We start from the raw sequence: 72,089 nt of genomic DNA, 5'->3' as shown, positions 1-72,089 counted from the left end.
TAGGTTGGTACCCGTAGGACACTGCCAGCGGACTGGGTATATCTGCTTCCCGTTCTTCTTACCTGAGTGCTACTGATTCCAGCTTTGACAGCTACACTCTACTCAACCAGAGCAGTACGTTGAACCTCAACTTATGGCACTTTGTGAAAGTGTTGAGAACTTGAGCTCAGTTGTTGGGCACGCCAAAGCTGTCCATCCAACACTATGGACGGCACTGCTTACATCTGGCTCTAATTAGTCCACGGTTGTGTTCAGCTGAATGACCTCTGCCGGGAACACTCAGAATGAGCTTCTCAGTTATTGCAACAGAGGAGCGTTTCACTGCTTTCAAGGCTTCTTAGGAAGAATTTCTGAATCTTGTTGCCGGCAGGCCTCAGGATGTTCCGGGTGAACATCTACTTGTCAATCCCCCGTGGTTTCTTGTACACCCGTGAAATTTGGGGAGGTTATGCAGTTTGCATTGCTGCACAATTGCGCCTGCCTAGCTCTGCCGCGGTTGCAAACATTCAGGCGTGGCAGCCAGATAGGCTGGTCCCCGTAGGACACTGCCAGCGGACTGGGTATATCTGCTTCCCGTTCTTCTCACCTGAGTGCTACTGATTCCAGCTTTGAAGGCTACACTCTACTCAACCGGAGCAGTAAGTTGAACCTCAACTTAGGGCACTTTGTGAAAGTGTTGAGAACTAGAGTTCAGTTGTTTGGCAAGCCACAACTGTCCATCCAGCACTACGGACTGCACTGCCTACATCTGGCTCTAATTAGTCCACGGTTGTGTTCAGCCGAATGACCTCTGCCGGGAACACTCAGAATGAGGTTCTGAGTTGTTGGAACATAGGAGCGTTTCACTGCTTTCAAGGCTTCTTAGGAAGAATTCCGGAATGTTGCTGCTGGCAGGCCTCTGGCTGTTCCTGGTGAACATCTCCTTGTAAATCCCCCGGGGTTTCTTGTACACCCGTGTAATTTGGCCAGATTATGCAGTTTGCATTGCTGCACAATTGCGCCTGCCTACCTCTGCGGCGGTTGCAAACACTCACGTGTGACAGCCAGATAGGCTGGTCCCCGTAGGACACTTCCAACAAACTGGGTATATCTGTCTCCCGATCTTCTCACCTGAGTGCTACTGATCCCAGCATTGACGTCTACACTCTACTCAACCGGAGCAATAAGTTGAACCTCAACTTATGGCACTTTGTGAAAGTGTTGAGAACTAGAGCTCAGTTGTTGGGCACGCCACCACTGTCCATCCAGCACTATGGACGGCACTGCCTACATCTGACTCTAATTAGTCCACTTTTGTGTTCAGCTGAATGACCTCTGCCTGGAACACTCGGAATGAGGTTCTGAGTTATTGCAACATAGGAGCGTGTCACTGCTTTCAAGGCTTGAAAGAAGAATTCCAGAATGTTGCTGCCGGCAGGCCTCGGGCTGTTCCGGGTGAACATCTCCTTGTCAATCCCCCGTGGATTCTTGTACACCTGTGAAATTTGGCCAGGTTATGCAGTTTGCATTGCTGCACAATTGCCTCTCCCTAGCTCTAGCGCAGTGGCAAACATTCAGGCGTGGCAGCCAGATAGGCTGGTCCCCTTCGGACACTGGCAGCGGACTGGGTATATCTGCTTCCCGTTCTTCTCACCTGAGTGCTACTGATTCCAGCTTTGACGGCTACACTCTACTCAACCGGAGCAGTAAGTTGAACCTCAACTTAGGGCACTTTGTGAAAGTGTTGAGAACTAGAGCTCAGTTGTTTGGCACGCCACCACTGTCCATCCAGCACTATGGACGGCACTGCCTTCATCTGGCTCTAATTAGTCCACGGTTGTGTCCAGCCGAATGACCTCTGCCGGGAACACTCAGAATGAGGTTCTGAGTTTTTGCAACATAGGAGCGTTTCACTGCTTTCAAGACTTCTTAGGATGAATTCCAGAATATTGCTGCCGGCAGGCCTCCGGCTGTTCCGGGTGAACATCTCCTTGTAAATCCCCTGTCGTTTCTTGTACACCCATCAAATTTGGCCAGGTTATGCAGTTTGCATTGCTGCACAATTGCGCCTGCCTAGCTCTACCGCTGTTGCAAACATTCAGGCGTGGCAGGCATATAGGCTCATCCCCGTAGGACAATGCCAGGGGACTGGGTATATCTGCTTCCCGTTCTTCTCACCTGAGTGCTACTGATTCCAGCTTTGACGGCTACAGTCTACTCAACCGGAGCAGTAAGTTTAACCTCAACTTAGGGCACATTGTGAAAGTGTTGAGAACTAGAGTTCAGTTGTTTGGCAAGCCACCACTGTCCATCCAGCACTATGGACTGCACTGCCTACATCAGGCTCTAATTAGTCCACGGTTGTATCCAGCCAAATGACCTCTGCGGGAACACTCAGAATGAGGTTCTGAGTTGTTGCACCATAGGAGCATTTCACTGCTTTCAAGGCTTCTTAGGAAGAATTTCGGAATCTTGCTGCCGGCAGGCCTCCGGCTGTTCCGGGTGAACATCTCCTTGTCAATCCCCCGTGGTTTCTTGTACACCTGTGAAATTTGGCCAGATTATGCAGTTTGCATTGCTGCACAATTGCGTCTGCCTAGCTCTGCCACGGTTGCAAACATTCAGGCGTGGCAGCCAGATAGGCTGGTCCCCGTAGGACACGGCCAGCGGACTGGGTATATCTGCTTCCCGTTCTACTCACCTGGGTGCTACTGATTCCAGCTTTGACGGGTACACTCTACTCAACCGGAGCAGTAAGTTGAACCTCAACTTATGGCACTTTGCGAAAGTGTTGAAACTAGAGCTCAGTTGTTTGGCACGCTACCACAGTCCATCCAGCACTATGGACGGCACTGCCTACATCTGGCTCTAATTAGTCCTCGGTTGTGTTCAGCCGAATGACCTCTGCCGGGAACACTCAGAATGATGATCTGAGTTGTTGGAACATAGGAGGGTTTCACTGCTTTCAAGGCTTCTTTGGAACAATTCCGGAATCTTGCTGCCGGCAGGCCTCTGGCTTTTCCGGGAGAACATCTCCTTGTCAATCCCCCGAGGTTTCTTGTACATCCGTGAAATTTGGGGAGTTTATGCAGTTTGCATTGCTGCACAATTGCGCCTGCCTAGCTCTGCCGCGGTTGCAAATATTCAGGCATGGCAGCCAGATACTCTGGTCCCCTTAGGACACTGCCAGAGGACTGGGTATATCTGCTTCCCGTTCTTCTCACCTGTGTGCTACTGATTCCAGCTTTGACGGCTACACTCTACTCATCCGGAGCAGTAAGTTGAACTTCAACTTATGGCACTTTGCGAAAGTGTTGAGAACTAGAGCTCAGTTGTTTGGCACGCCACCACTGTCCATCCAGCACTATGGACAGCACTGGCTACATCTGGCTCTAATTAGTCCAGGGTTGTGTTCAGCCGAATGACCTCTGCCGGGAACACTCAGAATGAGGTTCTGAGTTGTTGCAACATCGGAGCGTTTCACTGCTTTCAAGGCTTTACAGGAAGAATTCCGGAATGTTGCTGCCGGCAGACCGCCGGCTGTTCCAGGTGAACATCTCCTTGTAAATCCCCCGGGGTTTCTTGAACAACCGTGATATTTGGACAGGTTATGCAGTTTGCATTGCTGCACAATTGCGCCTGCCTAGCTCTGCCGCGGTTGCAAACATTCAGACTTGGCAGCCAGATAGACTGGTCCCAGTAGGACACTGCCAGCGGACTGGGTATATCTGCTTCCCGTTCTTCTCACCTGAGTGCTACTGATTCCAGCTTTGACAGCTACACTCTACTCAACCGGAGCAGTAAGTTGAACCTCAACTTAGGGCACTTTGTGAAAGTGTCAATAACTAGAGCTCAGTTGTTTGTCAGGCCACCACTGTCCATTCAGCACTATGGACGGCACTGCCTACATCTGGCTCTAATTAGTCCACGGTTGTGTTCAGCCGAATGACCTCTGCCGGGCACACTCAGAATGATGATCTGAGTTGTTGAAACATAGGAGCGTTTCACTGCTTTCAAGGCTTCTTAGGAAGAATTCCGGAATCTTGCTGCCGGCAGGCCTCCGGCTTTTCCGGGAGATCATCTCCTTGTCAATCCCCCGTGGTTTCTTGTACACCCGGGAAATTTGGCCAGGTTATGCAGTTTGCATTGCTGCACAATTGCGCCTGCCTAGCTCTGCCGCGGTTGCAAATATTTAGGCGTGGCAGCCAGATCGGCTGGTCCCCGTAGGACACTGCCAGCAGACTGGGTATATCTGCTTCCCGTTCTTCTCACGTGAGTGCTACTGATTCCAGCTTTGACGGCTACACTCTACTCAACCGGAGCAGTAAGTTGAACCTCATCGTAGGGCACTTTGTGAAAGTGTTGAGAACTGGAGCTCAGTTGTTTGGCAAGCCACCACTGTCCATCCAGAATTATGGAAGGCACTGCCTACATCTGGCTCTAATTAGTCCACGGTTGTGTTCAGCCGAATGTCCTCTGCCAGGAAAAGTCAGAATGAGGTTCTGAGTTGTTGCAACATCGGAGGGTTTCACTGTTTTCAAGGCTTCTTAGGAAGAATTCCGGAATCTTGCTACCGGTAGGCCTCCGGCTGTTCTGGGTGAACATCTTGTAAATCCCCCGTTGTTTCTTGTACACCCGTGAAATTTGGGGAGGTTATGCAGTTTGCATTGCTGCACAATTGCGCGTTCCTAGCTCTGCCGCGGTTGCAAACATTCAGGCGTGGCAGCCAGATAGGCTGGTCCCCACAGGACACTGCCAGCGGACTGCGTATATCTGCTTCCCGTTCTTCTCACCTAAGTGCTACTGATTCCAGCTTTGACGGCTACACCCTACTCAACTGGAGCAATAAGTAGAACCTCAACTTATGGCACTTTGCGAAAGTGTTGAGAACTAGAGCTCAGTTGTTTGGCACGCCACCACTGTCCATCCAGCACTATGGACGGCACTGCCTACATCTGGCTCTAATTAGTCCACGGTTGTGTTCAGCCGAATGACCTCTGCCTGGAACACTCAGAATGAGGTTCTGAGTTATTGCAGCATAGGAGCGTTTCACTGCTTTCAAGGCTTCACAGGAAGAATTCCGGAATGTTGCTGCTGGCAGACCTCCGGCTGTTCCGGGTGAACATCTCCTTGTCAGTCCCCCGTGCTTTCTTGTACACCCGTGAAATTTGGCCAGGTTATGCAGTTTGCATTGCTGCACAATTGCGCCTGCCTAGCTCTGCCGCGGTTGCAAACATTCAGGCGTGGCAGCCACATTGGCTGGTCCCCGTAGGACACTGACAGCAGACTGGGTATATCTGCTTCCCGTTCTTCTCACCTGGGTGCTACTGATTCCAGCTTTGACCGCTACACTCTACTGAACTGGAGCAGTAAGTTGAACCTCAACTTATGGCACTTTGCGAAAGTGTTGAGAACTAGAGCTCAGTTGTTTGGCACGCCACCACTGTCCATCCAGCACTATGGACGGCACTGCCTACATCTGTCTCTAATTAGTCCACGGTTGTGTTCATCCGCGTGACCTCTGCCGAGAACACTCACAATGATGTTCTGAGTTGTTGGAACATAGGAGCGTTTCACTGCTTTCAAGGCTTCTTAGGAAGAATTCCGGAATCTTGCTGCTGGCAGGCCTCCGGCTGTTCCAGGGGAACATCTCCTTGTAAATCCCCCGTGGTTTCTTGTACACCCGTGAAATTTGGCCAGGTTATGCAGTTTGCATTGCTGCACAATTGTGCCTGCCTAGCTCTGCCGCGGTTGCAAACATTCAGGCGTGGCAGCCAGATAGGCTGGTCCGCGCAGGACACTGCCAGCGGACTGGATATATCTGCTTCGCGTTCTTCTCACCTGAGTGCTACTGATTCCAGCTTTATCTTCTACACTCTACTCAACCGGAGCAGTAAGTTGAACCTCAACTTATGGCACTTTGTGAAAGTGTTGAGAACTAGAGCTCAGTTGTTTGGCACGGCACCACTGTCCATCCAGCACTATGGACGGCACTGCCTACATCTGGCTCTAATTAGTCCACGGTTGTGTTCAGCCGAATGACCTCTGCCAGGAAAACTCACAATTAGGTTCTGAGTTGTTGTAACATAGGAGCGTTTCACTGCTTTCAAGGCTTCACAGGAAGAATTCCGGAATGTGGCTGCCGGCAGGCCTCCGGCTGTTACAGGTGAACATCTCCTTGTAAATCCCCCGTGGTTTCTTGTACACCCGTGAAATTTGGGGAGGTTATGCAGTTTGCATTGCTGCACAATTGCGCCTGCCTAGCTCTGCCGCGGTTGCAAACATTCAGGCGTGGCAGCCAGATAGGCTGGTCCCCTTCGGACACTGCCAACGGACTGGGTATATCTGCTTCCCGTTCTTCTCACCTGAGTGCTACTGATTCCAGCTTTATCTGCTACACTCTACTCAACCGGAGCAGTAAGTTGAACCTCAACTCATGGCACTTTGTGAAAGTGAGGGGAACTAGAGCTCAGTTGTTTGGCACGCCACCACTGTCCATCCAGCACTATGGACGGCACTGCCTACATCTGGCTCTAATTAGTCCACGGTTGTGTTCAGCCGAATGACCTCTGCCGGGAACACTCGGAATGAGGTTCTGAGATATTGCAACATAGTAGTGTTTCACTGCTTTCAAGGCTTCACAGGAAGAATTCCGGAATGTTGCTGCCGGCAGACCTCCGACTGTTCCGGGTGAACATCTCCTTGTAAATCCCCCGTGGTTTCTTGTACACCCCTGAAATTTGGCCAGGTTATGCAGTTTGCATTGCTGCACAATTGCGCCTGCCTAGCTCTGCCGCGGTTGCCAACATTCAGGTGTGGCAGCCAGATAGGCTCGTCCCCGTAGGACACTTTCAGCGGACTGGGTACATGATGCCGGCAGGCCTCCGGCTGTTCCGGATGAACATCTCCTTGTAAATCCCCCGTGGTTTCTTGTACACCCGAGAAATTTGAACAGGTTATGCAGTTTGCATTTCTGCACAATTGCGCCTACCTAGCTCTGCCGCTGTTGCAAACATTCAGGCGTGGCAGCCAGATAGGCTGGTCCCCGTCGGACACTGCCAACGAACTGGGTATATCTGCTTCCCGTTCTCACCTGAGTGCTACTGATTCCAGCTTTATCTGCTACACTCTACTCAACCGAAGCAGTAAGTTGAACCTCAACTTATGGCACTTTGTGAAAGTGTTGAGAACTAGAGCTCAGTTGTTTGGCACGCCACCACTGTCCTTCCAGCACTATGGACGGCACTACCCACAACTGGCTCTAATTAGTCCATGGTTGTGTTCAGCCGAATGACCTCTGCCGGGAACACTCAGAATGAGGTTCTGAGTTATTGCAACACAGGAGCCTTTCACTGCTTTCAAGGCTTTACAGGAAGAATTCCAGAATGTTGCTGCCGGCAGACCGCCGGCTTTTCCGGGTGAACATCTCCTTGTAAATCCCCCGGGGTTTCTTGTACAACCGTGATATTTGGCCAGGTTATGCAGTTTGCATTGCTGCACAATTCCGCCTGCCCAGCTCTGCCGCGGTTGCAAACATTCAGGCGTGGCAGCCAGATAGGCTGGTTCCAGTAGGACACTGCCAGCGGACTGGGTATATCTGCTTCCCGTTCTTCTCACCTGATTGCTACTGATTCCAACTTTGACGGGTACACTCTACCTAACCGGAGCAGTAAGTTGAACCTCAACTTAGGGCCCTTTGTGAAAGGGTTGAGAACTAGAGCTCAGTTGTTTGGCACGTCACCACTGTGCATCCAGCACTATGGACGGCACTGCCTACATCTGGCTCTAATTAATCCACGGTTGTGTTCAGCCGAATGACCTCTGCCGGGAACACTCAGTCTGCGGTTCTGAGTTGTTGCATCATAGGAGCGTTTCACTGCTTTCAAGGCTTCTTAGGAAGAACTCTGGAATGTTGATGCCGGCAGGCCTCCTGCTGTTCCGGGTGAACATCTCCTTGTAAATCCCCCGTGGTTTCTTGTACACCCGTGAAATTTGGCCAGGTTATGCAGTTTGCATTGCTGCACAATTGCGCCTGCCTAGCTCTGCCGCGGTTGCAAACATTCAGGCGTGGCAGCCAGATAGGCTAGTCCCCGTAGGACACTGCCAGCGGACTGGGTATATCTGCTTCCTGTTCTTCTCACCTGAATGCTACTGATTCCAGCTTTTACGGCTACACTCTACTCAACCGGAGCAGTAAGTTGAACCTCAACTTGGGGCACTTTGTGAAAGTGTTGAGAACTAGAGCTCAGTTGTTTGGCACGCCATCACTGTCCATCCAGCACTAGGGACGGCACTGCCTACATCTGGCTCTAATTAGTCCACTGCCACGCCACGTACACTTGGTTGAAACTTTTGGAATGAAAGGTTCTGGACAGGAGTGGAGCCTGACATAGACTCAAGCCCCAGGCATTCCCCAGTAGTTGGTGGAGAACTGGATTCCCTAAAAAAGACAATCTGGTCAGAATTAACCCGTTGTTCTCTGAGAAAGAGAAGTTCCAGTGTGACTGCTGCTCACCACAGTGACCCAGGGCCCAGTGGCAGGATGCCTGCCCTGTGCCCTGACAAGTCCCACCTGGGAGAGCGTCTGTCCTGCCTCCAGGCCAATTCAGGCCTGCCATTGTGTACAACTCTTGTTTCCTCCTCTAACAAGCAGCTCAGTATCCAACCACTATGGGAACCCAGTCCGAGAGGCACAATGGAGAGGAAGCTGCCAAAACAAGCGTTTGGAAAGGAGCAGAGATCACAGCAGGCAAAGCAGCCATGAAGATGTGTCTGCAAGGAGTCCTTAGCTGGGTTCAACAAAGAGAAGCCAGCACAGGTGGGCGGAGCACTTCCATAAAGCTGCCTGTGGTGGACAGATGGACTGATTTGACCTCGACAACAAAATAAGGGACTACAAGTTCAATGAATAGTCTCTGGCCAGAGAAACAAGGTCAAACACTTAAGTTTCTTCATTTCCAGTGGTTCCTGGTATTTCCAGCTGAGTGGACATCTTTCTGTGACCAATGGGTGCCACGCCACCTTCTGCGGAGTCTGCGTGAGAGATTGTGTTGGACAAAGAGCTTCAAGGAAGCATGCCCCCAGGAAGGGGGTGTTGGTTCAAGGCTTCCCATACACTTGGCTGCACCTTTATAGCCTCTACCTTTATTCTTACTATATTCTTCTTGGCTGTACATTCGTTGTCTTTATTCTCATTTTGGCTATTTTTCCATTGATCCGTGAACAGAGCATGTTGTATTTTTCCAGTCCAATAGAGATGGCTTCTCTAAAATAATAAAGACTAAGGCCAAAGATTAAATGTGGGCAATCCCCCAATCAATCTATCATCTGATGTGACGTTGCCTCCAGAAACTCCTACAACTTCACAAGCGGTTTTGCAGCTCATAAATAGTAGATATAAAGACTTAAAATTTCTAGATATGTCTAATAGACAAAATCAATGAACTAAACTAAGTTAGAAAAGAGTTATCCCAGTAGTTTAGAGAGTTCTAAAAAGAAGGGACCTCTGATTATAAAAGAAAAAGAAAGATTCTCCCAACAGTTATGATTAAGTTTAGTCCAACTTACATTATAGGGAATAGATGGTGTTTTCACACAAAATATAAAGTTAGTAACATATTTCCTGAACCAACCAAGAACCATTTCCTTATACAGGAGCTTATAAAGATAAAATTAGTTGGATAATATTAAAAAGAGTATAATGTAAGTACAGCCCTGTCTTAGGTTTGTTAATTATTAAACATAAAAAAGGCTGAATAGATGACGTATTCTATTAAACAATATGCTAGACTTGTTTCGCACCACTTAGCTTAAACAGTTGGTGGGATAGTCATTAATTTTCATGTAATTCATCAATGCTTTGCCTTTTAAAAAATTGATTACGTGCTTAAATAAACAAAGAATCTATGTCACAATCACACACTGTATAAAAATGTTAATTCTCCTCAATAAAGATACACTCAGATGCAACTCTTTTGAGTCTGTGTCTGTTTGTCACTTCGCCGACTCCTTTGCCCACCTATCCCGAGATCCCTGTCCCGTCGGTCCCAGTGCTCCAGCCGAGCTGGTCCGTCGCAGTCCACGGTTGTGTTCAGCCGAATAACCTCTGCCGGGAACACTCAGAATGAGGTTCTGAGTTGTTGCAACATGGGAGCATTTCACTGCTTTCAAGGCTTCACAGGAAGAATTCCGGAATGTTGCTGCCAGCAGGCCTCCGGCTGTTCCGGGTGAACATCTCCTTCTCAATCCCCCGTGGTTTCTTGTAAACCCGTGAAATTTGGGGAGGTTATGCAGTTTGAATTGCTGCACAATTGCGCCTGCCTAGCTCTTCCGCGGTTGCAAACATTCAGGCGTGGCAGGCAGAAAGGCTGGTCCCCGTAGGACACTGCCAGAGGACTGGGTATATCTGCTTCACGTTCTTCTCACCTGGGTGCTGCTGATTCCAGCTTTGACGGCTACACTCTACTCAACCGGAGCAGTAAGTTGAACCTCAACTTAGGGCACTTTGTGAAAGTGTTGAGAACTAGAGCTCAGTTGTTTGGCATGCTACCACTGTCCGTCCAGCACTATGGACGGCACTGCCTACATCTGGCTCTAATTAGTCCACGGTTGTGTTCAGACGAATGACATCTGCCGGGAACACTCAGAATGAGGTTCTGAGTTGTTGCAATATGGGAGCGTTTCACTGCTTGCAAGGCTTCTTGGGAAGAATTCCGGAATCTTGCTGCCGGCAGGCCTCCGGCTATTCCGGGTGAACCTCTCCTTCTAAATCCCCCGTCGTTTCTTGTACTCCAGTGAAATTTGGCCAGGTTATGCAGGTTGCATTACTACACAATTGCGGATGCCTAGCTCTGCCGCGGTTGCAAACATTCAGGCGTGGCAGCCAGATAGGCTGGTCCCCGTAGGACACTGCCAGTGGACTGGGTATATCTGCTTCCTGTTCTTCTCCCCTGAGCGCTTCTGATTCCAGCTTTATCTGCTACACTCTACTCAACCGGAGCAGTAAGTTGAACCTCAACTTATGGCACCTTGTGAAAGTGTTGAGAACTAGAGCTCCGTTGTTTGGCACGCCACCACTGTCCATCCAGCACTATGGACGGCACTGCCTACATCTGGCTCTAATTAGTCCACCGTTGATTTCAGCAGAAAGACCTCTGCCGGGAACACTCAGAATGATGTTCTGAGTTGTTGGAACATAGGAGCATTTCACTGCTTTCAAGGCTTCTTAGGAAGAATTCCGGAATCTTGCTGCCTACAGGCCTCCGGCTGTTCCGGTTGAACATCTGCTTGTAAATCCCCCGTGGTTTCTTGTACACCGGTGAAATTTAGGGACCTTATGCAGTTTGCATTGCTGCACAATTGCGCCTGCCTAGCTCTGCCGCGGTTGCAAACATTCAGGCGTGGCAGCCAGATAGGCTGGTCCCCGTAGGACACTGCCAGGGAACTGGGTATATCTGCTTCCCGTTCTTCTGAACTGAGAGCTCCTGATTCCAGTTTTGACGGCTACTCTCTACTCAACCGGAACAGTAAGTTGAACCTCAACTTAGGGCACTTTGTGAAAGTGTTGAGAACTAGAGCTCAGTTGTTTGGCACGCCACCACTGTCCATCCAGCACTATGGACGGCACTGCCTACATCTGGCTCTAATTAGTCCACGGTTGTGTTCAGCCGAATGACCTCTGCCGGGAACACTCACAATGAGGTTCTGAGTTATTGCAACATAGGAGCGTTTCACTGCTTTCAAGGCTTCACAGGAAGATTTCCGGAATATTGCTGCCGGCAGACCTCCGGCTGTTCCGGGGGAATATCTCCTTCTAAATCCCCCGTCGTTTCTTGTACACCCGGGAAACTTGGGGAAGTTATGCAGTTTGCATTGCTGCACAATTGCGCCTGCCTAGCTCTGCCGCGGTTGCAAACATTCAGGCGTGGCAGCCAGATAGGCTGGTCCCCGTAGGACACTGCCAGCAGACTGGGTATATCTGCTTCCCGTTCTTCTCACCTGAGTGCAATTGATTCCAGCTTTGATGGCTACACTCTACTCAACCGGAGCAGTAAGTTGAACCTCAACTTAGGGCACTTTGTGAAAGTGTTGAGAACTAGAGCTCAGTTGTTTGGCATGCCACCACTCTCCATCCAGCACTATGGATGGCAATGCCTACATCTGGCTCTAATTAGTCCACGGTTGTGTTCAGCCGAATTACCTCTGCCGGGAACACTCAGAATGATGTGCTGAGTTGTTGGAACATAGGAGCGTTTCACTGCTTTCAAGGCTTCTTAGGAAGAATTCCAGAATCTTGCTGCTGGCAGGCCTCTGGCTGTTCCGGGTGAACATCTCCTTCTAAATCCCCTGTCGTTTCTTGTACACCCGTTAAATTTGGGGAGGTTATGCAGTTTGCATTGCTGCACAATTGCGCCTGCCTAGCTCTTCCGCGGTTGCAAACATTCAGGCGTGGCAGCCAGATAGGCTGGTCCCCGTCGGACACTGCCAACGAACTGGGTATATCTGCTTCCCGTTCTTCTCAACTGAGTGATACTGATTCCAGCGTTATCTGCTCCACTCTACTCAACCGGAGTAGTAAGTTGAACCTCAACTTAGGGCACTTTGTGAAATGGTTGAGAACTAGAGCTCAGTTGTTGGGCACGCCAGCACTGTCCATCCAGCACTATGGACGGCACTGCCTCCTTCTGGCTCTAATTAGTCCACGGTTGTGTTCAGCCGAATGACCTCTGCCGGGAACACTCAGAATGAGGATCTGAGTTATTGCACCATAGGATCGTTTCACTGCTTTCAAGGCTTCACACGAATAATTCCGGAAACTTGCTGCCGGCAGGCCTCCGGCTGTTCCGGGTGAACATCTCCTTGTAAATCCCCCGTGGTTTCTTGTACACTCGTGAAATTTGGCCAGGTTATGCAGTTTGCATTGCTGCAAAATTGCGCCTGCATAGCTCTGCGGTGCTTGCAAACATTCAGGCGTGGCAGCCAAATAGGCTGGTCTGCATAGCACACTGCCAGCGGACTGGGTATATTTGCTTCCCGTTCTTCTCACCTGAGTGCTACTGATTCCAGCTTTATCTGCTACACTCTACTCAACCGGAGCAGTAAGTTGAACCTCAATTTAGGGCACTTTGTGAAAGTGTTGAGAACTAGAGCTCAGTTGTTTGGCACACCACCACTGTCCATCCAGCACTATGGACGGCACTGCCTACATCTGGCTCTAATTAGTCCACGGTTGTGTTCAGCCGAATGACCTCTGCCGGGAACACTCAGAATGAGGTTCTGAGTTATTGCAACATAGGAGCTTTTCACTGCTTTCAAGGGTTCACAGGAATAATTCCGGAAACTTACTGCCGGCAGGCCTCCGGCTGTTCCGGGTGAACATCTCCTTGTAAATCCCCCGTGGTTTCTTGTACACCCATGAAATTTGGCCAGGTTATGCAGTTTGCATTGCTGCACAATTGCGCCTGCATAGCTCTGCCGTGCTTGCAAACATTCAGGCGTGGCAACCAGATAGGCTGGTCCGCATAGCACAGGGCCAGCGGACTGGGTATATCTACTTCCCGTTCTTCTCACCTGAGTGCTACTGATTCCATCTTTGACGGCTACACTCTACTCAACCGGAGCAGTAAGTTGAACCTCAACTTAGGGCATTTTGTGAAAGTGTAGAGAACTAGAGCTCAGTTGTTTGGCACCCCACCACTGTCCATCCAGCACTATGGACGGCACAGACTACATCTGGCTCTAATTAGGCCATAGTTGTGTTCAGCCGGATGACAACTGCCGGGAACACTCAGAATGAAGTTCTGAGTTATTGCTACATAGGAGCGTTTCACTGCTTTCAAGGCTTCACTGGAAGAATTCCGGAATCTTGCTGCCAGCAGCCCTCCGGCTGTTCCGAGTGAATATCTCCTTGTAAATCCCCCGTGGTTTCTTGTACACCCAGGAAATTTGGCCAGGTTATGCAGTTTGCATTGCTGCACAATTGCGCCTGCCTAGCTCTGCCGCGGTTGCCAACAATCAGGCATGGCAGCCAGATAGGCTCGTCCCCGTAGGACACTTTCAGAGGACTGTGTACATGATGCCGGCAGGCCTCCGGCTGTTCCGGATGAACATCTCCTTGTAAATCCCCCGTGGTTTCTTGTACACCCGAGAAATTTGAACAGGTTATGCAGTTTGCATTTCTGCACAATTGCGCCTACCTAGCTCTGCCGCTGTTGCAAACATTCAGGCGTGGCAGCCAGATAGGCTGGTTCCAGTAGGACACTGCCAGCGGACTGGGTATATCTGCTTCCCGTTCTTCTCACCTGAGTGCTACTGATTCCAGCTTTGACGGCTACACTCTACTCAACCGGAGCAGTAAGTTGAGCCTCAACTTAGGGCACTTTGTGAAAGTGTTGAGAACTAGAGCTCAGTTGTTTGGCACGCCACCACTGTCCATCCAGCACTATGGACGGCACTGCCTACATCTGGCTCTAATTAGTCCACGGTTGTGTTCAGCCGAATGACCTCTGCCGGGAACACTCAGAATGATGTTCTGAGTTGTTGGAACATAGGAGCGTTTCACTGCTTTCAAGGCTTCTTAGGAAGAATTCCGGAACCTTGCTACCGACAGACCTCCGGGTGAACATCTCCTTCTAAATCCCCCGTCGTTTCTTGTACACCCGTGAAATTTGGCCAGGTTATGCAGTTTGCATTGTTGCACAATTACGCCTGCCTAGCTCTGCCGCGGTTGCAAACATTCAGGCGTGGCAGGCAGATAGCCTGGTCCCCATCGTACCCTGCCAACGAACTGGGTATATCTGCTTCCCGTTCTTCTCACCTGAGTGCTACTGATTCCAGCTTTATCTGCTACACTCTACTCAACCGGAGCAGTAAGTTGAACCTCAACTTAGGGCACTTTGTGAAAGTGTTGATAACTAGAGCTCAGTTGTTTGGCACGCCACCACTGTCCATCCAGCACTATGGACGGCACTGCCGAAATCTGGCTCTAATTAGTCCACGGTTGTGTTCAGTCGAATGACCTCTGCCGGGAACACTCAGAATGATGTTCTGAGTTGTTGCATCATAGGAGTGTTTCACTGCTTTCAAGGCTTCTAAGGAAGAATTCCGGAATCTTGCTGCCGGCAGGCCTCCGGCTGTTGTGGGTGAACATCTCCTTGTACATCCCCCGTGGTTTCTTGTACACCCGTAAAATTTGGCCAGGTTATGTAGTTTGCATTGCTGCACGCAATTGCGCCTGCCTAGCTCTGCCGCGGTTGCAAATATTCAGGCGTGGCAGCCAGATAGGCTGGTCCCCACAGGACACTGCCAGCGGACTGGGTATATCTGCTTCCCGTTCTTCTCACCTGAGTGCTACTGATTCCAGCTTTGACGGATACACTCTACTCAACCGGAGCAGTAAGTTGAACCTCAACTTAGGGCATTTTGTGAAAGTGTTGAGAACTAGAGCTCAGTTCTTTGGCACGCCACCACTCTCCATCTAGCACTATGGACGGCACTGCCTACATCTGGCTCTAATTAGTCCACGGTTGTGTTCAGCCGAATGACCTCTGCCGGGAACACTCAGAATGAGGTTCTGAGTTATTGCAACCTAGGAGCGTTTCACTGCTTTCAAGGCTTCACAGGAATAATTCCGGAAACTTGCTTCCGGCAGGCCTCCGGCTGATCCGGGTAAACATCTCCTTGTAAATCCCCCGTGGTTTCTTGTACACCCGTGAAATTTGGCCAGGTTATGCAGTTTGCATTGCTGCACAATTGCGCCTGCATAGCTCTGCCGTGCTTGCAAACATTCAGGCGTGGCAGCCAAATAGGCTGGTCTGCATAGCACACTGCCAGCGGACTGGGTATATTTGCTTCCCGTTCTTCTCACCTGAGTGCTACTTATTCCAGCTTTATCTGCTACACTCTACTCAACCGGAGCAGTAAGTTGAACCTCAATTTAGGGCACTTTGTGAAAGTGTTGAGAACTAGAGCTCAGTTGTTTGGCACGCCACCACTGTCCATCCAGCACTATGGACGGCACTGCCTACATCTGGCTCTAATTAGTCCACGGTTGTGTTCAGCCGAATGACCTCTGCCGGGAACACTCAGAATGAGGTTCTGAGTTATTGCAACATAGGAGCTTTTCACTGCTTTCAAGGCTTCACAGGAATAATTCCGGAAACTTACTGCCGGCAGGCCTCCGGCTGTTCCGGGTGAACATCTCCTTGTAAATCCCCCGTGGTTTCTTGTACACCCGTGAAATTTGGCCAGGTTATGCAGTTTGCATTGCTGCACAATTGCGCCTGCATAGCTCTGCCGTGCTTGCAAACATTCAGGCGTGGCAACCAGATAGGCTGGTCCGCATAGCACAGGGCCAGCGGACTGGGTATATCTGCTTCCCGTTCTTCTCACCTGAGTGCTACTGATTCCAGCTTTATCTGCTACACTCTACTCAACCGGAGCAGTAAGTTGAACCTCAATTTAGGGCACTTTGTTAAAGTGTTGAGAACTAGAGCTCAGTTGTTTGGCACGCCACCACTCTCCATCCAGCACTATGGACGGCACTGCCTACATCTGGCTCTAATTAGTCCACGGTTGTGTTCAGCCGAATGACCTCTGCCGGGAACACTCAGAATGAGGTTCTGAGTTATTGCAACATAGGAGCGTTTCACTGCTTTCAAGGCTTCACAGGAATAATTCCGGAAACTTGCTGCCGGCAGGCCTCCGGCTGTTCCGGGTAAACATCCCCTTGTAAATCCCCCGTGGTTTCTTGTACACCCGTGAAATTTGGCCAGGTTATGCAGTTTGCATTGCTGCACAATTGCGCCTGCATAGCTCTGCCGTGCTTGCAAACATTCAGGCGTGGCAGCCAGATAGGCTGGTCTGCATAGCACACTGCCAGCGGACTGGGTATATTTGCTTCCCGTTCTTCTCACCTGAGTGCTACTGATTCCAGCTTTATCTGCTACACTCTACTCAACCGGAGCAGTAAGTTGAACCTCAATTTAGGGCACTTTGTTAAAGTGTTGAGAACTAGAGCTCAGTTGTTTGGCACGCCACCACTGTCCATCCAGCACTATGGACGGCACTGCCTACATCTGGCTCTAATTAGTCCACGGTTGTGTTCAGCCGAATGACCTCTGCCGGGAACACTCAGAATGAGGTTCTGAGTTATTGCAACAGAGGAGCGTTTCACTGCTTTCAAGGCTTCACAGGAAGAATTCCGGAATCTTGCTGCCGGCAGGCCTCCGGCTGTTCCTGGTGAACATCTCCTTGTAAATCCCCCGTGGTTTCTTGTACACCCGTGAAATTTGGCCAGGTTATGCAGTTTGGATTGCTGCACAGTTGGGCCTGCCTAGCTCTGCCACGGTTGCAACAATTCAGGCGTGGCAGCCAGATAGGCTGGTCCGCATAGCACACTGCCAGCGGACTGGGTATATCTGCTTCCCGTTCTTCTCACCTGAGTGCTACTGATTCCAGCTTTATCTGCTACACTCTACTCAACCGGAGCAGTAAGTTGAACCTCAATTTAGGGCACTTTGTGAAAGTGTTGAGAACTAGAGCTCAGTTGTTTGGCACGCCACCACTGTCCATCCAGCACTATGGACGGCACTGCCTACATCTGGCTCTAATTAGTCCACGGTTGTGTTCAGCCGAATGACCTCTGCCGGGAACACTCAGAATGAGGTTCTGAGTTATTGCAACATAGGAGCGTTTCACTGCTTTCAAGGCTTCACAGGAATAATTCCGGAAACTTGCTGCCGGCAGGCCTCCGGCTGTTCCGGGTAATCATCTCCTTGTAAATCCCCCGTGGTTTCTTGTACACCCGTGAAATTTGGCCAGGTTATGCAGTTTGCATTGCTGCACAATTGCGCCTGCATAGCTCTGCCGTGCTTGCAAACATTCAGGCGTGGCAACCAGATAGTCTGGTCCGCATAGCACAGGGCCAGCGGACTGGGTATATCTGCTTCCCGTTCTTCTCACCTGAGTGCTACTGATTCCAGCTTTATCTGCTACACTCTACTCAACCGGAGCAGTAAGTTGAACCTCAATTTAGGGCACTTTGTTAAAGTGTTGAGAACTAGAGCTCAGTTGTTTGGCACGCCACCACTGTCCATCCAGCACTATGGACGGCACTGCCTACATCTGGCTCTAATTAGTCCACGGTTGTGTTCAGCCGAATGACCTCTGCCATGAAGACTCAGAATGAGGTTCTGAGTTATTGCAACATAGGAGCGTTTCACTGCTTTCAAGGCTTCACAGGAATAATTCCGGAAATTTGCTGCCGGCAGGCCTCCGGCTGTTCCGGGTAAACATCTCCTTGTAAATCCCCCGTGGTTTCTTGTACACCCGTGAAATTTGGCCAGGTTATGCAGTTTGCATTGCTGCACAGTTGCGCCTGCCAAGCTCTGCCGTGCTTGCAAACATTCAGGCGTGGCAGCCAGATAGGCTGGTCTGCATAACACACTGCCAGCGGACTGGGTATATCAGCTTCCCGTTCTTCTCACCTGAGTGCTACTGATTCCAGCTTTATCTGCTACACTCTACTCAACCGGAGCAGTAAGTTGAACCTCAATTTAGGGCACTTTGTTAAAGTGTTGAGAACTAGAGCTCAGTTGTTTGGCACGCCACCACTGTCTATCCAGCATGATGGACGGCACTGCCTACATCTGGCTCTAATTAGTCCACGGTTGTGTTCAGCCGAATGACCTCTGGCGGGAACACTCAGAATGAGGTTCTGAGTTATTACAACAGAGGAGCGTTTCACTGCTTTCAAGGCTTCTTAGGAAGAATTCCGGAATCTTGCTGCCGGCAGGCCTCCGGCTGTTCCTGGTGAACATCTCCTTGTAAATCCCCCGTGGTTTTTTGTACACCCGTGAAATTTGGCCAGGTTATGCAGTTTGCATTGTTGCACAGTTGGGCCTGCCTAGCTCTTCCGCGGTTGCACCAATTCAGGCGTGGCAGCTAGATAGGCTGGTCCCCGTAGGACACTGCCAGCAGACTGGGTATATCTGCTTCCCGTTCTTCTCACCTGATTGCTACTGATTCCAGCTTTGACGGCGACACTCTACTCAACCGGAGCAGTAAGTTGAACCTCAACTTAGGGCACTTTGTGAAAGGGTTGAGAACAAGAGCTCAGTTGTTGGGCAAGCCACCACTGTCCATCCAGCACTATGGACGGCACTGCCTCCTTCTGGCTCTAATTAGTCCACGGTTGTGTTCAGCCGAATGACCTCTGCCGGGAACACTCAGAATGAGGTTCTGAGTTATTGCAACATAGGAGCGTTTCACTGCTTTCAAGGCTTCACAGGAAGATTTCCGGAATATTGCTGCCGGCAGACCTCCGGCTGTTCCGGGGGAATATCTCCTTCTAAATCCCCTGTCGTTTCTTGTACACCCGGGAAACTTGGGGAAATTATGCAGTTTGCATTGCTGCACAATTGCGCCTGCCTAGCTCTGCCGCGGTTGCAAACATTCAGGCGGGGCAGCCAGATAGGCTGGTCCCCGTAGGACACTGCCAGCAGACTGGGTATATCTGCTTCCCGTTCTTCTCACCTGAGTGCAATTGATTCCAGCTTTGACGGCTACACTCTACTCAACCGGAGCAGTAAGTTGAACCTCAACTTAGGGCACTTTGTGAAAGTGTTGAGAACTAGAGCTCAGTTGTTTGGCATGCCACCACTCTCCATCCAGCACTATGGATGACAATGCCTACATCTGGCTCTAATTAGTCCACGGTTGTGTTCAGCCGAATTACCTCTGCCGGGAACACTCAGAATGATGTGCTGAGTTGTTGGAACATAGGTGCGTTTCACTGCTTTCAAGGCTTCTTAGGAAGAATTCCAGAATCTTGCTGCTGGCAGGCCTCTGGCTGTTCCGGGTGAACATCTCCTTCTAAATCCCCTGTCGTTTCTTGTACACCCGTTAATTTTGGGGAGGTTATGCAGTTTGCAGTGCTGCACAATTGCGCCTGCCTAGCTCTGCCGCGGTTGCAAATATTCAGGCGTGGCAGCCAGATAGGCTGGTCCCCGTCGGACACTGCCAACGAACTGGGTATATCTGCTTCCCGTTCTTCTCAACTGAGTGCTACTGATTCCAGCGTTATCTGCTCCACTCTACTCAACCGGAGCAGTAAGTTGAACCTCAATTTAGGGCACTTTGTTAAAGTGTTGAGAACTAGAGCTCAGTTGTTTGGCACGCCACCACTGTCCATCCAGCACTATGGACGGCACTGCCTACATCTGGCTCTAATTAGTCCACGGTTGTGTTCAGCCGAATGACCTCTGCCGGGAACACTCAGAATGAGGTTCTGAGTTATTGCAACATAGGAGCGTTTCACTGCTTTCAAGGCTTCACAGGAATAATTCCGGAAACTTGCTGCCAGCAGGCCTCCGGCTGTTCCGGGTAAACATCTCCTTGTAAATCCCCCGTGGTTTCTTGTACACCCGTGAAATTTGGCCAGGTTATGCAGTTTGCATTGCTGCACAATTGCGCCTGCATAGCTCTGCCGTGCTTGCAAACATTCAGGCGTGGCAGCCAGATAGGCTGGTCTGCATAGCACACTGCCAGCAGACTGGGTGTATTTGCTTCCCGTTCTTCTCACCTGAGTGCTACTGATTCCAGCTTTATCTGCTACACTCTACTCAACCGGAGCAGTAAGTTGAACCTCAATTTAGGGCACTTTGTTAAAGTGTTGAGAACTAGAGCTCAGTTGTTTGGCACGCCACCACTCTCCATCCAGCACTATGGACAGCACTGCCTACATCTGGCTCTAATTAGTCCACGGTTGTGTTCAGCCGAATGACCTCTGGCGGGAACACTCAGAATGAGGTTCTGAGTTATTACAACAGAGGAGCGTTTCAGTGCTTTCAAGGCTTCTTAGGAAGAATTCCGGAATCTTGCTGCCGGCAGGCCTCCGGCTCTTCCTGGTGAACATCTCCTTGTAAATCCCCCGTGGTTTCTTGTACACCCATGAAATTTGGCCAGGTTATGCAGTTTGCATTGCTGCACAATTGCGCCTGCCTAGATCTGCCGCGTTTGCAAACATTCAGGCGTGCAAGCAAGATAGGCTGGTCCCCGTAGGACACTGCCAGCGGACTGGGTATATCTGCTTCCCGTTCTTCTCACCTGAGTGCTACTGATTCCAGCTTTATCTGCTACACTCTACTCAACCGGAGCAGTAAGTTGAACCTCAATTTAGGGCACTTTGTTAAAGTGTTGAGAACTAGAGCTCAGTTGTTTGGCACGCACCACTGTCCATCCAACACTATGGACGGCACTGCCTACATCTGGCTCTAATTAGTCCACGGTTGTGTTCAGCCGAATGACCTCTGCCGGGAACACTCACAATGAGGTTCTGAGTTATTGCAACATAGGAGCGTTTCACTGCTTTCAAGGCTTCACAGGAAGAATTCCGGAATGTTGCTGCCGGCAGACCTCCGGCTGTTCCGGGGGAGTATCTCCATCTAAATCCCCCATCGTTTCTTGTACACCCGTGAAACTTGGGGAAGTTATGCAGTTTGCATTGCTGCACATTTGCACCTGCCTAGCTCTGCCGCGGTTGCAAACATTCAGGCGTGTCAGCCAGATAGTATGGTCCCCGTAGGACACTGCCAGCAGACTGGGTATATCTGCTTCCCGTTCTTCTCACCTGAGTGCTATTGATGCCAGCTTTATCTGCTACACTCTACTCAACCGGAGCAGTAAGTTGAACCTCAACTTAGGGCACTTTGTGAAAGTGTTGAGAACTAGAGCTCAGTTGTTGGGCACGCCACCACTGTCCATCCAGCACTATGGACGGCACTGCCTCCTTCTGGCTCTAATTAGTCCACGGTTGTGTTCAGCCGAATGACCTCTGCCGGGAACACTCAGAATGAGGTTCTGAGTTATTGCACCATAGGAGCGTTTCACTGCTTTCAAGGCTTCACAGGAATAATTCCGGAAACTTGCTGCCGGCAGGCCGCCGGCTGTTCCGGGTGAACATCTCCTTCTAAATCCCCCGTGGTTTCTTGTACACCCGTGAAATTTGGCCAGGTTATGCAGTTTCCATTGCTGCACAATTGCGCCTGCATAGCTCTGCCGTGCTTGCAAACATTCAGGCGTGGCAGCCAGATAGGCTGGTCCGCATAGCACACTGCCAGCGGACTGGGTATATCTGCTTCCCGTTCTTCTCACCTGAGTGCTACTGATTCCAGCTTTATCTGCTACACTCTACTCAACCGGAGCAGTAAGTTGAACCTCAATTTAGGGCACTTTGTGAAAGTGTTGAGAACTAGAGCTCAGTTGTTTGGCACGCCACCACTGTCCATCCAGCACTATGGACGGCACTGCCTACATCTGGCTCTAATTAGTCCACGGTTGTGTTCAGCCGAATGACCTCTGCCGGGAACACTCAGAATGATGTACTGAGTTGTTGGAACATAGGAGCGTTTCACTGATTTCAAGGCTTCTTAGGAAGAATTCCGGAATCTTGCTGCCAGCAGGCCTCCGGCTGTTCCGGGTGAACATCTCCTTGTCAATCCCCCGTGGTTTCTTGTACACCCGTGAAATTTGGCCAGGTTATGCAGTTTGCATTGCTGTACAATTATGCGTGCCTAGCTCTGCCGCGGTTGCAAACATTCAGGCTTGGCAGCCACATAGTCTGGTCCGCGTAGGACACTGCCAGCGGACTGAGTATATCTGCTTCCCGTTCTTCTCACCTGGGTGCTACTGATTCCAGCTTGGACGCCTACACTCTACTCAACAGGAGCAGTAAGTTGAACCTCAACTTATGGCACTTTGTGAAAGTGTTGAGAACTAGAGCTTAGTTGTTTGGCACGCCACCACTGTCCAACCAGCACTATGGACGGCACTGCCTACATCTGGCTCTAATTAGTCCACGGTTGTGTTCAGCCGAATGACCTCTGCCGGGAACATTCAGAATGAGGTTCTGAGTTGTTGCATCATAGGAGCGTTTCACTGCTTTCAAGGCTTGTTAGGAAGAAATCCGGAATGTTGCTGCCGGCAGGCCTCCGGCTGTTCCGGGTGAACATCTCCTTCTAAATCCCCCGTCGTTTCTTGTACACCCGTGAAATTTGGGGAGGTTGTGCAGTTTGCATTCCTGCACAATTGCGCTTGCCTAGCTCTGGCTCGGTTGCAAACATTTAGGCGTGGCAGCCAGATAGGCTGGTCCCCGTAGGACACTGCCAACGAACTGGGTATATCTGCTTCCCGTTCTTCTCACCTGAGTGCTACTGATTCCAGCGTTATCTGCTCCACTCTACTCAACCAGAACAGTAAGTTGAACCTCAACTTAGGGCACTTTGTGAAAGTGTTGAGAACCAGAGCTCAGTTGTTTGGCACGGACTACTGTCCATCCAGCACTATGGACGGCACTGCCTACATCTGGCTCTGATTAGTCCACGGTTGTGTTCAGCCGAATGACCTCTGCCGGGAACACTCAGAATGAGGTTCTGAGTTATTGCAACAGAGGAGCGTTTCACTGCTTTCAAGGCTTCTTAGGAAGAATTCCGGAATCTTGCTGCCTGCAGGCCTCCGGTTGTTCCGGGTGAACATCTACTTGTAAATCCCCCGTAGTTTCTTGTACACCCGTGAAATTTGGACAGGTTATGCAGTTTGCATTGCTGCACAGTTGGGCCTGCCTAGCTCTGCCGAGGTTGCAACCATTCAGGCGTGGCAGCCAGAGAGGCTGGTCCGCGTAGGACACTGCCAGCGGACTGGGTATATCTGCTTCCCGTTCTTCTCACCTGAGTGCTACTGATTCCAGCTTTGACAGCTACACTCTATTCAACCGGAGCCGTAAGTTGAACCTCAACTTAGGGCACTTTGTGAAACGGTTGAGAACTAGAGCTCAGTTGTTTGGCACGCCACCACTGTCCATCCAGCACTATGGACGGCACTGCCTACATCTGGCTCTAATTAGTCCACTGTTGTGTTCAGCCGAATGACCTCTGTCGGGAACACTCAGAATGAGGTTCTGAGTTGTTGCAACATAGGAGCGTTTCACAGCTTTCAAAGCTTCACAGGAAGAATTCCGGAATCTTGCTGCCGACAGGCCTCCGGCTGTTCCGGGTGAACATCTCCTTGTCAATCCCACGTGGATTCTTGTACACCCGTGAAATTTGGCCAGGTTATGCAGTTTGCATTCCTGCACAATTGCGCCTGCCTAGCTCTGCCGTGCTTGCAAACATTCAGGCGTGGCAGCCAGGAAGGCTGGTCACAGTCGGACACTGCCAGCGGACTGGGTATATCTGCTTCCCGTTCTTCTCACCTGAGTGCTACTGATTCCAGCTTTGACGGCTGCACTCTACTCAACCGAAGTAGAAAGTTGAACCTCAACTTATGGCACTTTGTGATAGTGTTGAAAACTAGAGCTCAATTGTTTGGCCCGCCACCACTGTCCATCCAGCACTATGGACGGCACTGCCTACATCTGGCTCTAATTAGTCCATGGTTGTTTTCAGCCGAATGACCTCGGCCGGGAACACTCAGAATGAGGTTCTGAGTTATTGCAACATAGGAGCATTTCACTGCTTTCAAGGCTTCACAGGAAAAATTCAGAAATGTTGCTGCCGGCAGGCCTCCGGCTGTTCCGGGTGAGCATCTCCTTGTAAATTCCCCGTGGTTTCTTGTACACCCGTGAAATTTGGCCAGGTTATGCAGTTTGCATTGCTGCACTATTGGGCCTGCCTAGCTCTGCCGCGGTTGCAAATATTTAGGCGTGGCAGCCAAATAGGCTGATCCGCGTAAGACACTGCCAGAACTGGGTGTTTCTGCTTCCCGTTCTTCTCACCTGGGTGCTACTGTTTCCAGCTTTGATGGCTACACTCTACTCAACCGGAGCAGTAAGTTGAACCTCAACTTAGGGCACTTTGTGAAAGTGTTGAGAACTAGAGCTCAGTTGTTTTGCACGCCACCACTGTCCATCCAACACTATGGACGGCACTGCCTACATCTGGCTCTAATTAGTCCACGGTTGTCATCAGCCGAATGACGTCTGCCGGGAACACTCAGAATGATGTTCTGAGTTTTTGGAACATAGGAGCGTTTCACTGCTTTCAAGGCTTCTTAGGAAGAATTCCGGAATGTTGATGCCGGCAGGCCTCCGGCTGTTCCGGGTGAACATCTCCTTGTAAATCCCCTGTGGTTTCTTGTACACCCGTGAAATTTGGCCAGGTCATGCAGTTTGCATTGCTGCACAATTGCGCCTGCCTAGCTCTGCCGCGTTTGCAAACATTCAAGCGTGGCAGCCAGATAAGCTGGTCCCCGTCAGACACTTGGAACGCACTGGGTATATCTGCTTCCCGTTCTTCTCACCTGAGTGCTACTGATTCCAGCTTTATCTGCTACACTCTACTCAACCGGAGCAGTAAGTTGAACCTCAAATTAGGGCCCTTTGTGAAAGTATTGCGAACTGGTGCTCAGTTGTTTGGCATGTCACCACTGTGCATCCAGCACTATGGACGGCACTGCCTACATCTGGCTCTAATTAATCCACGGTTGTGTTCAGCCGAATGACCTCTGCCCGGAACACTCAGTCTGCGATTCTGAGTTGTTGCATCATAGGAGCGTTTCACTGCTTTCAAGGCTTCTTAGGAAGAACTCTGGAATGTTGATGCCGGCAGGCCTCCTGCTGTTCCGGGTGAACATCTCCTTGTCAATCCCCCGTTGTTTCTTGTACACCCGTGAAATTTAGCAATTTTATGCAGTTTGCATTGCTGCACAATTGCGCCTGCCTAGCTATGCCGCGGTTGCAAACATTTACGCGTGGCAGCCAGATAGCCTGGTCCCCGTAGGACACTGCCAGTGGACTGGGTATATCTGCTTCCCATTCTTCTCACCTGGGTGCTACTGATTCCAGCTTTGACGGCTACACTCTACTCAACCGGAGCAGTAAGTTGAACCTCATCTCATGGCACTTTGTGAAAGTGTTGAGAACTAGAGCTCAGTTGTTTGGCACGGACCACTGTCCATCCAGCACTATGGACGGCACTGCCTACATCTGGCTCTAATTAGTCCACGGTTGTGTTCAGCCAAATGAACTCTGCCGGGAACACTCAGAATGAGGTTCTGAGTTATTGCAACAGATTAGCGTTTCACTGCTATCAAGGCTTCTTAGGAAGAATTCCGGAATCTTCCTGCCTGCAGGCCTCCGGTTGTTCCGGGTGAACATCTCCTTGTCAATCCCACGTGGTTTCTTGTACACCCGTGAAATTTGGCCAGGTTATGCAGTTTGGATTGCTGCACAGTTGGGCCTAACTAGCTCTGCCGCGGTTGCAACAATTCAGGCGTGGCAGCCAGTTAGGCTGGTCCCCGTAAGACACTGCCAGCGGACTGGGTATATCTGCTTCCCGTTCTTCTCACCTGATTGCTACTGATTCCAACTTTGACGGGTACACTCTACCTAACCGGAGCAGTAAGTTGAACCTCAACTTAGGGCCCTTTGTGAAAGGGTTGAGAACTAGAGCTCAGTTGTTTGGCACGTCACCACTGTGCATCCAGCACTATGGACGGCACTGCCTACATCTGGCTCTAATTAATCCACGGTTGTGTTCAGCCGAATGACCTCTGCCGGGAACACTCAGTCTGCGGTTCTGAGTTGTTGCATCATAGGAGCGTTTCACTGCTTTCAAGGCTTCTTAGGAAGAACTCTGGAATGTTGATGCCGGCAGGCCTCCTGCTGTTCCGGGTGAACATCTCCTTGTAAATCCCCCGTGGTTTCTTGTACACCCGTGAAATTTGGCCAGGTTATGCAGTTTGCATTGCTGCACAATTGCGCCTGCCTAGCTCTGCCGCGGTTGCAAACATTCAGGCGTGGCAGCCAGATAGGCTAGTCCCCGTAGGACACTGCCAGCGGACTGGGTATATCTGCTTCCTGTTCTTCTCACCTGAATGCTACTGATTCCAGCTTTTACGGCTACACTCTACTCAACCGGAGCAGTAAGTTGAACCTCAACTTGGGGCACTTTGTGAAAGTGTTGAGAACTAGAGCTCAGTTGTTTGGCACGCCATCACTGTCCATCCAGCACTAGGGACGGCACTGCCTACATCTGGCTCTAATTAGTCCACTGCCACGCCACGTACACTTGGTTGAAACTTTTGGAATGAAAGGTTCTGGACAGGAGTGGAGCCTGACATAGACTCAAGCCCCAGGCATTCCCCAGTAGTTGGTGGAGAACTGGATTCCCTAAAAAAGACAATCTGGTCAGAATTAACCCGTTGTTCTCTGAGAAAGAGAAGTTCCAGTGTGACTGCTGCTCACCACAGTGACCCAGGGCCCAGTGGCAGGATGCCTGCCCTGTGCCCTGACAAGTCCCACCTGGGAGAGCGTCTGTCCTGCCTCCAGGCCAATTCAGGCCTGCCATTGTGTACAACTCTTGTTTCCTCCTCTAACAAGCAGCTCAGTATCCAACCACTATGGGAACCCAGTCCGAGAGGCACAATGGAGAGGAAGCTGCCAAAACAAGCGTTTGGAAAGGAGCAGAGATCACAGCAGGCAAAGCAGCCATGAAGATGTGTCTGCAAGGAGTCCTTAGCTGGGTTCAACAAAGAGAAGCCAGCACAGGTGGGCGGAGCACTTCCATAAAGCTGCCTGTGGTGGACAGATGGACTGATTTGACCTCGACAACAAAATAAGGGACTACAAGTTCAATGAATAGTCTCTGGCCAGAGAAACAAGGTCAAACACTTAAGTTTCTTCATTTCCAGTGGTTCCTGGTATTTCCAGCTGAGTGGACATCTTTCTGTGACCAATGGGTGCCACGCCACCTTCTGCGGAGTCTGCGTGAGAGATTGTGTTGGACAAAGAGCTTCAAGGAAGCATGCCCCCAGGAAGGGGGTGTTGGTTCAAGGCTTCCCATACACTTGGCTGCACCTTTATAGCCTCTACCTTTATTCTTACTATATTCTTCTTGGCTGTACATTCGTTGTCTTTATTCTCATTTTGGCTATTTTTCCATTGATCCGTGAACAGAGCATGTTGTATTTTTCCAGTCCAATAGAGATGGCTTCTCTAAAATAATAAAGACTAAGGCCAAAGATTAAATGTGGGCAATCCCCCAATCAATCTATCATCTGATGTGACGTTGCCTCCAGAAACTCCTACAACTTCACAAGCGGTTTTGCAGCTCATAAATAGTAGATATAAAGACTTAAAATTTCTAGATATGTCTAATAGACAAAATCAATGAACTAAACTAAGTTAGAAAAGAGTTATCCCAGTAGTTTAGAGAGTTCTAAAAAGAAGGGACCTCTGATTATAAAAGAAAAAGAAAGATTCTCCCAACAGTTATGATTAAGTTTAGTCCAACTTACATTATAGGGAATAGATGGTGTTTTCACACAAAATATAAAGTTAGTAACATATTTCCTGAACCAACCAAGAACCATTTCCTTATACAGGAGCTTATAAAGATAAAATTAGTTGGATAATATTAAAAAGAGTATAATGTAAGTACAGCCCTGTCTTAGGTTTGTTAATTATTAAACATAAAAAAGGCTGAATAGATGACGTATTCTATTAAACAATATGCTAGACTTGTTTCGCACCACTTAGCTTAAACAGTTGGTGGGATAGTCATTAATTTTCATGTAATTCATCAATGCTTTGCCTTTTAAAAAATTGATTACGTGCTTAAATAAACAAAGAATCTATGTCACAATCACACACTGTATAAAAATGTTAATTCTCCTCAATAAAGATACACTCAGATGCAACTCTTTTGAGTCTGTGTCTGTTTGTCACTTCGCCGACTCCTTTGCCCACCTATCCCGAGATCCCTGTCCCGTCGGTCCCAGTGCTCCAGCCGAGCTGGTCCGTCGCAGTCCACGGTTGTGTTCAGCCGAATAACCTCTGCCGGGAACACTCAGAATGAGGTTCTGAGTTGTTGCAACATGGGAGCATTTCACTGCTTTCAAGGCTTCACAGGAAGAATTCCGGAATGTTGCTGCCAGCAGGCCTCCGGCTGTTCCGGGTGAACATCTCCTTCTCAATCCCCCGTGGTTTCTTGTAAACCCGTGAAATTTGGGGAGGTTATGCAGTTTGAATTGCTGCACAATTGCGCCTGCCTAGCTCTTCCGCGGTTGCAAACATTCAGGCGTGGCAGGCAGAAAGGCTGGTCCCCGTAGGACACTGCCAGAGGACTGGGTATATCTGCTTCACGTTCTTCTCACCTGGGTGCTGCTGATTCCAGCTTTGACGGCTACACTCTACTCAACCGGAGCAGTAAGTTGAACCTCAACTTAGGGCACTTTGTGAAAGTGTTGAGAACTAGAGCTCAGTTGTTTGGCATGCTACCACTGTCCGTCCAGCACTATGGACGGCACTGCCTACATCTGGCTCTAATTAGTCCACGGTTGTGTTCAGACGAATGACATCTGCCGGGAACACTCAGAATGAGGTTCTGAGTTGTTGCAATATGGGAGCGTTTCACTGCTTGCAAGGCTTCTTGGGAAGAATTCCGGAATCTTGCTGCCGGCAGGCCTCCGGCTATTCCGGGTGAACCTCTCCTTCTAAATCCCCCGTCGTTTCTTGTACTCCAGTGAAATTTGGCCAGGTTATGCAGGTTGCATTACTACACAATTGCGGATGCCTAGCTCTGCCGCGGTTGCAAACATTCAGGCGTGGCAGCCAGATAGGCTGGTCCCCGTAGGACACTGCCAGTGGACTGGGTATATCTGCTTCCTGTTCTTCTCCCCTGAGCGCTTCTGATTCCAGCTTTATCTGCTACACTCTACTCAACCGGAGCAGTAAGTTGAACCTCAACTTATGGCACCTTGTGAAAGTGTTGAGAACTAGAGCTCCGTTGTTTGGCACGCCACCACTGTCCATCCAGCACTATGGACGGCACTGCCTACATCTGGCTCTAATTAGTCCACCGTTGATTTCAGCTGAAAGACCTCTGCCGGGAACACTCAGAATGATGTTCTGAGTTGTTGGAACATAGGAGCATTTCACTGCTTTCAAGGCTTCTTAGGAAGAATTCCGGAATCTTGCTGCCTACAGGCCTCCGGCTGTTCCGGTTGAACATCTGCTTGTAAATCCCCCGTGGTTTCTTGTACACCGGTGAAATTTAGGGACCTTATGCAGTTTGCATTGCTGCACAATTGCGCCTGCCTAGCTCTGCCGCGGTTGCAAACATTCAGGCGTGGCAGCCAGATAGGCTGGTCCCCGTAGGACACTGCCAGGGAACTGGGTATATCTGCTTCCCGTTCTTCTGAACTGAGAGCTCCTGATTCCAGTTTTGACGGCTACTCTCTACTCAACCGGAACAGTAAGTTGAACCTCAACTTAGGGCACTTTGTGAAAGTGTTGAGAACTAGAGCTCAGTTGTTTGGCACGCCACCACTGTCCATCCAGCACTATGGACGGCACTGCCTACATCTGGCTCTAATTAGTCCACGGTTGTGTTCAGCCGAATGACCTCTGCCGGGAACACTCACAATGAGGTTCTGAGTTATTGCAACATAGGAGCGTTTCACTGCTTTCAAGGCTTCACAGGAAGATTTCCGGAATATTGCTGCCGGCAGACCTCCGGCTGTTCCGGGGGAATATCTCCTTCTAAATCCCCCGTCGTTTCTTGTACACCCGGGAAACTTGGGGAAGTTATGCAGTTTGCATTGCTGCACAATTGCGCCTGCCTAGCTCTGCCGCGGTTGCAAACATTCAGGCGTGGCAGGCAGAAAGGCTGGTCCCCGTAGGACACTGCCAGAGGACTGGGTATATCTGCTTCACGTTCTTCTCACCTGGGTGCTGCTGATTCCAGCTTTGACGGCTACACTCTACTCAACCGGAGCAGTAAGTTGAACCTCAACTTAGGGCACTTTGTGAAAGTGTTGAGAACTAGAGCTCAGTTGTTTGGCATGCTACCACTGTCCGTCCAGCACTATGGACGGCACTGCCTACATCTGGCTCTAATTAGTCCACGGTTGTGTTCAGACGAATGACATCTGCCGGGAACACTCAGAATGAGGTTCTGAGTTGTTGCAATATGGGAGCGTTTCACTGCTTGCAAGGCTTCTTGGGAAGAATTCCGGAATCTTGCTGCCGGCAGGCCTCCGGCTATTCCGGGTGAACCTCTCCTTCTAAATCCCCCGTCGTTTCTTGTACTCCAGTGAAATTTGGCCAGGTTATGCAGGTTGCATTACTACACAATTGCGGATGCCTAGCTCTGCCGCGGTTGCAAACATTCAGGCGTGGCAGCCAGATAGGCTGGTCCCCGTAGGACACTGCCAGTGGACTGGGTATATCTGCTTCCTGTTCTTCTCCCCTGAGCGCTTCTGATTCCAGCTTTATCTGCTACACTCTACTCAACCGGAGCAGTAAGTTGAACCTCAACTTATGGCACCTTGTGAAAGTGTTGAGAACTAGAGCTCCGTTGTTTGGCACGCCACCACTGTCCATCCAGCACTATGGACGGCACTGCCTACATCTGGCTCTAATTAGTCCACCGTTGATTTCAGCTGAAAGACCTCTGCCGGGAACACTCAGAATGATGTTCTGAGTTGTTGGAACATAGGAGCATTTCACTGCTTTCAAGGCTTCTTAGGAAGAATTCCGGAATCTTGCTGCCTACAGGCCTCCGGCTGTTCCGGTTGAACATCTGCTTGTAAATCCCCCGTGGTTTCTTGTACACCGGTGAAATTTAGGGACCTTATGCAGTTTGCATTGCTGCACAATTGCGCCTGCCTAGCTCTGCCGCGGTTGCAAACATTCAGGCGTGGCAGCCAGATAGGCTGGTCCCCGTAGGACACTGCCAGGGAACTGGGTATATCTGCTTCCCGTTCTTCTGAACTGAGAGCTCCTGATTCCAGTTTTGACGGCTACTCTCTACTCAACCGGAACAGTAAGTTGAACCTCAACTTAGGGCACTTTGTGAAAGTGTTGAGAACTAGAGCTCAGTTGTTTGGCACGCCACCACTGTCCATCCAGCACTATGGACGGCACTGCCTACATCTGGCTCTAATTAGTCCACGGTTGTGTTCAGCCGAATGACCTCTGCCGGGAACACTCACAATGAGGTTCTGAGTTATTGCAACATAGGAGCGTTTCACTGCTTTCAAGGCTTCACAGGAAGATTTCCGGAATATTGCTGCCGGCAGACCTCCGGCTGTTCCGGGGGAATATCTCCTTCTAAATCCCCCGTCGTTTCTTGTACACCCGGGAAACTTGGGGAAGTTATGCAGTTTGCATTGCTGCACAATTGCGCCTGCCTAGCTCTGCCGCGGTTGCAAACATTCAGGCGTGGCAGCCAGATAGGCTGGTCCCCGTAGGACACTGCCAGCAGACTGGGTATATCTGCTTCCCGTTCTTCTCACCTGAGTGCAATTGATTCCAGCTTTGATGGCTACACTCTACTCAACCGGAGCAGTAAGTTGAACCTCAACTTAGGGCACTTTGTGAAAGTGTTGAGAACTAGAGCTCAGTTGTTTGGCATGCCACCACTCTCCATCCAGCACTATGGATGGCAATGCCTACATCTGGCTCTAATTAGTCCACGGTTGTGTTCAGCCGAATTACCTCTGCCGGGAACACTCAGAATGATGTGCTGAGTTGTTGGAACATAGGAGCGTTTCACTGCTTTCAAGGCTTCTTAGGAAGAATTCCAGAATCTTGCTGCTGGCAGGCCTCTGGCTGTTCCGGGTGAACATCTCCTTCTAAATCCCCTGTCGTTTCTTGTACACCCGTTAAATTTGGGGAGGTTATGCAGTTTGCATTGCTGCACAATTGCGCCTGCCTAGCTCTTCCGCGGTTGCAAACATTCAGGCGTGGCAGCCAGATAGGCTGGTCCCCGTCGGACACTGCCAACGAACTGGGTATATCTGCTTCCCGTTCTTCTCAACTGAGTGATACTGATTCCAGCGTTATCTGCTCCACTCTACTCAACCGGAGTAGTAAGTTGAACCTCAACTTAGGGCACTTTGTGAAATGGTTGAGAACTAGAGCTCAGTTGTTGGGCACGCCAGCACTGTCCATCCAGCACTATGGACGGCACTGCCTCCTTCTGGCTCTAATTAGTCCACGGTTGTGTTCAGACGAATGACATCTGCCGGGAACACTCAGAATGAGGTTCTGAGTTGTTGCAATATGGGAGCGTTTCACTGCTTGCAAGGCTTCTTGGGAAGAATTCCGGAATCTTGCTGCCGGCAGGCCTCCGGCTATTCCGGGTGAACCTCTCCTTCTAAATCCCCCGTCGTTTCTTGTACTCCAGTGAAATTTGGCCAGGTTATGCAGGTTGCATTACTACACAATTGCGGATGCCTAGCTCTGCCGCGGTTGCAAACATTCAGGCGTGGCAGCCAGATAGGCTGGTCCCCGTAGGACACTGCCAGTGGACTGGGTATATCTGCTTCCTGTTCTTCTCCCCTGAGCGCTTCTGATTCCAGCTTTATCTGCTACACTCTACTCAACCGGAGCAGTAAGTTGAACATCAACTTATGGCACCTTGTGAAAGTGTTGAGAACTAGAGCTCCGTTGTTTGGCACGCCACCACTGTCCATCCAGCACTATGGACGGCACTGCCTACATCTGGCTCTAATTAGTCCACCGTTGATTTCAGCTGAAAGACCTCTGCCGGGAACACTCAGAATGATGTTCTGAGTTGTTGGAACATAGGAGCGTTTCACTGCTTTCAAGGCTTCTTAGGAAGAATTCCGGAATCTTGCTGCCGACAGGCCTCCGGCTGTTCCGGTTGAACATCTGCTTGTAAATCCCCCGTGGTTTCTTGTACACCGGTGAAATTTAGGGACCTTATGCAGTTTGCATTGCTGCACAATTGCGCCTGCCTAGCTCTGCCGCGGTTGCAAACATTCAGGCGTGGCAGCCAGATAGGCTGGTCCCCGTAGGACACTGCCAGGGAACTGGGTATATCTGCTTCCCGTTCTTCTGAACTGAGAGCTCCTGATTCCAGTTTTGACGGCTACTCTCTACTCAACCGGAAGAGTAAGTTGAACCTCAACTTAGGGCACTTTGTGAAAGTGTTGAGAACTAGAGCTCAGTTGTTTGGCACGCCACCACTGTCCATCCAGCACTATGGACGGCACTGCCTACATCTGGCTCTAATTAGTCCACGGTTGTGTTCAGCCGAATGACCTCTGCCGGGAACACTCAGAATGAGGTTCTGAGTTGTTGCAACATAGGAGTGTTTCACTGCTTTCAAGGCTTCCGAGGAAGAATTTCGGAATTTGTTGCCGGCAGGCCTCCGGCTGTTCCGGGTGAACATCTCCTGGTAAATCCCCCGTGATTTCTTGTACACCCATGAAATTTGGCCAGGTTATGCAGTTTGCATTGCTGCACAATTGCGCCTTCCTAGCTCTGCCGAGTTGCAAACATTCAGTCATGGCAGCCAGATACGCTGGTCTCCGATGGACACTGCCAGCGGACTGGGTATATCTGATTCCCGTTCTTCTCACCTGATTGCTACTGATTCCAGCTTTGACGGCTACACTCTACTCAAGCGGAGCAGTAAGTTGAACCTCAACTTAGGGCACTTTGCGAAAGTGTTGAGAACTAGAACTCAGTTCTTTGGCACGCCACCACTGTCCAATCAGCACTATGGACGGCACTGCCTACATCTGGCACTAATTAGTCCACGGTTGTGTTCAGCCGAATGACCTCTGCCGGGAACACTCAGAATGAGGTTCTGAGTTATTACAACAGAGGAGCGTTTCACTGCTTTCAAGGCTTCCTAGGAAGAATTCCGGAATCTTGCTGCCGGCAGGCCTCCGGCTCTTCCTGGTGAACATCTCCTTGTAAATCCCCCGTGGTTTCTTGTACAGCCATGAAATTTGGCCAGGTTATGCAGTTTGCATTGCTGCACAATTGCGCCTGCCTAGCTCTGCCGCGTTTGCAAACATTCAGGCGTGGCAGCAAGATAGGCTGGTCCCCGTAGGACACTGCCAGCGTACTGGGTATATCTGCTTCCCGTTCTTCTCACTTGAGTGCTACTGATTCCAGCTTTATCTGCTACACTCTACTCAACCGGAGCAGTAAGTTGAACTTCAATTTAGGGCACTTTGTTAAAGTGTTGAGAACTAGAGCTCAGTTGTTTGGCACGCCACCACTGTCCATCCAGCACTATGGACGGCACTGCCTACATCTGGCTCTAATTAGTCCACGGTTGTGTTCAGCCGAATGACCTCTGCCGGGAACACTCACAATGAGGTTCTGAGTTATTGCAACATAGGAGCGTTTCACTGCTTTCAAGGCTTCACAGGAAGATTTCCGGAATGTTGCTGCCGGCAGACCTCCGGCTGTTCCGGGGGAATATCTCCTTCTAAATCCCCCGTCGTTTCTAGTACACCCGGGAAACTTGGGGAAGTTATGCAGTTTGCATTGCTGCACAATTGCGCCTGCCTAGCTCTGCCGCGGTTGCAAACATTCAGGCGTGGCAGCCAGATAGGCTGGTCCCCGTAGGACACTGCTAGCAGACTGGGTATATCTGCTTCCCGTTCTTCTCACCTGAGTGCAATTGATTCCAGCTTTGACGGCTACACTCTACTCAACCGGAGCAGTAAGTTGAACCTCAACTTAGGGCACTTTGTGAAAGTGTTGAGAACTAGAGCTCAGTTGTTGGGCACGCCACCACTGTCCATCCAGCACTATGGACGGCACTGCCTCCTTCTGGCTCTAATTAGTCCACGGTTGTGTTCAGCCGAATTACCTCTGCCGGGAACACTCAGAATGATGTGCTGAGTTGTTGGAACATAGGAGCGTTTCACTGCTTTCAAGGCTTCTAAGGAAGAATTCCAGAATCTTGCTGCTGGCAGGCCTCTGGCTGTTCCGGGTGAACATCTCCTTCTAACTCCCCTGTCGTTTCTTGTACACCCGTTAAATTTGGGGAGGTTATGCAGTTTGCATTGCTGCACAATTGCGCCTGCCTAGCTCTGCCCGGTTGCAAACATTCAGGCGTGGCAGCCAGATAGGCTGGTCCCCGTCGGACACTGCCAACGAACTGGGTATATCTGCTTCCCGTTCTTCTGAACTGAGAGCTCCTGATTCCAGCGTTATCTGCTCCACTCTACTCAACCGGAGTAGTAAGTTGAACCTCAATTTAGGGCACTTTGTTAAAGTGTTGAGAACTAGAGCTCAGTAGTTTGGCACGCCACCACTGTCCATCCAGCACTATGGACGGCACTGCCTACATCTGGCTCTAATTAGTCCACGGTTGTGTTCAGCCGAATGACCTCTGCCGGGAACACTCAGAATGAGGTTCTGAGTTATTGCAACATAGGAGCGTTTCACTGCTTTCAAGGCTTCACACGAATAATTCCGGAAACTTGCTGCCGGCAGGCCTCCGGCTGTTCCGGGTAAACATCTCCTTGTAAATCCCCCGTGGTTTCTTGTACACCCGTGAAATTTGGCCAGGTTATGCAGTTTGCATTGCTGCACAATTGCGCCTGCATAGCTCTGCCGTGCTTGCAAACATTCAGGCGTGGCAGCGAGATAGGCTGGTCTGCATAGCACACTGCCAGCGGACTGGGTATATTTGCTTCCCGTTCTTCTCACCTGAGTGCTACTGATTCCAGCTTTATCTGCTACACTCTACTCAACCGGAGCAGTAAGTTGAACCTCAATTTAGGGCACTTTGTGAAAGTGTTGAGAACTAGAGCTCAGTTGTTTGGCACGCCATCACTTTCCATCCAGCACTATGGATGGCACTGCCTACATCTGGCTCTAATTAGTCCACGGTTGTGTTCAGCCGAATGACCTCTGCCGGGAACACTCAGAATGAGGTTCTGAGTTATTGCAACATAGGAGCTTTTCACTGCTTTCAAGGGTTCACAGGAATAATTCCGGAAACTTACTGCCGGCAGGCCTCCGGCTGTTCCGGGTGAACATCTCCTTGTAAATCCCCCGTGGTTTCTTGTACACCCGTGAAATTTGGCCAGGTTATGCAGTTTGCATTGCTGCACAATTGCGCCTGCATAGCTCTGCCGTGCTTGCAAACATTCAGGCGAGGCAACCAGATAGGCTGGTCCGCATAGCACAGGGCCAGCGGACTGGGTATATCTGCTTCACGTTCTTCTCACCTGAGTGCTACTGATTCCAGCTTTATCTGCTACACTCTACTCAACCGGAGCAGTAAGTTGAACCTCAATTTAGGGCACTTTGTTAAAGTGTTGAGAACTAGAGCTCAGTTGTTTGGCACGCCACCACTGTCCATCCAGCACTATGGACGGCACTGCCTACATCTGGCTCTAATTAGTCCACGGTTGTGTTCAGCCGAATGACCTCTGCCGGGAACACTCACAATGAGGTTCTGAGTTATTGCAACAGAGGAGCCTTTCACTGCTTTCAAGGCTTCACAGGAAGAATTCCGGAATCTTGCTGCCGGCAGGCCTCCGGCTGTTCCTGGTGAACATCTCCTTGTAAATCCCCCGTGGTTTCTTGTAAACCCGTGAAATTTGGCCAGCTTATGCAGTTTGGATTGCTGCACAGTTGCGCCTGCATAGCTCTGCCACGGTTGCAGCAATTCAGGCGTGGCAGCCAGATAGGCTGGTCCGCATAGCACACTGCCAGCGGACTGGGTATATCTGCTTCCCGTTCTTCTCACCTGAGTGCTACTGATTCCAGCTTTATCTGCTACAGTCTACTCAACCGGAGCAGTAAGTTGAACCTCAATTTAGGGCACTTTGTTAAAGTGTTGAGAACTAGAGCTCAGTTGTTTGGCACGCCACCACTGTCCATCCAGCATGATGGACGGCACTGCCTACATCTGGCTCTAATTAGTCCACGGTTGTGTTCAGCCGAATGACCTCTGGCGGGAACACTCAGAATGAGGTTCTGAGTTATTACAACCGAGGAGCGTTTCACTGCTTTCAAGGCTTCTTAGGAAGAATTCCGGAATCTTGCTGCCGGCAGGCCTCCGGCTGTTCCTGGTGAACATCTCCTTGTAAATCCCCCGTGGTTTTTTGTACACCCGTGAAATTTGGCCAGGTTATGCAGTTTGCATTGTTGCACAGTTGGGCCTGCCTAGCTCTGCCGCGGTTGCACCAATTCAGGCGTGGCAGCCAGATAGGCTGGTCCCCGTAGGACACTGCCAGCAGACTGGGTATATCTGCTTCCCGTTCTTCTCACCTGATTGCTACTGATTCCAGCTTTGACGGCTACACTCTACTCAACCGGAGCAGTAAGTTGAACCTCAACTTAGGGCACTTTGTGAAAGGGTTGAGAACTAGAGCTCAGTTGTTGGGCAAGCCACCACTGTCCATCCAGCACTATGGACGGCACTGCCTCCTTCTGGCTCTAATTAGTCCACGGTTGTGTTCAGCCGAATGACCTCTGCCGGGAACACTCAGAATGAGGTTCTGAGTTATTGCACCATAGGAGCGTTTCACTGCTTTCAAGGCTTCACAGGAATAATTCCGGAAACTTGCTGCCGGCAAGCCTCCGGCTGTTCCGGGTGAACATCTCCTTGTAAATCCCCCGTGGTTTCTTGTACACCCATGAAATTTGGCCAGGTTATGCAGTTTGCATTGCTGCACAATTGTGCCTGCCTAGATCTGCCGCGTTTGCAAACATTCAGGCGTGCAAACAAGATAGGCTGGTCCCCGTAGGACACTGCCAGCGGACTGGGTATATCTGCTTCCCGTTCTTCTCACCTGAGTGCTACTGATTCCAGCTTTATCTGCTACACTCTACTCAACCGGAGCAGTAAGTTGAACCTCAATTTAGGGCACTTTGTTAAAGTGTTGAGAACTAGAGCTCAGTTGTTTGGCACGCCACCACTGTCCATCCAACACTATGGACGGCACTGCCTACATCTGGCTCTAATTAGTCCACGGTTGTGTTCAGCCGAATGACCTCTGCCGGGAACACTCACAATGAGGTTCTGAGTTATTGCAACATAGGAGCGTTTCACTGCTTTCAAGGCTTCACAGGAAGAATTCCGGAATATTGCTGCCGGCAGACCTCCGGCTGTTCCGGGGGAGTATCTCCATCTAAATCCCCCATCGTTTCTTGTACACCCGTGAAACTTGGGGAAGTTATGCAGTTTGCATTGCTGCACATTTGCGCCTGCCTAGCTCTGCCGCGGGTGCAAACATTCAGGCGTGGCAGCCAGATAGGATGGTCCCTGTAGGACACTGCCAGCAGACTGGGTATATCTGCTTCCCGTTCTTCTCACCTGAGTGCTATTGATTCCAGCTTTATCTGCTACACTCTAGTCAACCGGAGCAGTAAGTTGAACCTCAACTTAGGGCACTTTGTGAAAGTGTTGAGAACTAGAGCTCAGTTGTTTGGCACGCCACCACTGTCCATCCAGCACTATGGATGGCACTGCCTACATCTGGCTCTAATTAGTCGACGGTTGTGTTCAGCCGAATGACCTCTGCCGGGAACACTCAGAATGAGGTTCTGAGTTGTTGGAACATAGGAGCGTTTCACTGCTTTCAAGGCTTCTTAGGAAGAATTCCGGAATCTTGCTGCCGGCAGGCTTCTGGCTGTTCCGGGTGAACATCTCCTTCTAAATCCCCCGTCGTTTCTTGTACACCCGTGAAATTTGGGGAGGTTATGCAGTTTGCATTGCTGCACAATTGCGGCTGCCTAGCTCTGCCGTGCTTGCAAACATTCAGGCGTGGCAGCCAGATAGGCTGGTCCCAGTCGGACACTGCCAACGGACTGGGTATATCTGCTTCCCGTTCTTCTTACCTGAGTGCTAATGATTCCAGCGTTATCTGCTCCACTCTACTCAACCGGAGTAGGAAGTTGAACCTCAACTTAGGGCACTTTGTGAAAGGGTTGAGAACTAGAGCTCAGTTGTTGGGCACGCCACCACTGTCCATCCAGCACTATGGACGGCACTGCCTCCTTCTGGCTCTAATTAGTCCACGGTTGTGTTCAGCCGAATGACCTCTGCCGGGAACACTCAGAATGAGGTTCTGAGTTATTGCACCATAGGAGCGTTTCACTGCTTTCAAGGCTTCACAGGAATAATTCCGGAAACTTGCTGCCGGCAGGCCCCCGGCGGTTCCGGGTGAACATCTCCTTGTAAATCCCCCGTGGTTTCTTGTACACCCGTGAAATTTGGCCAGGTTTTGCAGTTTGCATTGCTGCACAATTGGGCCTGCATAGCTCTGCCGTGCTTGCAAACATTCAGGCGTGGCAGCCAGATAGGCTGGTCCGCATAGCACACTGCCAGCGGACTGGGTATATCTGCTTCCCGTTCTTCTCACCTGAGTGCTACTGATTCCAGCTTTATCTGCTAGACTCTACTCAACCGGAGCAGTAAGTTGAACCTCAATTTAGGGCACTTTGTGAAAGTGTTGAGAACTAGAGCTCAGTTGTTTGGCACGCCACCACTGTCCATCCAGCACTATGGACGGCACTGCCTACATCTGGCTCTAATTAGTCCACGGTTGTCTTCAGCCGAATGACCTCTGCCGGGAACACTCAGAATGAGGTTCTGAGTTGTTGGAACATAGGAGCGTTTCACTACTTTCAAGGCTTCTTAGGAAGAATTTCGGAATCTTGCTGCCGGTAGGCCTCGGGCTGTTCCGCGTGAACATCTTGTCAATCCCCTGTGGTTTTATGTACACCCGTGAAATTTGGCCAGGTTATGCAGTTTGCATTGCTGCACAATTGCGCCTGCGTAGCTCTGCCGCGGTTGCAAACATTCAGGCGTGGCAGCCAGATAGGCTGGTCCGCATAGGACACTGCCAGGTGACTGGGTATATCTGTTTCCCGTTCTTCTCACCTGGGTGCTACTGATTCCAGCTTTGACGGCTACACTCTACTCAACCGGAGCAGTAACTTGAACCTCAACTTAGGGCACTATGTGAAAGTGTTGAGAACTAGAGCTCAGTTGTTTGGCACGCCACCACTCTCCATCCAGCATTATGGACGGCACTGCCTACATCTGGCTCTAATTGGTCCACGGTTGATTTCAGCCGAATGACCTCTGCCGGGAACACTCAGAATGATGTACTGAGTTATTGGAACATAGGAGCGTTTCACTGATTTCAAGGCTTCTTAGGAAGAATTCCGGAATCTTGCTGCCGGCAGGCCTCCGGCTGTTCCGGGTGAACATCTCCTTGTCAATCCCCCGTGGTTTCTTGTACACCCGTGAAATTTGGCCAGGTTATGCAGTTTGCATTGCTGTACAATTATGCGTGCCTAGCTCTGCCGCGGTTGCAAACATTCAGGCTTGGCAGCCACATAGTCTGGTCCGCGTAGGACACTGCCAGCGGACTGGGTATATCTGCTTCCCGTTCTTCTCACCTGGGTGCTACTGATTCCAGCTTGGACGCCTACACTCTACTCAACAGGAGCAGTAAGTTGAACCTCAACATATGGCACTTTGTGAAAGTGTTGAGAACTAGAGCTTAGTTGTTTGGCACGCCACCACTGTCCAACCAGCACTATGGACGGCACTGCCTTCATCTGGCTCTAATTAGTCCACGGTTGTGTTCAGCCGAATGACCTCTGCCGGGAACATTCAGAATGAGTTTCTGAGTTGTTGCATCATAGGAGCATTTCACTGCTTTCAAGGCTTGTTAGGAAGAATTCCGGAATGTTGCTGCCGGCAGGCCTCCGGCTGTTCCGGGTGAACATCTCCTTCTAAATCCCCCGTCGTTTCTTGTACACCCGTGAAATTTGGGGAGGTTGTGCAGTTTGCATTCCTGCACAATTGCGCTTGCCTAGCTCTGGCTCGGTTGCAAACATTTAGGCGTGGCAGCCAGATAGGCTGGTCCCCGTCGGACACTGCCAACGAACTGGGTATATCTGCTTCACGTTCTTCTCACCTGAGTGCTACTGATTCCAGCGTTATCTGCTCCACTCTACTCAACCAGAGCAGTAAGTTGAACCTCAACTTAGGGCACTTTGTGAAAGGGTTGAGAACTAGAGCTCAGTTGTTTGGCACGCCACCACAGTCCATCCAGCACTATGGACGGCACTGCCTACATCTGGCTCTAATTAGTCCACGGTTGTGTTCAGCCGAATGACCTCTGTCGGGAACACTCAGAATGAGGTTCTGAGTTGTTGCAACATAGGAGCGTTTCACAGCTTTCAAAGCTTCACAGTAAGAATTCCGGAATCTTGCTGCCGGCAGGCCTCCGGCTGTCCCGGGTGAACATCTCCTTGTCAACCCCACGTGGATTCTTGTACACCCGTGAAATTTGGCCAGGTTATGCAGTTTGCATTCCTGCACAATTGCGCCTGCCTAGCTCTGTCGCGCTTGCAAACATTCAGGCGTGGCAGCCAGATAGGCTGGTCCCCGTAGGACACTGCCAGCGGACTGAGTATATCTGCTTCCCGTTCTTCTCACCTGAGTGCTACTGATTCCAGCTTTATCTGCTACACTCTACTCAACCGGAGTAGTAAGTTGAACCTCAATTTAGGGCACTTTGTGAAAGTGTTGAGAACTAGAGCTCAGTTGTTTGGCACGCCACCACTGTCCATCCAGCACTATGGACGGCACTGCCTACATCTGGCTCTAATTAGTCCACGGTTGTGTTCAGCCGAATGACCTCTGCCAGGAACACTCAGAATGAGGTTCTGAGTTATTGCAACATAGGAGCGTTTCACTGCTTTCAAGGCTTCACAGGAAAAATTCAGAAATGTTGCTGCCGGCAGGCCTCCGGTTGTTCCGGGTGAGCATCTCCTTGTAAATTCCCCGTGGTTTCTTGTACACCCGTGAAATTTGGCCAGGTTATGCAGTTTGCATTGCTGCACAATTGCGCCAGCCTAGCTCTGCCGCGGTTGCAAATATTTAGGCGTGGCAGCCAGATCGTCTGGTCCCCGTAGGACACTGCCAGCGGACTGAGTATATCTGCTTCCCGTTATTCTCACCTGAGTGCTACTGATTCCAGCTTTGACGGCTGCACTCTATTCAACCAAAGTAGAAAGTTGAACCTCAACTTATGGCACTTTGTGATAGTGTTGAAAACTAGAGCTCAATTGTTCGGCCAGCCACCACTGTCCATCCAGCACTATGGACGGCACTGCCTACATCTGGCTCTAATTAGTCCACGGTTGTTTTCAGCCGAATGACCTCTGCCGGGAACACTCAGAATGAGGTTCTGAGTTATTGCAACATAGGAGCATTTCACTGCTTTCAAAGCTTCACAGGAAAAATTCAGAAATGTTGCTGCCGGCAGGCCTCCGGCGGTTCCGGGTGAGCATCTCCTTGTAAATTCCCCGTGGTTTCTTGTACACCCGTGAAATTTGGCCAGGTTATGCAGTTTGCATTGCTGCACTATTGGGCCTGCCTAGCTCTGCCGCGGTTGCAAATATTTAGGCGTGGCAGCCAAATAGGCTGGTCTGCGTAAGACACTGCCAGCGGACTGGGTGTTTCTGCTTCCCGTTCTTCTCACCTGGGTGCTACTGTTTCCAGCTTTGATGGCTACACTCTACTCAACCGGAGCAGTAAGTTGAACCTCAACTTAGGGCACTTTGTGAAAGTGTTGAGAACTAGAGCTCAGTTGTTTTGCACGCCACCACTGTCCATCCAGCACTATGGACGGCACTGCCTACATCTGGCTCTAATTAGTCCACGGTTGTCATCAGCCGAATGACGTCTGCCGGGAACACTCAGAATGATGTTCTGAGTTTTTGGAACATAGGAGCGTTTCACTGCTTTCAAGGCTTCTTAGGAAGAATTCCGGAATGTTGATGCCGGCAGGCCTCCGGCTGTTCCGGGTGAACATCTCCTTGTAAATCCCCTGTGGTTTCTTGTACACCCGTGAAATTTGGCCAGGTCATGCAGTTTGCATTGCTGCACAATTGCGCCTGCCTAGCTATGCCGCGGTTGCAAACATTCACGCGTGGCAGCCAGATAGCCTGGTCCCCGTAGGACACTGCCAGTGGACTGGGTATATCTGCTTCCCATTCTTCTCACCTGGGTGCTACTGATTCCAGCTTTGACGGCTACACTCTACTCAACCGGAGCAGTAAGTTGAGCCTCAACTCATGGCACTTTGTGAAAGTGTTGAGAACTAGAGCTCAGTTGTTTGGCACGGAACACTGTCCATCCAGCACTATGGACGACACTGCCTACATCTGGCTCTAATTAGTCCACGGTTGTGTTCAGCCAAATGACCTCTGCCGGGAACACTCAGAATGAGGTTCTGAGTTATTGCAACAGAGGAGCGTTTCACTGCTATCAAGGCTTCTTAGGAAGAATTCCGGAATCTTCCTGCCTGCAGGCCTCCGGTTGTTCCGGGTGAACATCTCCTTGTCAATCCCAGGTGGTTTCTTGTACACCCGTGAAATTTGGCCAGGTTATGCAGTTTGGATTGCTGCACAGTTGGGCCTACCTAGCTCTGCCGTGGTTGCAACAATTCAGGCGTGGCAGCCAGTTAGGCTGGTCCCCGTAAGACACTGCCAGCGGACTGGGTATATCTGCTTCCCGTTCTTCTCACCTGATTGCTAATGATTCCAGCTTTGACGGGTACACTCTACTCAAGCGGAGAAGTAAGTTGAACCTCAACTTAGGGCCCTTTGTGAAAGGGTTGAGAACTAGAGCTCAGTTGTTTGGCACGTCAGCACTGTGCATCCAGCACTATGGACGGCACTGCCTACATCTGGCTCTAATTAATCCACGGTTGTGTTCAGCCGAATGACCTCTGCCGGGAACACTCAGTCTGCGGTTCTGAGTTGTTGCATCATAGGAGCGTTTCACTGCTTTCAAGGCTTCTTAGGAAGAACTCTGGAATGTTGATGCCGGCAGGCCTCCTGCTGTTCCGGGTGAACATCTCCTTGTCAATCCCCCGTTGTTTCTTGTACACACGTGAAATTTGGCAATTTTATGCAGTTTGCATTGCTGCACAATTGCGCCTGCCTAGCTATGCCGCGGTTGCAAACATTCACGCGTGGCAGCCAGATAGCCTGGTCCCCGTAGGACACTGCTAGTGGGCTGGGTATATCTGCTTCCCGTTCTTCTCAACTGGGTGCTACTGATTCCAGCTTTGACGGCTACACTCTACTCAACCGGAGCAGTAAGTTGAACCTCAACTCATGGCACTTTGTGAAAGTGTTGAGAACTAGAGCTCAGTTGTTTGGCACGGACCACTGTCCATCCAGCACTATGGACGGCACTGCCTACATCTGGCTCTAATTAGTCCACGGTTGTGTTCAGCCAAATGACCTCTGCCGGGAACACTCAGAATGAGGTTCTGAGTTATTGCAACATAGGAGCGTTTCACTGCTATCAAGGCTTCTTAGGAAGAATTCCGGAATCTTCCTGCCTGCAGGCCTCCGGTTGTTCCGGGTGAACATCTCCTTGTCAATCCCACGTGTTTTCTTGTACACCCGTGAAATTTGGCCAGGTTATGCAGTTTGGATTGCTGCACAGTTGGGCCTACCTAGCTCTGCCGCGGTTGCAACAATTCAGGCGTGGCAGCCAGTTAGGCTGGTCCCCGTAAGACACTGCCAGCGGACTGGGTATATCTGCTTCCCTTTCTTCTCACCTGATTGCTACTGATTCCAGCTTTGACTGGTACACTCTACTCAAGCGGAGCAGTAAGTTGAACCTCAACTTAGGGCCCTTTGTGAAAGGGTTGAGAACTAGAGCTCAGTTGTTTGGCACGCCACCACTGTCCATCCAGCATGATGGACGGCACTGCCTACATCTGGCTCTAATTAGTCCACGGTTGTGTTCAGCCGAATGACCTCTGCTGGGAACACTCAGAATGCGGTTCTGAGTTATTACAACAGAGGAGCGTTTCACTGCTTTCAAGGCTTCTTAGGAAGAATTTCGGAATCTTGCTGCCGGCAGGCCTCCGGCTGTTCCTGGTGAACATCTCCTTGTAAATCCCCCGTGGTTTCTTGTACACCCGTGAAATTTGGCCAGGTTATGCAGTTTCCATTGCTGCACAGTTGGGCCTGCCTAGCTCTGCCGCGGTTGCAACAATTCAGGCGTGGCAGCCAGATAGGCTGGTCCCCGTAGGACACTGCCAGCGGACTGGGTATATCTGCTTCCCGTTCTTCTCACCTGATTGCTACTGATTCCAGCTTTGACGGGTACACTCTACTCAAGCGGAGCAGTAAGTTGAACCTCAACTTAGCGCACTTTGCGAAAGTGTTGAGAACTAGAGCTCAGTTGTTTGGCACGCCACCACTGTCCATCCAGCACTATGGACGGCACTGCCTACATCTGGGTCTAATTAGTCCACGGTTGTGTTCAGCCGAATGACCTCTGCCAGGAACACTCAGAATTATGTTCTGAGTTATTACAACAGAGGAGTGTTTCACTGCTTTCAAGGCTTCCTAGGAAGAATTCCGGAATCTTGCTACCGGCAGGCCTCGGCTATTCCTGGTGAACATCTCCTTGTAAATCACCCGTGGTTTCTTGTACACCCATGAAATTTGGCCAGGTTATGCAGTTTGCATTGCTGCACAATTGCGCCTGCCTAGATCTGCCGCGTTTGCAAACATTCAGGCGTGGCAGCCAGATAGGCTGGTCCCCGTAGGACACTGCCAGCGGACTGGGTATATCTGCTTCCCGTTCTTCTCACCTGAGTGCTACTGATTCCAGCTTTATCTGCTACACTCTATTCAACCGGAGCAGTAAGTTGAACCTCAATTTAGGGCACTTTGTTAAAGTGTTGAGAACTAGAGCTCAATTGTTTGACACGCCACCACTGTCCATCCAACACTATGGACGGCACTGCCTACATCTGGCTCTAATTAGTCCACGGTTGTGTTGAGCCGAATGACCTCTGCCGGGAACACTCACAATGAGGTTCTGAGTTATTGCAACATAGGAGCGTTTCACTGCTTTCAAGGCTTCACAGGAAGAATTCCGGAATGTTGCTGCCGGCAGACCTCCGGCTGTTCCGGGGGAATATCTCCTTATAAATGCCCCGTCGTTTCTTGTACACCCGTGAAACTTGGGGAAGTTATGCAGTTTGCATTGCTGCACAATTGCGCCTGCCTAGCTCTGCGGCGGTTGCAAACATTCAGGCGTGGCAGCCAGATAGGCTGGTCCCCGTAGGACACTGCCAGCAGACTGGGTATATCTGCTTCCCGTTCTTCTCACCTCAGTGCTATTGATTCCAGCTTTGACGGCTACACTCTACTCAAGCGGAGCAGGAAGTTGAACCTCAACTTTGGGCACTTTGTGAAAGTGTTGACAACTAGAGCTCAGTAGTTTGGCACGCCACCACTTTTCATCCAGCACTATGGATGGCACTGCCTACATCTGGCTCTAATTAGTCCACGGTTGTGTTCAGCCAAATGACCTCTGCCGGGAACACTCAGAATGATGTTCTGAGTTGTTGGAACATAGGAGCGTTTCACTGCTTTCAACACTTCTTAGGAAGAATTCCGGAATCTTGGTGTCGGCAGCACTCCGGATGTTTCGGGTGAACATCTCCTTGCAACTCCCCCGTGGTTTCTTGTACACCCGTGAAATTTGGGGAGGTTATGCAGTTTGCATTGCTGCACAATTGTGCCTGCCTAGCTCTGCCGTGCTTACAAACATTCAGGCGTGGCAGCCAGATAGTCTGGTCCCCGTAGGACACTGCCAGGGACTGGCTATATGTGCTTCCCGTTCTTCTCACCTGAGTGCTACTGATTCCAGCTTTATCTGCTACACTCTACTCAACCAGAGCAATAAGTTGAACCTCAACTTAGGGAACTTTGTGAAAGTGTTGAGAACTAGAGCTCAGTTGCTTGGCACGCCACCACTGTCCATCCAGCACTATGGACGGCACTGCATACATCTGGCTCTAATAGTCCACGGTTGTGTTCAGCCGAATGACCTCTGCCGGGAACACTCAGTATGAGGTTCTGAGTTATTGCAACATAGGAGCGTTTCACTGCTTTCAAGGCTTCACAGGAAGAATTCCGGAATCTTGCTGCCGGGAGGCCTCGGGCTGTTCCGGGTGAACATCTCCTTGTAAATCCCCCGTAGTTTCTTGTACACCCGTGAAATTTGACCAGTTTATGCAGTTTGAATTGCTGCACAATTTCGCCTCCCTAGCTCTGCTGTGCTTGCAAACATTCAGGCGTGGCAGCCAGATAGGCTGGTCCCCGTAAGTCACTGCCAGCGGACTGGGTATATCTGCTTCCCGTTCTTCTCACCTGAGTGCTACTGATTCCAGCTTTATCTGCTACACTCTACTCAACCGGAGCACTAAGTTGAACCTCAACTTAGGGCACTTTGTGAAAGTGTTGAGAACTAGAGCTCAGTTGTTTGGCAAGCCACCACTGTCCATCCAGCACTATGGACGGCACTGCCTACATCTGGCTCTAATTAGTCCACGGTTGTGTTCAGCCGAATTACCTCTGCCAGGAACACTCAGAATGAGGTTCTGAGTTATTGCAACATAGGAGCGTTTCACTGCTTTGAAGGCTTCACAAGAAAAATTCAGAAATGTTGCTGCCGGCAGGCCTCCGGCTGTTCCGGGTGAGCATCTCCTTGTAAATTCCCCGTGGTTTCTTGTACACCCGTGAAATTTGGCCAGGTTATGCAGTTTGCATTGGTGCACAATTGCGCCTGCCTAGCTCTGCCGCGGTTGCAAATATTTAGCCGTGTCAGCCAGATAGGCTGGTCCCCGTAGGACACTGCCAGCGGACTGGGTATATCTGCTTCCCGTTCTTCTCACCTGAGTGCTACTGATTCCAGCTTTGACGGCTACACTCGACTCATCCGGATCAGTAAGTTGAACCTCATCTTAGGGCACTTTGTGAAAGTGTTGAAAACTGGAGCTCAGTTGTTTGGCAACCCACCTCTTTCCATCCAGAATTATGGACAGTACTGCCTTCATCTGGCTCTAATTAGTCCACGGTTGTGTTCAGCCGAATGTCCTCTGCCGGGAACACTCAGAATGAGGTTCTGAGTTGTTGCAACATAGGAGCGTTTAACTACTTTCAAGGCTTCACAGGAAGAATTCCGGAAACTTGCTGCCAGCAGGCCTCCGGCTGTTCCGAGTGAACATCTCCTTGTAAATCCCCCGTGGTTTCTGGTATACCCGGGAAATTTGGCCAGGTTATGCAGTTTGCATTGCTGCACAATTGCGCCTGCCTAGCTCTGCCGCGGTTGCAAACATTCAGGCGTGGCAGCCAGATAGGCTGGTCCCCGTAGGACACTGCCAGCGGTCTGGGTATATCTGCTTCCCGTTCTTCTCACCTGAGTGCTACTGATTCCAGCTTTGACGGCTACACTCTACTCAACAGTAGCAGTAAGTAGAAACTCAACTGAGGGCACGTTGTGAAAGTGTTGAGAACTAGAGCTCAGATGTTTGGCATACCACCACTGTCCATCCAGCACTATGGACGACATTGCCTACATCTGGCTCTAATTAGTCCACGGTTGATTTCAGCCGAATGACCTCTGCCGGTAACACTCAGAATGAGGTCCTGAGTTATTGCAACAGACCAGCGTTTAACTGCTTTCAAGGTTTCTTAGGAAGAATTCCGCAATCTTGCTGCTGGCCGGCCTCCGGCTGTTCTGGGTGAACATATCCTTGTCAATCCCCCGTGGTTTCGTGTACACCCGTGAAACTTGGGAAAGTTATGCAGTTTGCATTGCTGCACAATTGCGCCTGCCTAGCTCTGCCGCGGTTGCGAACATTCAGGCGTGGCAGCCAGATAGGCTGGTCCGCATAGCACACTGCCAGCGGACTGGGTATATCTGCTTCCCGTTCTTCTCACCTGAGTGCTATTGATTCCAGCTTTGACGGCTACACTCTACTCAACCGGAGCAGTAAGTTGAACATCAACTTAGGGCACTTTGTGAAAGTGTTGAGAACTAGAGCTCAGTTGTTTGGCACGCCACCACTGTCCATCCAGCACTATGGATGGCACTGCCTACATCTGGCTCTAATTAGTCCACGGTTGTGTTCAGCCGAATGACCTCTGCCGGGAACACTCAGAATGAGGTTCTGAGTTGTTGGAACATAGGAGCGTTTCACTGCTTTCAAGGCTTCTTAGGAAGAATTCCGGAATCTTGCTGCCGGCAGGCCTCTGGCTGTTCCGGGTGAACATCTCCTTCTAAATCCCCCGTCGTTTCTTGTACACCCGTGAAATTTGGGGAGGTTATGCAGTTGCATTGCTACACAATTGCGCCTGCCTAGCTCTGCCGCGGTTGCAAACATTCAGGCGTGGCAGCCAGATAGGCTGGTCCCCGTAGGACACTGCCAACGAACTGGGTGTATCTGCTTCCCGTTCTTCTCACCTGAGTGCTACTGATTCCAGCGTTATCTGCTCCACTCTACTCAACCAGAGCAGTAAGTTGAACCTCAACTTAGGGCACTTTGTGAAAGGGTTGAGAACTAGAGCTCAGTTGTTGTGCACGGCACCACTGTCCATCCAGCACTATGGACGGCACTGCCTACATCTGGCTCTAATTAGTCCACGGTTGTGTTCATCCGAATGACCTCTGCCGGGAACACTCAGAATGAGGTTCTGAGTTATTGCAACATAGGAGCGTTTCACTGCTTGCAAGGCTTCACAGGAAGAATTCCGGAATCTTGCTGTCGGCAGGCCTCCTGCTGTTCCGGGTGAACATCTCTTTGTAAATCCCCCGTGGTTTCTTGTACACCCGTGAAATTTGGCCAGGTTATGCAGTTTGCATTGCTGCACAATTGCGTCTGCCTAGCTCTGCCACGGTTGCAAACATTCAGGCGTGGCAGCAAGATAGGCTGGTCCCCATAGGACACTGCCAGGTGACTGGGTATATCTGTTTCCCGTTCTTCTCACCTGGGTGCTACTGATTCCAGCTTTGACGGCTACACTCTACTCAAACGGAGCAGGAACTTGAACCTCAACATAGGGCACTATGTGAAAGTGTTGAGAACTAGAGCTCAGTTGTTTGGCACGCCACCACTGTCCATCCAGCATTATGGACGACACTGCCTACATCTGGCTCTAATTAGTCCACGGTTGATTTCAGCCGAATGACCTCTGCCGGGAACACTCAGAATGATGTACTGAGTTGTTGGAACATAGGAGCGTTTCACTGATTTCAAGGCTTCTTAGGAAGAATTCCGGAATCTTGCTGCCGGCAGGACTCCGGCTGTTCCTGGTGAACATCTCCTTCTAAATCCACCGTCGTTTCTTGTACACCCGTGAAATTTGGGGAGGTTATGCAGTTTGCATTGCTGCACAATTGCGCTTGCCGAGCTCTGCCACAGTTTCAAACATTCAGGCGTGGCACCCAGATAGGCTGGTCCCCGTCGGACACTGCCAACGAACTGGGTATATCTGCTTCCCGTTCTTCTCACCTGAGTGCTACTGATTCCAGCTTTATCTGCTACACTCTACTCAACCGGAGCAGTAAGTTGAACCTCAACTTATGGCACTTTGGGAAAGTGTTGAGAACTAGAGCTCAGTTGTTTGGCACGCCACCACTGTCCATCCAGCACAATGGACGGCACTGCCTACATCTGGCTCTAATTAGTCCACAGTTGTGTTCAGCCGAATTACCTCTGCCGGGAACACTCTGAATGAGGTTTTGAGTTATTGCAACAGAGGAGCGTTTCACTGCTTGCAAGGTTTCACAGGAAGAACTCCGGAATCTTGCTGCCGGCAGGCCTCCGGCTGTTCCGGGTGAACATCTCCTTGTCCATCCCCCGTGGTTTCTTGTACACCCGTGAAATTTGGCCAGGTTATGCAGTTTGCATTGCTGTACAATTATGCGTGCCTAGCTCTGCCGCGGTTGCAAACATTCAGGCTTGACAGCCACATAGGCTGGTCTGCGTAGGACACTGCCAGCGGACTGGGTATATCTGCTTCCCGTTCTTCTCACATGGGTGATACTGATTCCAGCTTGGACGCCTACACTTTACTCAACAGGAGCAGTAAGTTGAACCTCAACATATGGCACTTTGTGAAAGTGTTGAGAACTAGAGCTTAGTTGTTTGGCACGCCACCCATGTCCATCCAGCACTATGGACGGCACTGCCTACATCTGGCTCTGATTAGTCCACGGTTGTGTTCAGCCGAATGACCTCTGCCGGGAACACTCAGAATGAGGTTCTGAGTTATTACAACAGAGGAGCGTTTCACTGCTTTCAAGGCTTCCTAGGAAGAATTCCGAAATCTTCCTTCCGGCAGGCCTCCGGCTGTTCCGGGTGATCATCTCCTTCTAAATCCCCCGTGGTTTCTTGTACACCCGTGAATTTTGGCCAGGTTATGCAGTTTGCATTGCTGCAAAATTGAGAGTGCCTAGCTCTGCCAGGGTTGCAAACATTCAGGCGTGGCAGCCAGATAGGCTGGTCCCCGTAGGACACTGCCAGCAGACTGGGTATATCTGCTTCCTGTTCTTCTCACCTGAGTGCTACTGATTCCAGCTTTGACGGCTACACTCTACTCATCCGGAGCAGTAAGTTGAACCTCAACTTATGGCACTTTGTGAAAGTGTTGAGAAGTAGAGCTCAGTTGTTTGGCACGCCACCACTGTCCATCCAGCACTATGGACGGCACTACTTACATCTGGCTCTAATTATTCCACGGTTGTGTTCAGCCGAATGACCTCTGCTGGGAACACTCAGAGTGAGGTTCTGAGTTGTTGCATCATAGGAGCGTTTCACTACTTTCAAGGCTTCTTAGGAAGTATTCCGGAATCTTGCTGCCGGCAGGCCTCCGGCTGTTCCGGGTAAACATCTCCTTGTAAATCCCCCGTGGTTTCTTGTACACCCGTGAAATTTGACCAGGTTATGCAGTTTGCATTGCTGCACAATTGCGCCTGCCTAGCTCTGCTGTGCTTGCAAATATTCAGTTCTGGCAGCCAGATAAGCTGGTCCCCGTAGGGCACTGCCAGCGGACTGGGTATATCTGCTTCCCGTTCTTCTCACCTGAGTGCTACTGATTCCAGCTTTATCTGCTAAACTCTACTCAACCGGAGCAGTAAGTTGAACCTCAATTTAGGGCACTTTGTGAAAGAGTTGAGAAATAGAGCTCAGTTGTTTGGCACGCCACCACTGTCCATCCAAAATGATGGACGGCACTGCCTACATCTGGCTCTAATTAGCCCACGGTTGTGTTCAGCCGAATGACCTGTGCCGGGAACACTCAGAATGAGGTTCTGAGTTGTTGGAACATAGGAGCGTTTCACTGCTTTCAAGGCTTCTTAGGAAGAATTTCGAAATCTTGCTGGCGGCAGGCCTCCGGCTGTTCCGGGTGAACATCTCCTTGTCAATCCCTGGTGGGTTCTTGTTCACCCGTGAAATTTGGCCAGGTTATGCAGGTTACATTGCTGCACAATTGCGCCTGCCTAGCTCTGCCGCGGTTGCAAACATTCAGGCGTGGCAGCCAGATAGGCTGGTCCCCGTCGGACACTGCCAGCGGACTGGGTATATCTGCTTCCCGTTCTTCTCACCTGAGTGCTACTGATTCCAGCTTTGACGGCTACATTCTACTCATCCGGAGCAGTAAGTTGAACCTCAACTTAGGGCACTTTGCGAAAGTGTTGAGAACTAGAGCTCAGTTGTTTGGCACGCCACCACTGTCCATCCAGCACTATGGACGGCACTGCCTACATCTGGCTCTGATTAGTCCACGGTTGTGTTCAGCCGAATGACCTCTGCCGGGAACACTCAGAATGAGGTTCTGAGTTATTACAACAGAGGAGCGTTTCACTGCTTTCAAGGCTTCCTAGGAAGAATTCCGGAATCTTACTGCCGGTAGGCCTCCGGCTCTTCCTGGTGAACATCTCCTTGTAAATCCCCCGTGGTTTCTTGTACACCCTTGAAATTTGGCCAGGTTATGCAATTTGCATTGCTGCACAACTGCGCCTGCCTAGATCTGCCGGGTTTGCAAACATTCAGGCGTGACAGCAAGATAGGTTGGTCCCCGTAGGACACTGCCAGCAGACTGGGTATATCTGCTTCCCGTTCTTCTCAACTGAGTGCTACTGATTCCAGCTTTATCTGCTACACTATACTCAACCGGAGCAGTAAGTTGAATCTCAATTTAGGGCACTTTGTTAAAGTGTTGAGAACTAGAGCTCAGTTGTTTGTTACGCCACCACTGTCAATCCAACACTATGGACGGCACTGCCTACATCTAGCTCTAATTAGTCCACGGTTGTGTTCAGCCGAATGACCTCTGCCGGGAACACTCACAATGAGGTTCTGAGTTATTGCAACATAGGAGCGTTTCACTGCTTTCAAGGCTTCACAGAAGGAATTCCGGAATGTTGCTGCCGGCAGACCTCCGGCTGTTCCGGGGGAATATCTCCTTCTAAATCCCCCGTGGTTTCTTGTACACCCGTGAAATTTGGGGAGGTTATGCAGTTTGCATTGCTGCACAATTGCGCCAGCCTAGCTCTGCCGTGCTTGCAAACATTCAGGCGTGGCAGCCAGATAGGCTGGACCGCATAGGACACTGCCAGCGGACTGGGTATATTAGCTTCCTGTTCTTCTGACCTGAGTGCTACTGATTCCAGCTTTATCTGCTACACTCTACTCAACCGGAGCAGTAAGTTGAAGCCCAAGTTAGGGCACTCTGTGAAAGTGTTGAGAACTAGAGCTCAGTTGTTTGGCACGCCACCACTGTCCATCCAGCACTATGGACCGCACAGCCTACATCTGGCTCTAATTAGGACACGGTTGTGTTCAGCCCAATGACCTCTGCCGGTAACACTCAGAATGAGGTTCTGAGTTATTGCAACATAGGAGCGTTTCACTGCTTTCAAGTCTTCTTAGGAAGAATTCCGAAATCTTCCTTCCGGCAGGCCTCCGGCTGTTCCGGGTGAACATCTCCTTCTAAATCCCCCGTCGATTCTTGTACACCCGTGAAATTTGGCCAGGTTATGCAGTTTGCATTGCTTCAAAATTGAGACTGCCTAGCTCTGCCGCGGTTGCAAACATTCAGGCGTGGCAGCCAGATAGGCTGGTCCGCGTAGGACACTGCCAGCGGACTGGGTATATCTGCTTCCCGTTCTTCTCACCTGAGTGCTACTGATTCCAGCTTTTACGGCTACACTCTACTCATCCGGATCAGTAAGTTGAACCTCAACTTATGGCACTTTGTGAAAGTGTTGAGAAGTAGAGCTCAGTTGTTTGGCACGCCACCACTGTCCATCCAGCACTATGGACGGCACTACCTACATCTGGCTCTAATTAGTCCACGGTTGTGTTCAGCCGAATGACCTCTGCAAGGAACACTCATATTGAAGTTCTGAGTTGTTGCATCATAGGAGCGTTTCACTGCTTTCAAGGCTTCTTAGGAAGGATTCCGGAATCTTGCTGCGGGCAGGCCTCCGGCTGTTCCATGTGAACATCTCCTTCTAAATCCCCCGTCATTTCTTGTACACCCATGAAACTTGGGGAGGTTATGCAGTTTGCATTGCTGCACAATTGTGCCTGCCTAGCTCTGCCGCGGTTGCAAACATTCAGGCGTGGCAGCCAGATAGGCTGGTCCCCAAGGACACTGCCAGCGGACTGGGTATATCTGCTTCCCGATCTTCTCACCTGATTGCTACTGATTCCAGCTTTGACGGCTACACTCTACTCAAGCGAAGCAGTAAGTTGAACCTCAAGTTAGGTCACTTTGTGAAAGTGTTGAGAACTAGAGCTCAGTTGTTTGGCACGCCACCACTGTCCATCCAGCATGATGGACGGCACTGCCTACATCTGGCTCTAATTAGTCCACGGTTGTGTTCAGCCGAATGACCTCTGCCGGGAACACTCAGAATGAGGTTCTGAGTTATTACAACATAGGAGCGTTTCACTGCTTTCAAGGCTTCTTAGGAAGAATTCCGGAATCTTGCTGCCGGCAGGCCTCCGGCTGTTCCTGGTGAACATCAACTTGTAAATCCCCCGTGGTTTCTTGTACACCCGTGAAATTTGGCCAGGTTATGCAGTTTGCATTGCTGCACAGTTGGGCCTGCCTAGCTCTGCCGTGCTTGCAAACATTCAGGCGTGGCAGCCAGATAGGTTGGTCCGCATAGCACACTGCCAGCGGACTGGGTATATCTGCTTCCCTTTCTTCTCACCTGAGTGCTACTGATTCCAGCTTTATCTGCTACACTCTACTCAACTGGAGCAGTAAGTTGAAACTCAATTTAGGGCACTTTGTTAAAGTGTTGAGAACTAGAGCTCAGTTGTTTGGCACGCCACCACTGTCCATCCAGCACTATGGACGGCACTGCCTACATCTGGCTATAATTAGTCCACGGTTGATTTCAGCCGAATGACCTCTGCCGGGAACACTCAGAATGAGGTTCTGAGTTATTGCAACATAGGAGGGTTTCACTGCTTTCAAGGCTTCACAGGAAGAATTCAGGAATATTGCTGCTGGCAGATCTCCGGCTTTCCCGGGTGAACATCGCCTTCTAAATCCCACGTCATTTCATGTACTCCCGTGAAACTTGGGGAGGTTATGCAGTTTGCATTGCTGCACAATTGCGCCTTCCTAGCTCTGCCACGGTTGCAAACATTCAGGCGTGGCAGCCAGATAGGCTGGTCCCCGTAGGACACTGCCAGCAGACTGGGTATATCTGTTTCCCGTTCTTCTCACCTGGGTGCTACTGATTCCAGCTTTGACGGCTACACTCTACTCAACCGGAGCAGTAACTTGAACCTCAACTTAGGGCACTATGTGAAAGTGTTGAGAACTAGAGCTCAGTTGTTTGGCACGCCACCACTGTCCATCCAGCATTATGGACGGCACTGCCTACATGTGGCTCTAATTAGTCCACGGTTGATTTCAGCCGAATGACCTCTGCCGGGAACACTCAGAATGATGTACTGAGTTGTTGGAACATAGGAGCGTTTCACTGATTTCAAGGCTTCTTAGGAAGAATTCCGGAATCTTGCTGCCGGCAGGCCTCCGGCTGTTCCTGGTGAACATCTCCTTCTAAATCCACCGTCGTTTCTTGTACACGCGTGAAATTTGGGGAGGTTATGCAGTTTGCATTGCTGCACTATTGGGCTTGCCTAGCTCTGCCACGGTTGCAAACATTCAAGCGTGGCAGCCAGATAGGCTGGTCCCCGTCGGACACTGCCAACGAACTGGGTATATCTGCTTCCCGTTCTTCGCACCTGAGTGCTACTGATTCCAGCTTTATCTGCTACACTCTACTCAACCGGAGCAGTAAGTTGAACCTCAACTTAGGGCACTTTGTGAAAGGGTTGAGAACTAGAGCTCAGTTGTTTGGCAGCCACCACGGTCCATCCAGCACTATGGACGGCACTGCCTACATCTGGCTCTAATTAGTCCACGGTTGTGTTCAGCCGAATGACCTCTGCCGGGAACACTCAGAATGAGGTTCTGAGTTATTGCAACAGAGGAGCGTTTCACTGCATTCAAGGCTTCACAGGAAGAAATCCGGAATCTTGCTGCCGGCAGGCCTCCGGCTGTTCCGGGTGAACATCTCCTTGTCAATCCCCCGTGGTTTCTTGTACACCCGTGAAATTTGGCCAGGTTATGCAGTTTGCATTGCTGTACAATTATGCGTGCCTAGCTTGGCTGCGGTTGCAAACATTCAGGCTTGGCAGCCACATAGGCTGGTCCGCGTAGGACACTGCCAGCGGACTGGGTATATCTGCTTCCCGTTCTTGTCACCTGGGTGCTACTGATTCCAGCTTCGACGCCTACACTCTACTCAACAGAAGCAGTAAGTTGAACCTCAACATATGGCACTTTGTGAAAGTGTTGAGAACTAGAGCTTAGTTGTTTGGCACGCCACCACTGTCCATCCAGCACTATGGACGGCACTGCCTACATCTGGCTCTAATTAGTCCACGGTTGTGTTCATCCGAATGACCTCTGCCGGGAACACTCAGAATGAGGTTCTGAGTTGTTGCATCATAGGAGCGTTTCACTGCTTTCAAGGCTTCTTAGGAAGAATTCCGGAATGTTGCTGCCGGCAGGCCTCCGGCTCTTCCGGGTGAACATCTCCTTTTAAATCCCCCGTCGTTTCTTGTACACCCGTGAAATTTGGGGAGGTTGTGCAGTTTGCATTCCTGCACAATTGCGATTGCCTAGCTCTGCCGCGGTTGCAAACATTTAGGCGTGGCAGCCAGATAGGCTGGTCCCCGTCGGACACTGCCAACGAACTGGGTATATCTGCTTCCCGTTCTTCTCACCTGAGTGCTACTGATTCCAGCGTTATCTGCTCCACTCTACTCAACCGTAGCAGTAAGTTGAACCTCAACTTAGGGCACTTTGTGAAAGTGTTGAGAACCAGAGCTCAGTTGTTTGGCACGGACTACTGTCCATCCAGCACTATGGACGGCACTGCCTACATCTGGCTCTAATTAGTCCACTGTTGTGTTCAGCCGAATGACCTCTGCCGGGAAAACTCAGATTGAGGTTCTGAGTTATTACAACAGAGGAGCGTTTCACTGCTTTCAAGGCTTCCTAGGAAGAATTCCGGAATGTTGCTGCCGGCAGGCCTCCGGCTCTTCCTGGTCAACATCTCCTTGTAAATCCCCCATGGTTTCTTGTACACCCATGAAATTTGGCCAGGTTATGCAGTTCGCATTGCTGCACAATTGCGCCTGCATAGCGCTGCCGTGCTTGCAAACATTCAGGCGTGGCAGCCAGATAGGTTGGTCCGCATAGCACACTGCCAGCGGACTGGGTATATCTGCTTCCCGTTCTTCTCACCTGAGTGCTACTGATTCCAGCTTGGACGGCTACACTCTACTTAACCGGAGCAGTAAGTTGAACCTCAACTTAGGGCACTTTGTGAAAGTGTTGAGAACTAGAGCTCAGTTGTTTGGCACGCCACCACTGTCCATCCAGCACTATGGACCGCACAGCCTACATCTGGCTCTAATTAGGACACGGTTGTGTTCAGCCCAATGACCTCTGCCGGTAACACTCAGAATGAGGTTCTGAGTTATTGCAACATAGGAGCGTTTCACTGCTTTCAAGTCTTCTTAGGAAGAATTCCGAAATCTTCCTTCCGGCAGGCCTCCGGCTGTTCCGGGTGAACATCTCCTTCTAAATCCCCCGTCGATTCTTGTACACCGGTGAAATTTCGCCAGGTTATGCAGTTTGCATTGCTTCAAAATTGAGACTGCCTAGCTCTGCCGCGGTTGCAAACATTCAGGCGTGGCAGCCAGATAGGCTGGTCCGCGTAGGACATTGCCAGCGGACTGGGTATATCTGCTTCCCGTTCTTCTCACCTGAGTGCTACTGATTCCAGCTTTTACGGCTACACTCTACATCAGTAAGTTGAACCTCATCTTATGGCACTTTGTGAAAGTGTTGAGAAGTAGAGCTCAGTTGTTTGGCACGCCACCACTGTCCATCCAGCACTATGGACGGCACTACCTACATCTGGCTCTAATTAGTCTACGGTTGTGTTCAGCCGAATGACCTCTGCAAGGAACACTCATAATGAAGTTCTGAGTTGTTGCATCATAGGAGCGTTTCACTGCTTTCAAGGCTTCTTAGGAAGGATTCCGGAATCTTGCTGCGGGCAGGCCTCCGGCTGTTCCGGGTGAACATCTCCTTCTAAATCCCCCGTCGTTTCTTGTACACCCGTGAAATTTGGGGAGGTTATGCAGTTTGCATTGCTGCACAATTGCACCTGCCTAGCTCTGCAGCAGTTGCAAACATTCAGGCATGGCAGCCTGATAGGCTGGTCCCCGTAGGACACTGCCAACGATGTGGGTATATCTGCTTCCCGTTCTTCTCACTTGAGTGCTACTGATTCCAGCTTTATCTGCTACACTCTACTCAACCGGAGCAGTAAGTTGAACCTAAACTTAGGGCACTTTGTGAAAGTGTTGAGAACTAGAGCTCAGTTGTTGGGCATGCCACCTCTGTCCATCCAGCACTATGGACGGCACTGCCTACATCTGGCTCTAAGTAGTCCACGGTTGTGTTCAGCCGAATGACCTCTGCCGGGAACACTCAGAATGAGTTTCTGAGTTGTTGCATCATAGGAGCGTTTCACTGCTTTCATGGCTTCTTAGGAAGAATTCCGGAATCTTGCTGCCGGCAGGCCTCCGGCTGTTCCATGTGAACATCTCCTTCTAAATCCCCCGTCATTTCTTGTACACCCATGAAACTTGGGGAGGTTATGCAGTTTGCATTGCTGCACAATTGAGCCTGCCTAGCTCTGCCGCGTTTGCAAACATTCAGGCGTGGCAGCCAGATAGGCTGGTCCCCAAGGACACTGCCAGCGGACTGGGTATATCTGCTTCCCGTTTTTCTCACCTGATTGCTACTGATTCCAGCTTTGACGGCTACACTCTACTCAAGCGAAGCAGTAAGTTGAACCTCAACTTAGGGCACTTTGTGAAAGGGTTGAGAACTAGAGCTCAGTTGTTTGGCACGCCACCACTGTCCATCCAGCATGATGGACGGCACTGCCTACATCTGGCTCTAATTAGTCCACGGTTGTGTTCAGCCGAATGACCTCTGCCGGGAACACTCAGAATGAGGTTCTGAGTTATTATAACATAGGAGCGTTTCACTGCTTTCAAGGCTTCTTAGGAAGAATTCCGGAATCTTGCTGCCGGCAGGCCTCCGGCTGTTCCTGGTGAACATCAACTTGTAAATCCCCCGTGGTTTCTTGTACACCCGTGAAATTTGGCCAGGTTATGCAGTTTGCATTGCTGCACAGTTGGGCCTTCCTAGCTCTGCCGTGCTTGCAAACATTCAGGCGTGGCAGCCAGATACGCTGGTCCGCATAGCACACTGCCAGCGGACTGGGTATATCAGCTTCCCGTTCTTCTCACCTGAGTGCTACTGATTCCAGCTTTATCTGCTACACTCTACTCAACTGGAGCAGTAAGTTGAAACTCAATTTAGGGCACTTTGTTAAAGTGTTGAGAAATAGAGCTCAGTTGTTTGGCACGCCACCACTGTCCATCCAGCACTATGGACGGCACTGCCTACATCTGGCTATAATTAGTCCACGGTTGTCTTCAGCCGAATGACCTCTGCCGGGAACACTCAGAATGAGGTTCTGAGTTATTGCAACATAGGAGCGTTTCACTGCTTTCAAGGCTTCACAGGAAGAATTCAGGAATATTGCTGCTGGCAGATCTCCGGCTGTCCCGGGTGAACATCGCCTTCTAAATCCCACGTCGTTTCTTGTACACCCGTGAAACTTGGGGAGGTTATGCAGTTTGCATTGCTGCACAATTGCGCCTTCCTAGCTCTGCCACGGTTGCAAACATTCAGGCGTGGCAGCCAGATAGGCTGGTCCCCGTAGGACACTGCCAGCAGACTGGGTATATCTGTTTCCCGTTCTTCTCACCTGGGTGCTACTGATTCCAGCTTTGACGGCTACACTCTACTCAACCGGAGCAGTAACTTGAACCTCAACTTAGGGCACTATGTGAAAGTGTTGAGAACTAGAGCTCAGTTGTTTGGCACGCCACCACTGTCCATCCAGCATTATGGACGGCACTGCCTACATCTGGCTCTAATTAGTCCACGGTTGATTTCAGCCGAATGACCTCTGCCGGGAGCACTCAGAATGATGTACTGAGTTGTTGGAACATAGGAGCGTTTCACTGATTTCAAGGCTTCTTAGGAAGAATTCCGGAATCTTGCTGCCGGCAGGCCTCCGGCTGTTCCTGGTAAACATCTCCTTCTAAATCCACCGTCGTTTCTTGTACACCCGTGAAATTTGGGGAGGTTATGCAGTTTGCATTGCTGCACTATTGGGCTTGCCTAGCTCTGCCACGGTTGCAAACATTCAAGCGTGGCAGCCAGATAGGCTGGTCCCCGTCGGACACTGCCAACGAACTGGGTATATCTGCTTCCCGTTCTTCGCACCTGAGTGCTACTGATTCCAGCTTTATCTGCTACACTCTACTCAACCGGAGCAGTAAGTTGAACCTCAACTTATGGCACTTTGTGAAAGTGTTGAGAACTAGAGCTCAGTTGTTTGGCAGGCCACCACTGTCCATCCAGCACTATGGACGGCACTGCCTACATCTGGCTCTAATTAGTCCACGGTTGTGTTCAGCCGAATGACCTCTGCCGGGAAAACTCAGAATGAGGTTCTGAGTTATTGCAACAGAGGAGCGTTTCACTGCTTTCAAGGCTTCACAAGAAGAAATCCGGAATCTTGCTGCCGGCAGGCCTCCGGCTGTTCCGGGTGAACATCTCCTTGTCAATCCCCCGTGGTTTCTTGTACACCCGTGAAATTTAGCCAGGTTTGCAGTTTGCATTGCTGTACAATTATGCGTGCCTAGCTTGGCTGCGGTTGCAAACATTCAGGCTTGGCAGCCACATAGGCTGGTCCGCGTAGGACACTGCCAGCGGACTGGGTATATCTGCTTCCCGTTCTTGTCACCTGGGTGCTACTGATTCCAGCTTCGACGCCTACACTCTACTCAACAGAAGCAGTAAGTTGAACCTCAACATATGGCACTTTGTGAAAGTGTTGAGAACTAGAGCTTAGTTGTTTGGCACGCCACCACTGTACATCCAGCACTATGGACGGCACTGCCTACATCTGGCTCTAATTAGTCCACGGTTGTGTTCATCCGAATGACCTCTGCCGGGAACACTCAGAATGAGGTTCTGAGTTGTTGCATCATAGGAGCGTTTCACTGCTTTCAAGGCTTCTTAGGAAGAATTCCGGAATATTGCTGCCGGCAGGCCTCCGGCTGTTCCGGGTGAACATCTCCTTCTAAATCCCCCGTCGTTTCTTGTACACCCGTGAAATTTGGGGAGGTTGTGCAGTTTGCATTCCTGCACAATTGCGCTTGCCTAGCTCTGCCGCGGTTGCAAACATTTAGGCGTGGCAGCCAGATAGACTGGTTCCCGTCGGACACTGCCAACGAACTGGGTATATCTGCTTCCCGTTCTTCTCACCTGAGTGCTACTGATTCCAGCGTTATCTGCTCCACTCTACTCAACCGTAGCAGTAAGTTGAACCTCAACTTAGGGCACTTTGTGAAAGTGTTGAGAACCAGAGCTCAGTTGTTTGGCACGGACTACTGTCCATCCAGCACTATGGACGTCACTGCCTACATCTGGCTCTAATTAGTCAATTGTTGTGTTCAGCCGAATGACCTCTGCCGGGAAAACTCAGAATGAGGTTCTGAGTTATTACAACAGAGGAGCGTTTCACTGCTTTCAAGGCTTCCTAGGAAGAATTCCGGAATGTTGCTGCCGGCAGGCCTCCGGCTCTTCCTGGTGAACATCTCCTTGTAAATCCCCCGAGGTTTCTTGTACACCCATGAAATTTGGCCAGGTTATGCAGTTCGCATTGCTGCACAATTGCGCCTGCATAGCTCTGCCGTGCTTGCAAACATTCAGGCGTGGCAGCCAGATAGGTTGGTCCCCATAGCACACTGCCAGCGGACTGGGTATATCTGCTTCCCGTTCTTCTCACCTGAGTGCTACTGATTCCAGCTTTATCTGCTACACTCTACTCAACTGGAGCAGTAAGTTGAAACTCAATTTAGGGCACTTTGTTAAAGTGTTGAGAAATAGAGCTCAGTTGTTTGGCACGCCACCACTGTCCATCCAGCACTATGGACGGCACTGCCTACATCTGGCTCTAATTAGTCCACGGTTGTCTTCAGCCGAATGACCTCTGCCGGGAACACTCACAATGAGGTTCTGAGTTATTGCAACATAGGAGCGTTTCACTGCTTTCAAGGCTTCACAGGAAGAATTCAGGAATATTGCTGCCAGCAGACCTCCGGCTTTCCAGGGTGAACATCTCCTTCTAAATCCCCCGTCGTTTCTTGTACACCCGTGAAACTTGGGGAGGTTATGCAGTTTGCATTGCTGCACAATTGCGCCTGCCTAGCTCTGCCGCGGTTGCAAACATTCAGGCGTGGCAGCCAGATAGGCTGGTCCCCGTAGGACACTGTCGGCAGACTGGGTATATCTGTTTCCCGTTCTTCTCACCTGGGTGCTACTGATTCCAGCTTTGACGGCTACACTCTACTCAACCGGAGCAGTAACTTGAACCTCAACTTAGGGCACTATGTGAAAGTGTTGAGAACTAGAGCTCAGTTGTTTGGCACGCCACCACTGTCCATCCAGCATTATGGACGGCACTGCCTACATCTGGCTCTAATTAGTCCATGGTTGATTTCAGCCGAATGACCTCTGCCGTGAACACTCAGAATGATGTACTGAGTTGTTGGAACATAGGAGCGTTTCACTGATTTCAAGGCTTCTTAGGAAGAATTCCGGAATCTTGCTGCTGGCAGGCCTCCGGCTGTTCCTGGTGAACATCTCCTTCTAAATCCACCGTCGATTCTTGTACACCCGTGAAATTTGGGGAGGTTATGCAGTTTGCATTGCTGCACTATTGGGCTTGCCTAGCTCTGCCACGGTTGCAAACATTCAAGCGTGGCAGCCAGATAGGCTGGTCCCCGTCGGACACTGCCAACGAACTGGGTATATCTGCTTCCCTTTCTTCGCACCTGAGTGCTACTGATTCCAGCTTTATCTGCTACACTCTACTCAACCAGAGCAGTAAGTTGAACCTCAACTTATGGCACTTTGTGAAAGTGTTGAGAACTAGAGCTCAGTTGTTTGGCAGGCCACCACTGTCCATCCAGCACTATGGACGGCACTGCCTACATCTGGCTCTAATTAGTCCACGGTTGTGTTCAGCCGAATGACCTCTGCCGGGAACACTCAGAATGAGGTTCTGAGTTATTGCAACAGAGGAGCGTTTCACTGCTTTCAAGGCTTCACAGGAAGAATTCCGGAATCTTGCTGCCGGCAGGCCTCCGGCTGTTCCGGGTGAACATCTGCTTGTCAATCCCCCGTGTTTTCTTGTACACCCGTGAAATTTGGCCAGGTTATGCAGTTTGCATTGCTGTACAATTATGCGTGCCTAGCTCTGCTGCGGTTGCAAACATTCAGGCTTGGCAGCCACATAGGCTGGTCCGCGTAGGACACTGCCAGCGGACTGGGTATATCTGCTTCCCGTTCTTGTCACCTGGGTGCTACTGATTCCAGCTTCGACGCCTACACTCTACTCAACAGGAGCAGTAAGTTGAACCTCAACATATGGCACTTTGTGAAAGTGTTGAGAACTAGAGCTTAGTTGTTTGGCACGCCACCACTGTCCATCCAGCACTATGGACGGCACTGCCTACATCTGGCTCTAATTAGTCCACGGTTGTGTTCATCCGAATGACGTCTGCCGGGAACACTCACAATGAGGTTCTGAGTTATTGCAACATAGGAGCGTTTCACAGCTTTCAAAGCTTCACAGGAAGAATCTTGCTGCCGGCAGGCCGCCCGCTGTTCCGGGTGAACATCTCCTTGTCAATCCCCCGTGGTTTTTTGTACACCCGTGAAATTTGGCCAGGTTATGCAGTTTGCATTCCTGCACAATTGCGCCTGCCTAGCTCTGCGGCGCTTGCAAACATTCAGGCGTGGCAGCCAGGAAGGCTGGTCACAGTCGGACACAGCCAGCGGACTGGGTATATCTGCTTCCCGTTCTTCTCACCTGAGTGCTACTGATTCCAGCTTGGACGGCTACACTCTACTTAACCTGAGCAGTACGTTGTACCTCAACTTAGGGCACTTTGTGAAAGTGTTGAGAACTAGAGCTCAGTTGTTTGGCACACCACCACTGTCCATCCAGCACTATGGACCGCACAGCCTACATCTGGCTCTAATTAGTCCACTGTTGTGTTCAGCCGAATGACCTCTGCCGGGAACACTCAGAATGAGGTTCTGAGTTGTTTCATCATAGGAGCGTTTCACTGTTTTCAAGGCTTCTTAGGAAGTATTCCGGAATCTTGCTGCCGGCAGGCCTCCGGCTGTTCCGGGTGAACATCTCCTTGTAAATCCCCCGTGGTTTCTTGTACACCCGTGAAATTTGACGAGGTTATGCAGTTTGCATTGCTGCACAATTGAGCCTCCCTAGCTCTGCCGCGGTTGCAAATATTTAGGCGTGGCAGCCAGATCGGCTAGTCCCTGTAGGACACTGCCAGCGGACTGCGTATATCTGCTTCCCATTCTTCTCACCTGAGTGCTACTGATTCCAGCTTTATCTGCTACACTCTACTCAACCGGAGCAGTAAGTTGAACCTCAATTTAGGGCACTTTGTGAAAGTGTTGAGAACTAGAGCTCAGTTGTTTGGCACGCCACCACTGTCCATCCAGCACTATGGACGGCACTGCCTACATCTGGCTCTAATTAGTCCACGGTTGTGTTCAGCCGAATGACCTCTGCCAGGAACACTCAGAATGAGGTTCTGAGTTATTGCAACATAGGAGCGTTTAACTGCTTTCAAGGCTTCACAGGAAAAATTCAGAAATGTTGCTGCCGGCAGGCCTCTGGTTGTTCCTGGTGAGCATCTCCTTGTAAATTCCCCGTGGTTTCTTGTACACCCGTGAAATTTGGCCAGGTTATGCAGTTTGCATTGCTGCACAATTGCGCCTGCCTAGCTCTGCCGCGGTTGCAAATATTTAGGCGTGGCAGCCAGATCGGCTGGTCCCCGTAGGACACTGCAAGCGGACTGGGTATGTCTGCTTCCCGTTCTTCTCACATGTGTGCTACTGATTCCAGCTTTGACGGCTGCACTCTACTCAAACAAAGTAGAAAGTTGAACCTCAACTTATGGCACTTTGTGATAGTGTTGAAAACTAGAGCTTAATTTTTTGGCCCGCCACCACTGTCCATCCAGCACTATGGACGGCACTGCCTACATCTGGCTCTAATTAGTCCACGGTTGTGTTCAGCCGAATGACCTCTGCCGGGAACACTCAGAATGAGGTTCTGAGTTATTGCAACATAGGAGCATTTCACTGCTTTCAAGGCTTCACAGGAAGAATTCCGGAATCTTGCTGCTGGCAGGCCTCCGGCTGTTCCGGGTGAACATCTCCTTGTCAATTCCCCGTGGTTTCTTGTACACCCGTGAAATTTGGCCAGGTTATGCAGTTTGCATCGCTGTACAATTATGCGTGCCTAGCTCTGCCGCAGTTGCAAACATTCAGGCTTGGCAGCCAGATAGGCTGGTCCGCGTAGGACACTGCCAGGGGACTGGGTGTATCTGCTTCCCGTTCTTCTCACCTGAGTGCTACTGATTCCAGCTTTATCTGCTACACTCTACTCAACCCGAACAGTAAGTTGAACCTCAAATTAGGGCCCTTTGTGAAAGTATTGCGAACTGGAGCTCAGTTGTTTGGCACGTCACCACTGTGCATCCAGCACTATGGACGGCACTGCCTACACCTGGCTCTAATTAATCCACGGTTGTGTTCAGCCAAATGACCTCTGCCGGGAACACTCAGAATGATGTTCTGAGTTGTTGGAACATAGGAGCGTTTCACTGCTTTCAAGGCTTCTTAGAAAGAACGCTGGAATGTTGATGCCGGCAGGCCTCCGGCTGTTCCGGGTGAACATCTCCTTGTAAATCCCCCGTTGTTTCTTGTACACCCGTGAAATTTGGCCAGGTTATGCAGTTTGCATGCTACACAATTGCCCCTGCCTAGCTATGCCACGGTTGCAAACATTCACGCGTGGCAGCCAGATAGGCTGGTCCCCGTAGGACACTGCCAGTGGACTGGGTATATCTGCTTCCCGTTCTTCTCACCTGGGTGCTACTGATTCCAGCTTTGACGGCTACACTCTACTCAACCGGAGCAGTAAGTTGAACCTCAACTTAGGGCACTTTGTGAAAGTGTTGAGAACTAGAGCTCAGTTGTTTGGCACGGACCACTGTCCATCCAGCACTATGGACGACACTGCCTACATCTGGCTCTAATTAGTCCACGGTTGTGTTCAGCCAAATGACCTCTGCCGGGAACACTCAGAATGAGGTTCTGAGTTATTGAAACAGAGGAGCGTTTCACTGCTTTCAAGGCATCTTAGTAAGAATTCCGGAATCTTCCTGCCTGCAGGCCTCCGGTTGTTCCGGGTGAACATCTCCTTGTCAATCCCACGGGGTTTCTTGTACACCCGTGAAATTTGGCCAGGTTATGCAGTTTGGATTGCTGCACAGTTGGGCCTACCTAGCTCTGCCGCGGTTGCAACAATTCAGGCGTGGAAGCCAGATAGGCTGGTCCACGTAAGACACTGCCAGCGGACTGTGTATATCTGCTTCCCGTTCTTCTCACCTGAGTGATACTGATTCCAGCTTTGACGGCTACACTCTACTCAACCGGAGCAGTAAGTTGAACCTCAACTCATGGCACTTTGTGAAAGTGTTGAGAACTAGAGCTCAGTTGTTTGGCACGGACCACTGTCCATCCAGCACTATGGACGACACTGCCTACATCTGGCTCTAATTAGTCCACGGTTGTGTTCAGCCAAATGACCTCTGCCAGGAACACTCAGAATGAGGTTCTGAGTTATTGAAACAGAGGAGCGTTTCACTGCTTTCAAGGCATCTTAGTAAGAATTCCGGAATCTTCCTGCCTGCAGGCCTCCGGTTGTTCCGGGTGAACATCTCCTTGTCAATCCCACGTGGTTTCTTGTACACCCGTGAAATTTGGCCAGGTTATGCAGTTTGGATTGCTGCACAGTTGGGCCTACCTAGCTCTGCCGCGGTTGCAACAATTCAGGCGTGGAAGCCAGATAGGCTGGTCCACGTAAGACACTGCCAGCGGACTGTGTATATCTGCTTCCCGTTCTTCTCACCTGAGTGATACTCATTCCAGCTTGGAATGCTACACTCTACTTAACCGGAGCAGTAAGTTGAACCTCAACTTAGTGCACTTTGTGAAAGTGTTGAGAACTAGAGCTCAGTTGTTTGGCACGCCACCACTGTCCATCCAGCATGATGGACGGCACTGCCTACATCTGGCTCTAATTAGTCCACGGTTGTGTTCAGCCGAATGACCTCTGCCGGGAACACTCAGAATGAGGTTCTGAGTTGTTGGAACATAGGAGCGTTTCACTGCTTTCAAGCCTATTTAGGAAGAATTTCGGAATCTTGCTGCCTGCAAGCCTCCGGCTGTTCCGGGTGAACATCTCCTTGACAATCCCCGGTGGTTTCTTGTACACCCGTGAAATTTGGCCAGGTTATGCAGTTTGCATTGCTGCACAATTGCGCCTGCGTAGCTCTGCCGCGGTTGCAAACATTCACGCGTGGCAGCCAGATAGGCTGGTCTGCGTCGGACACTACCAGGGTACTGGGTATATCTGTTTCCCGTTCTTCTCACCTGGGTGCTACTGATTCCAGCTTTGACGGCTACACTCTACTCAACCGGAGTAGTAAGTTGAACCACAACTTAGGGCACTATGTGAAAGTGTTGAGAACTAGAGCTCAGTTGTTTGGCACGCCACCACTGTCCATCCAGCACTATGGACGGCACTGCCTACATCTGGCTCTAATTAGTCCACGGTTGTCTTCAGCCGAATGACCTCTGCCGGGAACACTCAGAATGAGGTTCTGAGTTATTGCAACATAGGAGCGTTTCACTGCTTTCAAGGCTTCACAGGAAGAATTCAGGAATATTGCTGCCGGCAGACCTCCAGGTGTCCCGGGTGAACATCTCCTTCTAAATCCCCCGTCGTTTCTTGTACACCCGTGAAACTTGGGGAGGTTATGCAGTTTGCATTGCTGCACAATTGCGCCTGCCTAGCTCTGCCATGGTTGCAAACATTCAGGCGTGGCAGCCAGATAAGCTGGTCCCCGTAGGACACTGCCAGCAGACTGGGTATATCTGCTTCCCGTTCTTCTCACCTGAGTGCTATTGATTCCAGCTTTATGTGCTACACTCTACTCAACCGGAGCAGTAAGTTGAACCTCAACTTAGGGCACTTCGTGAAAGTGTTGAGAACTAGAGCTCAGTTGTTTGGCACGCCAGCACTCTCTATCCAGGACTATGGACGGCACTGCCTACATCTGGCTCTAATTAGTCCACGGTTGTGTTCAGCCGAATGACCTCTGCGGGGAATACTCAGAATGAGGTTCTGAGTTGTTGGAACATAGGAGCGTTTCACTGCTTTCAAGCCTATTTAGGAAGAATTTCGGAATCTTGCTGCCTGCAAGCCTCCGGCTGTTCCGGGTGAACATCTCCTTGACAATCCCCGGTGGTTTCTTGTACACCCGTGAAATTTGGCCAGGTTATGCAGTTTGCATTGCTGCACAATTGCGCCTGCGTAGCTCTGCCGCGGTTGCAAATATTCACGCGTGGCAGCCAGATAGGCTGGTCTGCATCGGACACTACCAGGGTACTGGGTATATCTGTTTCCCGTTCTTCTCACCTGGGTGCTACTGATTCCAGCTTTGATGGCTACACTCTACTCAACCGGAGCAGTAAGTTGAACCACAACTTAGGGCACTATGTGAAAGTGTTGAGAACTAGAGCTCAGTTGTTTGGCACGCCACCACTGTCCATCCAGCATTATGGACGGCACTGCCTACATCTGGGTCTAATTAGTCCACGGTTGATTTCAGCCGAATGACCTCTGCCGGGAACACTCAGAATGAGGTTCTGAGTTATTGCAACATAGGAGCGTTTCACTGCTTTCAAGGCTTCACAGGAAGAATTCCGGAATCTTGCTGCCGGCAAGCCTCCTGCTGTTCCGGATGAACATCTCCTTGTAAATCCCCCGTGGTTTCTTGTACACCCGTGAAATTTGGGGAGGTTATGCAGTTTGCATTGCTGCACAATTGCGCCTGCCTAGCTCTGCCGCGGTTGCAAACATTCAGGCGTGGCAGGTAGATAGGCTTGTCCCCATCGGACACTGCCAACGGACTGGGTATAGCTGCTTCCCGTTCTTCTCACCTGAGTGCTACTGATTCCAGCTTTATCTGCTACACTCTACTCAACCGGAGCAGTAAGATGAACCTCAACTTAGGGCACTTTGTGAAAGGGTTGAGAACTAGAGCTCAGTTGTTGGGCACGCCACCACTGTCCATCCAGCACTATGGACGGCACTGCCTACATCTAGCTCTAATTAGTCCTCGGTTGTGTTCAGCCGAATGACCTCTGCCGGGAACACTCAGAATGAGGTTCTGAGTTGTTGCATCATATGAGCGTTTCACTTCTTTCAAGGCTTCTTAGGAAGAATTCCGGAATCTTGCTGCCCGCAGGCCTCCGGCTGTTCCGGGTGAACATCTCCTTCTAAATCCCCCGTCGTTTCTTGTACACCCGTGAAACTTGTGGAGGTTATGCAGTTTGCATTGATGCACAATTGCGCCTGCCTAGCTCTGCCGCGGTTGCAAACATTCAGGCGTGGCAGCCAGATAGGTTGGTCCCCGTAGGATACTGACAGCAGACTGGTATATCTGCTTCCCGTTCTTCTCACCTGAGTGCTACTGATTCCAGCTTTGACGCCTACACTCTACTCAACCAGAGCAGTAAGTTGAACCTCAACTTTGGGCACTTTGTGAAAGTGTTGAGAACTAGAGCTCAGTTGTTTGGCACGCCACCACTGTCCATCCAGCACTATGGACGGCACTGCCTACATCTGGCTCTAATTAGTCCACGGTTGTGTTCAGTCGAATGACATCTGCCGGGAACACTCAGAATGATGTTCTGTGTTGTTGGAACATAGGAGCGTTTCACTGCTTTCTAAGCTTCACAGGAAGAATTCCGGAATCTTGCTGCCGGCAGGCCTCCGGCTGTTCCGGGTGAACATCTCCTTGTAAATCCCCCGTGGTTGCTTGTACACCCCTGAAATTTGGCCAGGTTATGCAGTTTGCACTGCTGCACAATTGCGCCTGCCTAGCTCTGCCGTGCTTGCAAACATTCAGGCGTGGCAGCCAGATAAGCTGGTCCGCGTAGGATACTGCCAGTGGACTGGGTATATTAGCTTCCTGTTCTTCTCACCTGAGTGCTACTGATTCCAGCTTTATCTACTACACTCTACTCAACCGGAGCAGTAAGTTGAACCTCAACTTATGGCACTTTGTGAAAGTGTTGAGAACTAGAGCTCAGTTGTTTGGCAGGCCACCACTCTCCATCTAGCACTATGGACGGCACTGCCTACATCTGGCTCTAATTAGTCCACGGTTGTGTTCAGCCGAATGACCTCTGCCGGGAACACTCAGAATGAGGTTCTGAGTTGTTGGAACATAGGAGCGTTTCACTGCTTTCAAGGCTTCTTAGGAAGAATTTCGGAATTTTGCTGCCGGCAGGCCTCCGGCTGTTCCGGGTGAACATCTCCTTGTCAATACCCGGTGGTTCCTTGTTCACCCGTGAAATTTGGCCAGGTTATGCAGTTTGCATTGCTGCACAATTGCGCCTGCCTAGCTCTGCCGCGGTTGTAAACATTCAGGCGTGGCAGCCAGATAGGCTGGTCACCGTGGGACACTGCCAACGAACTTGGTATATCTGCTTCCCTTTCTTCTCCCCTGGGTGCTACTGATTCCAGCTTTGACGGCTA

Source organism: Dipodomys merriami, unplaced genomic scaffold (assembly GCF_024711535.1).
Source record: "Dipodomys merriami isolate MVZ:Mamm:240054 unplaced genomic scaffold, mDipMer1.0.p SCAF_3, whole genome shotgun sequence".
Classification (NCBI taxonomy): domain Eukaryota; kingdom Metazoa; phylum Chordata; class Mammalia; order Rodentia; family Heteromyidae; genus Dipodomys; species Dipodomys merriami.
Note: the sequence above shows the minus strand (reverse complement) of the source record.